The sequence below is a fragment of the Salvelinus namaycush genome, chromosome 3 (assembly GCF_016432855.1).
Source record: "Salvelinus namaycush isolate Seneca chromosome 3, SaNama_1.0, whole genome shotgun sequence".
Lineage (NCBI taxonomy): Eukaryota > Metazoa > Chordata > Actinopteri > Salmoniformes > Salmonidae > Salvelinus > Salvelinus namaycush.
In genome coordinates, this window is record NC_052309.1 from 70,646,043 (window position 1) to 70,718,131 (window position 72,089).

Here is a 72,089-nt window from a genome sequence, read left to right on the forward strand (position 1 = left end):
TGTATGGACAACACATGGAGGGTTGTATTGTATAGACAACACATGGAAGGTTGTACTGTATGGACAACACATGGAGGGTTGTACTGTATAGACAACACATGGAGGGTTGTACTGTATGGACAACACATTGAGGGTTGTACTGTATGGACAACACATGGAGGATTGTACTGTTTAGACAACACATGGAGAGTTGTACTGTATGGACAACACATGGAGGGTTGTACTGTATGGGCAACACATGGAGGGTTGTATTGTATAGACAACACATGGAAGGTTGTACTGTTTAAACAACACATGGAGGGTTGTATTGTATAGACAACACATGGAAGGTTGTACTGTATGGACAACACATGGAGGGTTGTACTGTATGGACAACACATGGAGGGTTGTACTGTTTAGACAACACATGGAGGGTTGTATTGTATAGACAACACATGGAGGGTTGTATTGTATAGACAACACATGGAGGGCTGTACTGTATGGACAACACATGGAGGGTTGTACTGTTTAGACAACACATGGAGGGTTGTACTGTATGGACAACACATGGAGGGTTGTACTGTTTAGACAACACATGGAGGGTTGTATTGTATAGACAACACATGGAGGGTTGTACTGTATAGACAACACATGGAGGGTTGTACTGTATGGACAACACATGGAGGGTTGTACTGTATGGACAACACAGGGATAAATACATGTAAATCACTGAAGAACAGGAACTGTTAAAACAATAATAATAATAGAAATATGACTTTTTCCTTGCCGCTGTACTCCTACATCTGCATTGCTTTCTCTTTGGGGTTCTAGGCTGGGTATCTGCATTGCTTTCTCTTTGGGGTTCTAGGCTGTGTATCTGCATTGCTTTCTCTTTGGGGTTCTAGGCTGTGTATCTGTGAAGCACTTTGTGCCAACTGCTGATGTAGAAATATCTTCATAAATACATGTGATTGATTAAAACGTCAACAGCTCAATAATGTCCCTCATGTCAATCATGGTTTAGGAATTATTGTTGGCAATTACAAAATAATACTACAGGTTTTCAAGGTGACCCAAGGAGAACTATTTGAACAGAATACAGAGACACAGTGCTAAGGAATGCTCGAAGTAACATGAAAATAACTAATAACCGAGGGATTTACTGTGAACACGAGCTACACTTACAAATTACTGGCTTCTGTAATAAAGTATGTCATTATTTTCTTCAAATAAACCAGCTATCGTAAATGCATCTTTTGAGAAGAGGTCAATTACAATGATATGCAATGTAAGCAAAAAAAGTCTTTATGAGATTAGTTTCGCAAATAGAAACTTTAATAGGACAGTTATAATCGCCAATGTCATAACAAGTCCTTCTAGGGTAGAAAGTCCTTCATTTTGATTTAGTCACTACGATCCAGAGACATCCTAGTATTTTCAATAATCCGTGGCAAAATGGTTTCCTTACTCTCTTCCTGAGGCAACCTTCACAGTTGACCAACAAATCAACTCTATGCCTAATCTGACTCGAACACAGTAGCACTCCGATCCAATATAAATGCCCATTTGTCATTGATTATGGATGGCTGTGGATGCTGCAAGCAATGTTTGTGCCTAGCTTTTCCTGTCCACACGCTCTCATGCTAGGGCTTGTTTTATATCCGTTGCTGTCACAAAACACTGCTCTGACGTTGCCTGTGATCCTTCAGGTCTTCAGACAGCTCTAACACCCCCTCTGCATTATTTCGGTACTTTGGATAGCCAACCTGAATACAGTGATCACAACAAGGACAGAAATGTGTTGTCTTTCATGTGCATGCTTCTGTGCTCTAGGTCTAGACTTTGAAGACAATGAGTGAATGTAAAGGTATATCATTTATCAATGCAGTAATTGCTCTTAATAGAGGTACAGAACATGCTGACATCTAACAGTTATGGAATGGACTAATGGCATCATAATTGTGTCTGATACAGCCCAGCCCCAAGGTGATTCGATAATGATTGATGAGTGCATCAAAACACTTACTATAGCAATGGGCTGCCATGTCTATGGAAGCTACCGGTTCTCACAATATGTATCCTGAATCTCTTTTGTACCTGTATAATCTACCGCTTTGCAGTAGGGTAAATCAATCACATCTACAGTATACCTGCATACAACTTGCTTTGTGCACTGTATGTTACACATTGCGGCAGGCATCTTATTCATTTGTTATATTTACTGAATATTGTAGGATTACAGACGAATAGAATATGTAGAATTGGCAACGCCCATAGAGCGCTATTACACATCCACCATCAAACAGCACCAGCATGCTCACTCACACTCTGCAGATGAGCACTGCAGAGGGAGGGCGGGAGGTGGGAAGCTACTCTGGTCAGTATTGGGAGTGATTACCTAACTGTCTCCACATGGTGATGTTATTCCACTGACAGTGGCAAGATGAATATGTGTCTGTGTGTGGCGATCAGCCCCCTGTGCTTCCGTGATTATAGTGTTTAATAACTCACCCTCAGCAATGCATAGACATTGTCCAGCCAGGATCCTTTCCAGGAATGCTTGATTTACCAAACCCCTTGAAAGGGGAAAGAATCTAATTGAGGAGACGGATTGCTGAAAAGTCTCTCCAGCAGACCCATGAATCATTGTTTAATCAGAGCACACAGAGTGCCAGGGTAGACACAGACCACACAGTACTGCTCCTCCTGCACTCAGCTCTCTCTCTGTATATGTGTGTCTCTCAACATTCTCTCTATTCTCCTCTATCTATTCTCCATCTCTCGGCACAATCAACACTTACCTTTTGAGTTCTAAGGAAATTGTTTTTTACACAGTAGAGAAAGTTCGATAGTCTGGAGACAGGCCATCTCCAGGACATCAGACGTTGAATAGCCATCACTAGCCAGCTACCTGCCCGGTACTCTGCCCTGCACCTTGAGACTAATGCCCCATGTACAGCACATAAACTCTTAGAAAAAAGGTGCTATCTAGAACCTAAAAGGCTTCTTCGGCTGTTCCCATAGGAGAACCCTTTGAATAACCCTTATTTGTTTCCAGGTAGAACCTTTTTGGGTTCCATATAGAACCCTTTCCACAGAGGGTTTTACATGCAACCCACAAGGGTTCTACCTGGAACCAAAAAGGGTTCTCCATGGAACCAAAAAGTGTTCTCCTATGGGGACAACCGAAGAACCCTTTTGGAACCCTTTTTTCAAAAAAATGTTTTTGCTTAATAAGTCACATAATAAGTTGCATGGGACTCACTCTGTGTGCAATAATATTGTTTAACATGATTTTTTTTAAATGATTGAGCTACCTGGGGCGGGAGGTAGCCTAGGTTAAGTGCATTGGGCCAGTAACTGAAAGGTTGCTGCTTCGAGTCACTGAGCGGACTACGTGAAAAATCTGTTGATGTGCCCTGGAGCAAGGCACTTAAACCTAATAGCTCCTGTAAGTCATTCTGGATAAGAACGTCTGCTAAAATTACATAAAATAAATGAGGATGGTTCAACAACATTGTAGTTACTCCACTAAACTAAAGTGAAAAGAAGGAGGCTTTTACAGAATAAAAAAATTCCAAAACATGCATCCTGTTTGCAATAAGGCACTAAAGTACATGCAAATGCAAATAAATGTGGCAAAGAAATTAACTTCATGTCCTGAATACAAAGGGTTATGTTTGGGGCAAATCCAACACATCACTGAGTACAACTCAGTACTCATATTTTCAAGCATGATGGTGACTGCATCATGTTATGGGTATGCTTGTCTTCGGCAAAGACTAAGGAGATTTTTAGGATAAAAATAAATGGAATAAAGCTAAGCACAGTCCTTGAGGAAAACATGGTTAAGTCTACTTTCCAACAGACATTGGGAGACAAATTCACCTTTCAGCAGGACAATAACCTAAAACACAAGGCCAAATATACTCTGGAGCTGCTTACCAAGACGGCATTGAACGTTCCTGTGTAGCAAGTCACAGTTTTGACTTAAATAGGCTTGAAAATGTATGGCAATATTTGAAAATGGCTGATATACAACCAACTTGATAGAGTTTGAAGAATTTTTTAAGGAATAATATAAATATTGTACAATCCATATGTGCAAAGCTCTTACAGAAAGACTCAAGTGCTCAACAGGGATGCTGGTCCATGTTAACTCCAGTGCACAGGGATGCTGGCGAATGTTAACTCCAGTTGTGTCAAGTTGGCTGGTAGAGGATCTCTACTCCGAATAGCTCGTTCCATCTCATCCCACAGACTATAATTGCTGCCAAAGGTGATTCTAAAATGTATTGACTCAGGGGTGTGAATATTTACAGTAAGAGTCAAAAGTTTGGACACACCTACTCATTCAAGGGTTTTTCTTTATTTTTACTATATTCTACATTATAGAATAATCAAAAACTATGAAATAACACATTTGGAATCATGTCATAACCAAAAAAGTGTTAAACAAATCAAAATACATTTTAGATTTTAGATTACTCAAAGTAGCCATCCAGCCTGGAGGTGTGTTGGGTCATTGAAAAACAAATGATACTCCCACTAAGCGCAAACCAGATGGGATGGCGTATTGCTGCAGAATGTTGTGATAGCCATGCTGGTTAAGTGTGCCTTGAATTCTAAATAAATCACTGACAGTATCACCAGCAAAGCACCCCCACACCATCACACATCCTCCTCCATGCTTCACGGTGGGAACCACATATGCAGAGATCTCTGTGAAACATTTATTTGGGATGCAGCAGAGGTAACTCTGAGTCTTCCTTTCCTGTGGCGGTCCTCATGAGAGCCAGTTTCATCATAGCGGTTGATGGTTTTTGCGACTGCACTTGAAGAAACTTTCACAGTTTGTGACATTTTCCGGATTGACTGACCTTCATGTCTTAAAGTAAAGATGGACTGTTTTTTCTATTTGCTTATTTGAGCTTTTCTTGCCATAATATGGACTAGGTCTTTTACCAAATAGGGCTATATTCTGTATACCTCCCCTACCTTGTCACAACACAACTGATTGGCTCAAATACATTAAGAAGGAAAGAAATTCCACAAATTAACCTTTAACAAGACACATCTGTTAATTGAAATGCATTCCAGGTGACTACCTAATGAAGCTGGTTGAGAGAATGCCAAGAGTGTGCAAAGCTGTCAAGGCAAAGGGTGGCTACTTTGAAGAATCTCAAATATAAAATATATTTTGATTTGTTTAACACTTTTTTGGTTACTACATTATTCAGTGTGTGTTATTTCATAGTGTTGATGTCTTCACTATTATTCTACAATTTAAAAAAAGTACAAATAAAGAAAAACCCTGGACTGGTACTGTTTGTAAATTAGATATTTCTGTATTTTATTTTCAATAGATTTCAATACAAACAATTCTAAAAACATGTTTTTAATTTGTCATTATGGGGTATTTTGTGTAGATGGGTGAGGAAAAGGTTACATTTAATCCATTGTTAATTCAGGCTGTAACACAAAAAAAATGTGGAATAAGTCAAAGGGTATGAGTACTTTCTGAAGGCACTATATACAGTTGAAGTCGGAAGTTTATATACACCTTAGCCAAATACATTTAAACTCAGTTTTTCACAATTCCTGACATTTAATCCTAGTAAAAATTCACTGTCTCAGGTCAGTTAGGATCACCACTTTATTTTAAGAATGTGAAATGTCAGAATAATAGTAGAGAGAATTATATTTTTCCGCTATTATTTCTTCCATCACATTCCTAGTGGGTCAGAAGTTTACATATACTCAATTAGTATTTGTTAGCATTGCCTTTAAATTGTTTAACTTGGGTCAAACATTTCGGGTAGCCTTCCAGAAGCTTCCCACAATAAATTGGGTGAATTTTGGCCCATTCCTCCTGACAGAGCTGGTGTAAATGAGTCGGGTTTGTAGGCCTCCTTGCTCGCACATGCTTTTTCAGTTCTGCCCACAAATGTTCTATAGGATTGAGGTCAGGGCTTTGTGATGGCCACTCCAATACCTTGACTTTGTTCTCCTTAAGCCATTTTTCCACAACTTTGGAAGTATGCTTGGGGTCATTGTCCATTTGGAAGACCCATTTGCGACGAAGCTTTAACTTCCTGACTGATGTCTTGAGATATTGCTTCAATATATCCACATAATGTTCCTTCCTCATGATGCCAACTATTTTGTTAAGTGCACCAGTCCCTCCTGCAGCAAAGAACATGTTACTGCCACCCCCGTATTCATGGTTGGGATGGTGTTCTTCGGCTTGCAAGCCTCCCCCTTTTTCATCCAAACATAGCGATGGTCATTATGGCCAAACAGTTCTATTTTTGTTTCATCAGACAAGAGGACATTTCTCCAAAAAGTACGATCTTTGTCCCCATGTGCAGTTGCAAACCGTAGTCTGGCTTTTTTATGGCGGTTTTGGAGCAGTTGCTTCTTCCTTGCAGAGCGGCCATTCTAGTAATGTCGATATAGTACTCGTTTTACTGTGGATATAGGTACTTTTGTACCTGTTTCCTCCAGCATCTTCACAGGGTCCTTTGCTGTTGTTCTGGGATTGATTTGCACTTATCGCACCAAAGTACGTTCATCTCTAGGAGACAGAACGCGTCTCCTTCCTGAGCGGTATGACGGCTGCGTGGTCCCATGGTGTTTATACTTGCGTACTATTGGTTGTACAGATGAACATGGTACCTTCAGGCGTTTGGAAATTGCTCCCAAGGATGAACCAGACTTGTGGAGATCTACAATTTTTTTCTGAGGTCTTGGCTGATTTCTTTAGATTTTCCCATGATGTCAAGCAAAGAGGCACTGAGTTTGAAGGTAGGCCTTGAAATACATCCACAGGTACACCTCCAATTGACTCAAATTATGTAAATTAGCCTATCAGAAGCTTCTAAAGCCATGACATCCTTTTCGGGAATTTTCCAAGCTGTTTAAAGGCACAGTCAACTTAGTGTATTTAAACTTCTGACCCATTGGAATTGTAATACAGTGAATTATAAGTGAAATAATCTGTCTGTAAACAATTGTTGGAAAAATTACTTGTGTCATGCACAAAGTAAATGTTCTAACCGACTTGCCAAAACTATAGTTTGTTTAAAAGAAAATTGTGGAGTGGTTGAAAAACGAGTTTTAATGTTTCCAACCTAAGTGTATGTAAACTTCCGACTTCAACTGTATACTGTTTTCTCCTAATAAACCTACAGTACTACTGTACATACCAGTTTTCTTCCAAATGTAATTATATACAGTCTTTAGACACCACATATTAATATGCTGGATTCTGCCACTGTAATATATCTAATCTGGATTCTGACACATGCTCACTGTAATATATCTAATCTGGATTCTGACACATGCTCACTGTAATATATCTAATCTGGATTCTGACACATGCTCGCTATAATATATATAATCTGGATTCTGACACATGCTCACTGTAATGTATATAATCTGGATTGTAACGTCCTGACCAGAGTTCTTATGTGTTGTGCTTGTTTTAGTGTTGAGAGGGAGGGAGAGGGAGCCAGTACGCCTGCACGGTCCGGTATATCCGGCGCCACCTTCCCGTCCCAGCCCAGTACCACCAGTGCCTACACCACGCACCAGGCTTCCAGTGCGTCTCCAGAGCCCTGTTCCTCCTCCACGCACTCTCCCTGTGGTGCGTGTCTCCAGCCCAGTACCTCCAGTTCCGGCACCACGCACCAAGCCTCCTGTGCGTATCCAGAGCCCTGTACGCACTGTTCCTTCTCCCCGCACTCGCCCTGAGGTGCGTGCCCTCAGCCCGGTACCACCAGTGCCGGTACCACGCACCAGGCCTATAGTGCGCTTTGAGAGTCCAGTGTGCCCTGTTCCTGCTCCCCGCACTAGCCTTGAGGTGCGTGTGTCCAGTCCGGTACCACCAGTTCCGGCACCACGCACCAGGCCTACTGTGCGCCTCAGCAGGTCAGAGTCGGCCGTCTGCCCAACGCCGCCTGCACTGTCCGTCTGCCCAGCGCCGTCTGAGCCATCCGTCTGCCCAGCGCCGTCTGAGCCATCCGTCTGCCCAGCGCCGTCTGAGCCATCCGTCTGCCCAGCGCCGTCTGAGCCATCCGTCTGCCCAGCGCCGTCTGAGCCATCCGTCTGCCCAGCGCCATCTGAGCCATCCGTCTGTCCCGAGCCATCAGAGCCGCCCGTCTGTCCCGAGCCATTAGAGCCGTCCGTCAGTCAGGAGCCGCTAGAGCCGTCCGTCAGTCAGGAGCCGCCAGAGCCGCCAGCCAGTCAGGAGCCGCCAGAGCCGCCAGCCAGTCAGGAGCCGCCAGAGCCGCCAGCCAGTCAGGAGCCGCCAGAGACGCCAGCCAGTCAGGAGCCGCCAGAGACGCCAGCCAGTCAGGAGCCGCCAGAGCCGCCAGCCAGTCAGGAGCTGCCAGAGCCGCCAGCCAGTCAGGAGCTGCCCGCCAGTCATGAGCTGCCTTCCAGTCATGAGCTGCCCTCCAGTCATGAGCTGCCCTCCAGTCATGAGCTGCCCTCCAGTCATGAGCTGCCCTCCAGTCATGAGCTGCCCCTCAGCCCGGAGCTGCCATTAGTCCGGAGCTGCCCTTCAGTCCAGAGCTGCCTCTCTGTCCGGAGCTGCCCTTCAGTCCGGAGTTGCCCCTCTGTCCTGAGCTACCTCTCTGTCCTGAGCTACCTCTCTGTCCTGAGCTACCTCTCTGTCCTGAGCTGTCTCCTCTATCTAGGGGGGACCTTGGTGAAGGTTCCTAGACCAGGGTCGGGGGCGAGGGTCGCCACTCAAAGGACGCTAAGGAGGGGGACAAAGACAATGGTGGAGTGGTGTCCTCGTCCTGCGCCGGAGCCGCCACCGCGGACAGATGCCCACCCAGACCCTCCTCTTGAGTTTTAGGGGTGCGTTCGGAGTCCGCACCTCAGGAGGGGGGTACTGTAACGTCCTGACCAGAGTTCTTATGTGTTGTGCTTGTTTTAGTGTTGGTCAGGACGTGAGCTGGGTGGGAATTCTATGTTGTGTGTCTAGTTTGTCTGTTTCTGTGTTCAGCCTAATATGGTTCTCAATCAGAGGCAGCTGTCAATCGTTGTCCCTGATTGAGAATCATATATAGGTGGCTTGTTTTGTGTTGGGGATTGTGGGTGGTTGTCTTCTGTCTTTGTGTTCTGCACCAGATAGGACTGTTTCGGTTTTCACATTTATTGTTTTGTTGTTTGTAGTGTTCACATATTCTTTATTAAATCATGTTGAACACTAGCCGCGCTGCATTTTGGTCCTCTCCTTCACCCCAGGAAGAAAGCCGTTACATGGATTCTGACACATGTTCACTGTAATATAACTAATTTGGATTCTTAATTGTACTCGTTCTGTCATTTCTTGATTTCTTGATTCCGTGTTTATATTTTTTATATTTTTTTGTATTGTATTTGCAAGATATTCTACTGCACTGTTGGAGCTAGTAACATAAGCATTTTGCTGCACCTGCTATAACACATGCAAATCTGTGTACGCAACCAATAAACGTTCAATTGATTATGATTTGAGAGCAGCTCCGATAGAGTATTTCCATATTTAGTTGTAAGAGTTGTATCTGTACTGTACTGATATTTAATGCAGTGTTGTCCTTCGAAACACTGGATAATGCATATAAAATAGTCACACTGGACTCTGGGCTGTAACAGTATAGCTTTTGTGGTGTCTATACCTGCGCTGGAATATACTGTAAAATCCTTCCTATCATCCCAACTAAAGGGTTCATCTTTCAGAGTGAGACAGTATTCAGCCTTCATTTATTGGGGGATATCAACATAGTCTTCAGGTTGGTCTGTATACATACTCTCAGCCTGGTGGTCACAGCTGAGCAACCTTTTGCGCCAAATCTTCATTGGGTGGTACGTGTTCCTCCAGCCCCCCTTAATAGCAGAGTGGTACAATTGAAGTGTGGCAGCTTGTCAAGCCTCAGTGGTAGGACATTATAACATGCTTTCAACAGACGTATCAAGTCAAGCAAAGCTTCCAGGGTTGTCATTTCTTTAAAATGGGAGTGCTCTCAGCTTCAGTTGGCCAGGAGTGTTATTCTGTCTTTCCATTTGAAACCATTGACGCTGCATTGTGTTGCTACACTCCATTCTGGAGTATTTTGGGAGATTGTTTCATCTGAGGCTGTATTTGTAGCCCTTGATGAAGATTGGTTGAAAGTAATTGCTGCTGGCAGATACTTTTCCTGGAATAAGAACCTTGACTTTCATCTTTGTTTTCCTTAATAGTTCTTATCTGTAATATTCTCTTATCTCTGGGAGTTAAGACGAGGTCAGTAGGGTATAATGCAACTCTGCAAGCGATCTATAAGAATCAATAGTTTCCATGACATTTTAGACGTTTAGACCATTACCGAGAAAAGTTGTTTATGTTGAATAAAAATAAATCACTTTTCACCTCTGGGAGAAGGACTAAAAGTAAATAGAAAGGGTCAGCTTCTCACTCAGATCTACATGAAGATGTTTTCTACCCCCTTTTGCCCTTAGAACAGCCTCAGTTCGTCGGGCCATGGACTCTACAAGGTGTTGAAAGTGCTTAACAGGGATGCCGGTCCATGTTAACTCCAATGCACAGGGATGCTGGCCCATGTTAACTCCAGTTGTGTCAAGTTAGCTGGTAGTGGATCTCTACTCCGAATAGCTCGTTCCATCTCATACCACAGATTATCAATTGGATTGAGATCTGGTGACTGGGCAGGCCACTGCAGTAAGCTGAATTCACAGTCATGTTCATGGAACCATTCCTGGACAATCCTAGCCTTGTGGCATGGAGCTTTATCCTGCTGAAAAAATCTATTCACAGATAGATACACTGCTGCCATGAAGGGATGCACCTGGTTGGCAATGATGTTCAGATATTCTGTGGGAATCAAATGTTGCTCCACTTTTATCAAGGGACCCAATATGAGTCATAAAAACAACCCCCACACCATCACACCACCCCCACCAGCCTGCAATGTTGACACACGGCATGATGGATGCATGTACTCATGTGGTTTCTCCATACCCTAGTCCTCCCGTCAGCTTGAAACAGCAGGAACTGGGATTCATCAGACCAGGCAATGTTTTTCCAATTCTCCAGTGTCCAGTGTTTTTTGTTCCTTAGCCCACTGCAACCACAGTTTCTTGTTTCTTGCTGAAAGAAGTGGAACTCTGTAAGATTGCCGGCTGCCATACCACATTCATGTCAAGGTACAACGAGTTGTTCATTCTTGTATAGGTCTTTGGGCACTAATGTTGTTATGGAATGTCAGTTGACTAACTGTAGCCTGTCTGTAGCTCTGCACAATTCGTGTCAGACTCCTCCGTCCTCTTTCATCAATGACCCATTTTCGACAACTGGCCTGCAGGTGGCTGGATGTCCTTTTGGTGGTGGACCATTCTTGATACACCCGGGAAACTCTTGAGTGTGAAAAACCCAGCAGCTTTGCAGTTCTTGACATACTCAAACCGGTGCTCCTGGCACCTACTACTATACCCCGTTCAAAGGCACTTAAACATGTTGTCTTGCCCATTCACCCTCTGAATGGCACACATACACAATTCATGTCTCAAGGCTTAAACATCTGTTAACCTGTTTCCCCCCTTCATCTACACTGACTGGAAAGAGTTGTGTATATCTACAATGCTGTAAACTAAATTGGAAATGGTTCCTTATGCAGGTGTCAAGGACAGCAAACAAAAAAACATAAATATGCGGCAGTAGCTCAGAGAAGAGAGGAATAGCGAGACAGACAGACAGACAGACAGACAGACAGACAGACAGACAGACAGACAGACAGACAGACAGACAGACAGACAGACAGACAGACAGACAGACAGACAGACAGACAGACAGACAGACAGACAGACAGACAGAATTTATCTTAGTTACTATATGATTCCCATTCAGACATGGATTCTGCATGGATTCCCAGTGCATTGAGTGCTGATACCTGCATCTGATCAAATATATTGTGCTATGTGTTGCAATACGGCAATATGTGTGTCTGCAGTATATTTGTGTATTTGTGACATGCACTGGCAATGGATGAGACTTCAACCACAACAAAGAAGTCTCTCGAGATGACTGGATAAGTATTAGTATGGGAGGTAATCTAATGCACTGATACACAGAAGGACACTACGCCCTTCAAAACATCTGTAACAGGACCCAGTGGACAGGATTAGACAAATACAAAAGAGCAGTATACCTGACTGGGGATCAGGTCGGAGTTTTACTGCTCAGACTCTTGTGTTTAGTATGGCTGGACTGTATAGGGGAAGGCTCGTAGGAGAATGTGGTCTGAATGAGGATGGAATTCCTGGCTGGCTACCATCCCTATTAACTACGGAGAAGTTATTTTTCTATTCTTAATTAAATCAAGTATGATCAGGCTACTTTTGATGTTTGTACAGCTCAAGGTGTGTTCAAGCGTGCAGGTATTATCAAAACGGTAACACCCAGTGTCATAACATGTTATGTGGCTGCATGTCCTTTGGGTGGTGGACCATTCTTGATACACCCGGGAAACGCGTGAGTGTGAAAAACCCAGCAGCTTTGCAGTTCTTGACATACTCAAACCGGTGCTCCTGGCACCTACTACCATACCCCGTTCAAAGGCACTTAAAAATGTTGTCTTGCCCATTCACCCTCTGAATGGCACACATACACAATCCATGTCTCAAGGCTTGAACACAGTCATAACATGTCATAATATGTCATAACACTGTTATAACCCATATATTTACACCTGTTGTGACATATTGTGTTATTTAATGGCTGGTTATGGCACCTACATAAGAGTGTCAAAACCCACATGTATTCAAATCATTTTTTCCCTGCCAAGAAGTTTCCTTTCCTTTGAAAGTTTGTTTCTTAAATCCTGTGTTGTTGTTGTAATGAATTCTTTACAGTCATGCTTTTTACATCATATTTTAAATAACTTTTAGAAAATACACTTTGACACTGTCATGAAGCATTATGTCATGACTGTCCTGATCAGGTCAGGTTACAGGAGACCACAACCCTACAGATTATCTCTCAACCCCAACAGATGAGGAGAGATCTAGGGGTCTGAAGATGTGGGGGTTTTATGACCCCTCACACCCATGGTAATTCTGAGGCCACAGAAAACATTCCCTCTCACTATGGAGAACCAGCCTCAGAACTTTAAACATGCAATAAAGGGACTTTGGAACAATGGTTTCCGTCAACTACAATGGTGGTCATGACGATAGATGGAATATGAAAATGTATGTCATTTTTGTTTTATGATTAAAGGTTAATAGATTACGTTATTATGAAAACATTGTAACGTTAAGAGTTTTCCTCGTATATGCTTGATGTTTATACATTGTACGTTGTGTGGAAAATGTCCAAATCAAAGAGAATGTTTCGGTAGAGATGAAATGTGAAGTTAGTTGTCTAAAATTGGATTTGAGTAAAATCTATACCTTGCCCCTCAAACTTGGTACGCCCAGAGAATTGCCCTGAAGGCGGTTACGCCCACTTCTGACCCGAGGGTATAAAACCTGTGAGTGCAGAATTAACATATAAGACTAAGTGACCCGAGCTGCAGCCAAAGGTCTAAAAGGTCAACGAATCCAAAACGCAACAAGTTGAAGACAAAGAAATCTTTTTCTACCCAAGCTACGGATGAGTAGCGTGTCTAAGCGGGTGTATTCAAGCCGAACCACCTAGCCTCCACTCCCCATCGAATCGTGGTATCTACACTCTTTCATCTTTACGCTGTGAGCTCTGAGCTACAGAGCTATCTGTCCTCCGAAGACCCCTTCCAGAGCGAGGACAAAGGAACAGGCCAGTAAAGCCAAAGGACACGGACATCGTGTCGTGAACACACCTAGAGAGGTGCGCAGGAGAAGTGCGTCATTGAGCAGCTTGAACGGTCCACGTGGGAAAATCCACGGAGAACCTCCACAAGTAATTACATCATTATATTCTGACTCATAACAGCGGCAGTTTGGGGCAAGGCTAGGGTTAGAATGAGCATAGCTGACAATTTCACCCAGATGTATATTCCTCTTGTGTACTTTCTCTATTTCTCTCTCTTTTAAATCCCCATTTTGGGTAACACGCGCCCTAGTGTGTTGGCCCGTTATACTAAGTTCTAATCAATAGCCTAGAATGTGTTTTTGTGTATGTGTATCTTTTATCATCATTTTAGCTTTTTAGTAAATAAACATTCAACTAAGACTGGTGTGGTGCGAATTCATTAGTGAGACCCGGGTCCGTGCAGAATCCCGGGCTATACGACGTTCAGAACGAGACTGTTAGAGGCAACTGGTTAATTAGCGGCTGTGGTAAAATCGATATTCTGATATTCTTTGAGTTAATTTGGGAAATAGAAACTCAATAAAACTAGTTTTCCCATGGTGCCCCAGGTTAATGAGTTAATAATTGCTTGATTCAGTTAATCACGTAATTAGAAACTTGTAATCAGTCGATGAGCAACAGTAGCCACATTAACTAATACAACGTCACGACAATTATGACCATCGTAATCATAAGCCAGATAGGCCTGTCATGTTATATAACATAAACATACTGTTGACACACAGGCTATGGTGTAATGGAATGTTTTGCCTTGTGTGGTAGGTTTTGTACGCAATATGTGTCACAACAGGTCAAAATATATGTGTCATGACAGTGTTATGACCATATTATAACAGGTTATGACACGTTACATCAGCTGTTATAACATATTATGACAGGGTTATGACCGTGTCATAATGTCTTATGACGCTGGGTGTCAAGTAAAGGGTTACCAAACACACAAACAAAACACACAACAACAATCTCCAGCTGACACTTTGGACATTGTGTTCCAGGAAATCCTGCCAACGACCAAATGGTAATGCAATACAGTCTCTGACGCTACAGTCAGCATATGACAAATGACCAAAAAAAGGTTGTCTCCTATTTTTTTGGACCTTGTTCTGTTTATGCTTATTCTCCTCCTCAACTTGACATTGGCGCAGGGAGAGATGATCAATGATTGCATTTTTTTTTTACTTCTCCTGTCCTCCTGTTTTCTTTCCGCCACAAGGTACCTAGCTACAGCCCCCCCCCCCCCCCCCCCTACAGTACCTCTCCTCCAGCAGACACTGACTGCCTATCTGACTGGCCTCCATCCAGACAGAACCAACTGGGCAGAAAATGTAACAGCAGCATCAGTATTTGCCACAATCAACTTGTTCTTATTAAATATTTATGTATCCGTCCTCAAGCTGCCTCGTGATAAAGACCTCACTAGATGGTCTCTGCGGTGCCCGGTTGAAATTAACATACTGTAGTGTGCAGCACGTCTTCTCTCTGGCTGTTTCAGAACTTTGTGACACAAAGCGTGATGCAAACATAGCAACAAAGAATCTGGCAGCATTATCGCCACAAGTTATTCTAAAGAAGAACAAGAGAAAACGGATGTGCAAGAACCCCCAGACAGTTTCAGCTCAGTGTTTCTCCACAGTCGGCGCCCCGTGCCTTTCCATTTTAAATCCCTTCCCACGTCCCAGTAAGAACATTAATTGAGACTAGATTTCAGGAGGATAAAGGTGCCACGTCTGCATGGATGAGACTAAATGAGTTCTGAATATGAAGAGGGGACTAAGTAGGATTCACACATAAATAATGAACACAGTTGAATCTCAGAGTGCTGTAAAATGTAGCCCTCACACATGAATTATGCATATGGTTTGGTGCTTGGCTGATCCATTTGAGATTTTATGTACTGGTGTTTTTGACAGTAAAAACCTTAACATCTGCATTCTGTTTGTCTAGTAAGAATTCAATATTACATTTCCCTATTGATGGTGAAGAATGAAATAGTATAACTTGCTTTTCACTTTGTTTGAACGTTGCATTGGTAACACTCTTAGAAAAAAAGGTGCTACCTAGAACCAAAAAGGGTTCTTTGGCTATCTCCATAGGAGATCCCTTTGAAGAACCCCTTTTGGTTCCAAGTAGAACCCTTTTGGGTTCCATCTTTCCACAGAGGGTTCTACATATAACCTAAAAGAGTTCTACCTGGAACCAAAAAACGGTTCTCCCATGGGACAGCTGCAGAACCCTTTGGGAACCCTTTTTCTATGAGTGTAGCTCTGCAAACATTTCCCTCAACTATGATAGAAGGACACAGCAATGAGTCAATGTCTTTATGTGTCCCAGCAGTTGAAATAAGCACCATATGAAGACCATGAGGCCCTCCTCGCCTCCTCGTTGCAGGGGTGTTTTGATCATGGCCTCTAGCAAATCACCTGTTAGTACTGGGATCAATGGTCTGTGTCAACCCATTTCACAGACAAGTGCTTCTGTCTGGGGGAGGAGTCAGTGACACAAACAGCTGTGATTTACATAGACAATAGGGTGAGCTTTAAGGATCACTATGGGTCACTCACCTAGTATCCTATCCATTTAAAAGCTTTTATCAGAGACAAGTCTGCCATAGTCTAGGCACTTGTTGGATTTTGTTCAATAATGCTTCCTTCATCTCCTGTTGATAAATGATCAATACAGTGTGTTACACTTATGTGTTACACCTTTCTATGGTTGAGCTGAAACTCCTATTAGACTCATCTAAAGCCACTGTCTGAGTCCAACTGAAAAGAAGCAGATACTGTCATCACTAAAGGATGCAGAAAATAAACAGAGACTGCCCTTTAAATTGCGTTCCGCTAATTACTAAGGAATCCGTTGACAGTGACTAATAGTCGTCACTGGCCTTACTAATGAGAGGCCAACGTTTGGTTTATTGGGACAGGGAGAGATTCAGCACATTCAGTGTCATTATCAGAATCATGTCCGGTCTGGAAGCCTGAGGAGAATCTGTGATAGATGACCTCATTGAGGGCCAGCTCTCATTCCTCAGCCATTTTGTTTGGATTCAATTTGGTTGGGGGCTCAAATAGATAACGCTCTGGTTAGGTGCTCGCTGTTTGCATGCATTTCACAGGGTGTCAGCGAACCAGATGCTGAAAAGAATATGTGGAAATGCAATCTAAAAGAGGGGGCAGGAAATGAAAAGGCGTTGAAAACCTCATCACACCCATCGATCTACTCTCATTGCATTTGAGGTTTTCAGAAAAATGGCTGGATTATGTTCGACAGTATAGTTTTCAAAGACAAAGGTCTGGATCCTGCTGTTGAAATCCTGACCTATACAGTCAACTTCCAAAATGTTGTCTGGCAAGAAATACCAAAATATATATATATTATACTTAAACAAAATTATACTTAAACAAAATGTTTTAATGTTAAATATTGCATTCAGTAACTGGTGGAACTAAACTCTGTTATTGTGAAAAAGTTTGTTAGCATATTTTTTTTTCTTCATTTAATTCCATACAAATTAAATATGCAATATCTCTCACCCTAAAAGGCCCCCATTTTCATCTATGTTGTTTCCCATGCCCTGTACCATTTGACAGACAGTCACCTATGTCTCAAAATTATGTTTTCCCCCACTAATGAACAGCTCTGTCCCTAAAATGCTGGTGCATCTAAAACGGTAACCATGACACGGGGTGGGAATGGAATGTAAATTAGCAAACAGTCAACTCAGAGAAGATGGTACAGTATTTATGCAGGGTCTACAAGATGTTATTGGTTCTGTGTCTTCCACTGTAAACCACAGTCCATCCACCAGGAGAAGGTCTGTGCTGATAGTTAAACATATGGCATCCCATACCTGATCGCTATTGAAAAAAATGAATGCAAATAAATGTGTTACCTATAAGTATCATAAACTTCCAAAAGTCCATGATAGTCTCCTACCTTTTAAAGACCAATGATGCTGGCGCCTCAGCAGAAAACCACTTATGGTAGGTGCTCCCATTAAAACTAGAGTTTAATATCAAAATGTGTGGGTGGACAGAGAAGATGTATGGAGGGGCTCTTTATGACATCTAATAACATTTTTATAGTCAAATCCTCCTCAGCTGTCTGGCAGAGACACAACCTGCACTAGAAAAACGACCCACAATTTGAAAGATGACACTTTCCGATGAATTATGCCATGTGCCGTTCTTAGTATCATTCTGCATTCTTCAAAGATTGTGTTTGACAATACCCCCGTCATAGTCCACAAACCATCAAGAACTGAGCAAGAAATGCCACTAGGAAAGCTTATTAATTACCATTACTAATAATACAGGTATGAAAATTGAAAATGTACATTAAACACTGTCAGACCACATAACAGTCAGAGTTATTCATAACAGTATATGTCATTTTTATTTCCTCATACAGCCTCATACAGCCCTCATACAGCCTTTGGACATCCAACACAGATAAATAATTAAACATATTCAAATCGACTAAATACCTAATGTCAGACCGACAAACCCCTTCAGAATAACATCCATGTTGGAAGTATTTTTCAGGAGTTCAAAACAGACCAGCTTGAGATTGCGTTAATAAAAAACATACTACATCTTGCCACAGTAGCATGTCTAGCCTTCTGTAGAAGTTAGTTATATAGTCTCTGCTACCTCTCAGAGAGTTCACTGCCCCTTGCTAAGCTCCTGTGTCTCAGCTCTATGTGCACAGGATATGAATAATGTGACGTTGGAGCTGAGTCTTGGCTGGTTGGCATCTTTTTCCCCCGTGCTTGCAAAAACGCTGAGCTCAGACTTTGGACCCTGATCCTCAGTGTGAACAAATTGGAGAGGATCCGACCTGGTCCCTGTACTGAGGATCCTGCTGAACACTGCCAATATAAACTGTCTATGAGACAATTACTCGTTTCCAGGAAGCACTCCCACTGAGACGCTCAGCAGATCACCAAAAGTGACATTTCTAAGCCCATGTTCTTCCTTTTGTGAGAGACTTAGGAAATCGATAGATGAAAATTGTTTTGATTTGAACAACACGGGCAAAATGTCAGCAACAATTAGCTGAGTCAGTGGCTGGCAGGCAGGGAAATGGCCTGCTGTTCAATGGCCTTTAGCTGGGTTCTGGCTTGTCTATTATTCTGTTTCTATAGATCAGAAAGCAGAAACCAAGATATTTATAAAAAAACAAATAAATAAAACCCTCAGACAGGTGCAGGGAAATGTGTTGTTTTATAGGGTCAGCCATAGTAGTACAGCACCCCTGGAGTAAATTAGGGTTAAGTGCCTTTCACCTTGTCGGCTCTGGAATCAAACCAGAAACTTTTCTGTTACTGGCCCATTGCTCTAACTGCTAGGCTACCTGCCACCCAAATGATGTGTATACAGTACACGGAGGTCTGCACAAAGTCATAGTTTAATGTTTTACTGTTGTTGGCTGAATTTGACAAGTGGATTGTTCATAATTCCATGAAAAAGTCCATGTAACTGTATACGTAGCACTGCCTAAGCGGTGAAGAAATCAAATAGGTTCATATGAAAACACATTCTTCAGCATCAGCTTCACATAGGGCTCTTACTCAAATCTATTCTACTCAATCTACTCAAATCTATATCTATTCATACATTCTCCAGTACATAATGTCACGTTTTCCACTCTAGGTAGAACTCTTAGTGTGGGTGGAGTCATTTTCTCTTTCAGACTCTAAGTGATGCATGTAGTCAATTCTGTGATCTCATTGTGGCTGAATGATAGCATGGAAACACATTAAAAGAAATTAACAGATGTGCTATGGCCAGTAAAGTAAAGAGTGAGGAGGACAGCTCAGCTCGGTGCAAAAGGTAACAGAAAGGGCAGCCAGCAGTTTGGTGGAGTGGTTTGCTTAAATATGTAAAATCCTCCTGCTGTGCTGCATACTGTACAGTATCATGGCGGTGGAATACAGTGGTTTATCCCTGTTCAACAACAACAAACTACATCAGACTTCAATAAAACACAAGCTGGCTAATAATTTTTTCTTCAACTTGGATGGCACATATATTTATGTGCGGGTGAGGGATATTGTGTCATTGCATTACAGTTGTCAGTGCAACTGCAGTTTCTCCCATAGGGTATAAAGTAACACATTCAAAGTTATCTCCCAATGCAGAAAAGCACTAGAACATGTGTGTATATTAATGTTCATTGTAACTGTGTGACAATCTCTCATTAACTTCTTATGGCTGGGGGGCAGTATTGAGTAGCTTGGATGAATAAGGTGCCCAGAGTAAACTGCCTGCTACTCAGGCCCAGAAGCTAAGATATGCATATTATTATTCGTATTGGATAGAAAACACTCTGAAGTTTCTAAAACTGTTTGAATGATGTCTGTGAGTATAACAGAACTCATATGGCAGGCAAAAACCTGAGAAAAAAATCCAACCAGGAAGTGGGAAATCTGAGGTTTGTAGGTTTTCAAGTCTTTGCCTATCCAATATACAGTGTCAAATTTGGTCCAATTGCACTTCCTAAGGCTTCCACTAGATGTCAACAGTCTTTAGAACCTTGTTTTAGGCTTCTACTGTGAAGGGGGGAGAATACGAGCTGTTTGAGTCAGGTGTCTGGCAGAATGCCATGAGCTAAGTCAGGCGTGCGCCCGTGAGAGTGAGCTCTGTTCCTTTTCATTTCTAAAGACAAAGGAATTGTCCGGTTGGAATATTATTGAAGATTTATGTTAAAAACATCCTAAAGATTGATTCTATACATCGTTTGACATGTTTCTATGAACTGTAATATAACTTTTTTGACTTTTTGTCTGGACTAAGTGCCTGCGCCTCTTGAATTTGGATTTGTGAACTAAACGCGCGAACAAAAAGGAGGTATTTGGACATAAATTATGGACTTTATCGAACAAAACAAACATGTATTGTGGCACTGGGATTCCTGGGAGTGCATTCCGATGAAGATCATCAAAGGTAAGTGAATATTTATAATGCTATTTCTGACTTCTGTTGACTCCACAACATGGCGGGTATCTGTATGGCTTGTTTTGGTGCCTGAGCTCTGTACTCAGATTATTGCATGGGGTGCTTTTTCCGTAAAGCTTTTTTGAAATCTGACACAGCGGTTGCATTAAGGAGAATTATATCTTTAATTCCATGTATAACACTTGTATTTTCATCAACATTTATGATGAGTATTTCTGTAAATTGATGTGGCTCTCTGCAAAATCACCGGATGTTTGGGAAGCAAAACATTACTGAACATAACGCGACAATGTAAACTGAGATTTTGGATATAAATATGAACTTTATCGAACAAAACATACATGTATTGTGTAACATGAAGTCCTATGAGTGTCATCTGATGAAGATCATCAAAGGTTAGTGATTACTTTTATCTCTATTTCTGCTTTTTGTGACTCCTCTCTTTGGCTGGAAAAATGGCTGTGTTTTTCTGTGACTTGGTGCTGACCTAACATAATCGCATGGTATGCTTTCGTCGTAAAGCCTTTTTGAAATCGGACACTGTGGTGGGATTAACAACAAGTTTATCTTTAAAATGGTGTATAATACTTGTATGTTTGAGGAATTTTAATTATGATATTTCTGTTGTTTGAATTTGGCACCCTGCACTTTCACTGGATGTTGTCAAATCGATCCCGTTAACGGGAATTCAGCCGTAAAAAGTTTTAACAGTATTCAACAGGTAAAAACAATAACATGTAAAATGTCATACATAATCTATACTGGATAACAGTATTAAGTTCCCTACATGCACGGCATTGAGACATCTGTCCTTTTTACATCATTGGGGTACAGGAGTTAGAGCTCAGAGCAGCATACAGTAGAGAACAGTTGCCAGTTTCAGCACCATGGACAGCACAATGCACATTATTAGAACTGTGAACCATTTTCAGCACCATGGATAGCACAATGCACATTATTAGAACGGTGAACCATTTTCAGCACCATGGACAGCACAATGCACATTATTAGGAATGTGAACCATTTTCAGCACCATGGACAGCACGATGGGCAGTATTAGTACTGTGAACCATTTTCAGCATCATGGACAGCATCATGCACATTATTATCACTTTGAACCATTTTCAGCACCATGGACAGTACCATGTACATTATAACTGTGAACCATTTTCAGCACACTGGACAGCACAATGGGCAGCATTAGAACTGTGTACCATTTTCAGCACCATGGACAGCACCATGTACATTATTATAACTGTGAACCATTTTCAGCACCATGGACAGCACAATGGGCAGTATTAGAACTGTGTATCATTTTCAGCATCATGGACAGCACCATGCACATTATTATAACCGGGAACCATTTTCAGCACCATGGACAGCATCCTAACTAATACTGAGGGGGAAATGTCTTCCTTCAAATGATTGATTATCAAAAACTGATAGGACATTAACCATCAGCCACCAATCCTTACTACTCCCTCAGAATCTGATGATTAGACCTAATTTATTTGAAATAGGAGATTTTAGAACCCCCCCATGCAAGGACAAGAGTTTGAGCATTTTATCCGTGTGTATACAGAGACCTATAGTGCCTACTTTTCCAAATTAGACACTGAGACTCATTATGAAATAAGAAAGCTAACTGTGAGGTAAGGAATACAGCCAGAGAGGACAGGCTTTTAAAATTCCCTTTGCACTGTCCTGTGGATTCTTTCAATATTAACAATTCTGCTAGGTGGAGGTTGAGCTATGAGGACATGAGTCCAGAACCCAGCCTCAATACAACAGCCCTCCGCCATTCTAAGAGTGATGAACCTACATGACCAGTACAAACTGAGCAGTACACAGTTGGGTAATACTGTAGAGCTCCCTTAGACATGACTGTAAAGCATTTGCACTTTGAAGCCCCAGGGTTCTCTCTAGCTGGGCTGGAAAGGTTAATGAACCCCACTACGCCTTGCTGTATCAATGTCATATTACTGGGGACTGTGGCCCCAATTGATCGGTGGTCCCTAATCACATTTCACTAATAGCAGGTTCAGCCCCATGGCAGAGCCACAGAGTGAAACAGAGAAACAGACTCGCTGGTGCCTCGCTAATTTGGAAAATCTAGTGTTTCACTACTCCAACGTTCCCTCTCTGCTCTGGGAGACTGGGAGAGCATCCACATTAGCTGAGTAAACTGGTTAAAATATGCTCAAATCATGTAATGATGTATTGTGAGCCATTACGTTTGCTGTTTGGTTTTCAAGTAATGATGCTAAAATGACTGAAATAAAAAGCTGTGATGGAATTGTGGAATAACAAACATGTGTGTGTTTGTATTCATGTGTGTGGATAAATATTTTGATTCTTATACTTACTTACAAGCCCTTAACCAACAACGCAGTTTTAAGAACACTTATTTTTCATAAAACTGCATTGTTGGTTAAGGGCTTGTAAGTAAGCATTTCACTGTTGTATTCGGCACATGTGACAAATAAAATGTGATTTGATTTGATTTGATTTGATGTTGCCTGGTGGGTAGACTGTATGGCTTTACTGGATAACATCTGCTCAATGGTTGTGCTTAGGTATGACACAAAGCAACATCTTTATCTCCTTGGCTACAGTGCAGGGCCCCAGAACACCCATCTGTGAGAGAGCGCATAGAATCATGGAGATTTCACCTGTTCAAATCTAAGCCTTTTATGACTCAGACAAGGAATATCCAGTCATGTCTCTCAGTTTAGAATGTCCGTGAAAGCAGAGATCTGTGCAACAGCTTGGAGATTCAAGATTAGAGATAATCTTTGTTGTGTACTTTCATGATTGAAAGGGAGCAGTTAATGGCCTGCCATTGTGCAATTCAAAGTTATTTTCTAAATAAAAATGCTTGATGTCCTATGAATTCCAATTAGCTACGAGAACACAAATGAATGTGAGTTATGTGGAAATGTTCCCACACAGGTATCCACATAGACTATGCTTCCCCTGCCAACTATATATGTTGTATGTCTCTATAAAACAGGCTATCAAGAGTATTCCTTTAAAAAGTTAAATGCATGGAGAATATGATCATATGAAGAGTGACGTCAGACGGCATCTTTATATATTCATCATCTGTCCCTGACTGCCGCAACGGAATTCTTGAGAACTTTGAGAAAGCAGCCAAACATGAGCTGAACATCGCAGATCCCGTGAAGGCGAGGCTGGGGCTTCGCACGGATTAGAGTCAATGGCAGATTACACCGTGCCTTTTGGAAGAGATGCAGAGTTATGGATTTCGGCAGGTTCCAAAGTCACTCATCATTATCCAACGAACGGCATATTTTACCCAGACCAACGGATTGAGGAAAACGAAGAATGGGATTGAGGATAACGACTCCGTGGGGGTTTAAGTGTTTCGACAAAATATGATGCAATTAGTTAATATTACAGATGCAATCATCCTACCACTCAAACTATATGAACTCATTTAGGCGGGATCATTCTACTTTTTCCAAGAAAATGGCTGAAATCAATTTATTCCAAAGTTATCCAACAATTGTTAAATTGGAAACGATGCAAATTGTGCACAGGTAATTTCTTGGAGGAACATTTACCTGCTTTTCTGTCGTATTGGGATGTTGGCAGAGGCAGAGTCCGGTTCCACAGGGAGACACCGCAGTCCAGGCGCAGCACAGAAGAAAAACATGCAGTCCCTTGACCCATGGAGATATGGCATATAGGTTGATCTCAAACCGAATCGTGCCATCTTCAAATAGGTTGAGCAAACGATTTATTTTTATATTCACCATTTCATTGTCCTTCACATATTTATGCTACAGCATACTGTTTTGTTGTGGTACAATCATGCCAACCCAGAGTTATGAGGAAAAAAGGTGCCTCCATCACAAGAACGTAGGAAGCAAAAAACTTCTGCAAAAAGATTGCACCGCGGACAGGAGGACTGCTCTGGATGAGACTTTAAACGTGGCACTCACTCACCAAGGATCAAGTCATGCTCGCAACCAAAGTAGAAATTCTGCCTTGCCCATCACTCACAAACGGAGTATTGCCCAATCCGAATATAATATTACTGTTGCACAGAAATATGGAAACAAAAAGTTACCTAACGCACTAATCGTCGGGGTGAAGAAGGGCGGCACCAGGGCCGTGCTGGAGTTCATTCGAATTCATCCAGATGTGCGCGCGCTTGGAACAGAGCCCCACTTTTTCGATAGAAACTATGACAGAGGATTGGACTGGTACAGGTACGAAATGTCACGTTGATTTAAATATATAATAAACTAATTTGTCTGTTTATGATATATTTCATTTTCAATATGTTATTTTTTGAACAAGTGCATGGCCCATACAAAGGAATTTGTCACAATAAAACAGTAGGCATAGGCTAAGCAGGCTTATGACTTCTTACAACCTAATGTATGTAGGCCTGCCTATGAGATAATATAGATATGCTTGGGTGTATTGCATCTGTATCCATTCTATTCTAACGCGTATCTCTGACATTATTAGTCAGCTTTAAAAGTGTGTACCAGGGTGTATACTTGAATGTTCCACGATTGTGTTCATGAAAGTCCATAACGTTTTTCATGATCATTAGGCTAATCATGTACCTTGTGGGATGGAATAAGTGTGCAGTATATTCCCTCCTCTCTACCTACCACTCTTGTTTTTTTTGTTGATAATGTTGTTGATAATTGTTGATAATGATCACTTAGAGATCCTTTTTCATAACACAATACAGCAGAGAAAACTCATAGATATACTGAGTATAACAAACATTAGGGACACCTTCCTGATATTGAGTTGCAGACTCAGTTCATCGGGGCATGGACTCTACAAGGTGTCGAAAGCGGTCCACAGAGATGTTGGCCCATGTTGACTCCAATGCTTCCCACAGTTGTGTCAAGTTGGCTGGATGTCCTTTGGGTGGTGGACAATTTTTGTTACACACGGGAAACTGTTGAGTGTGAAAAACCCAGCAGCGTTGCTGTTCTTGACACAAACCGGTGCACCTGGCACCTGGTACCCCGTTCAAAGGCACTTAAATATTTTGTCTTGCCCATTCACCCTCTGAATGGCACACATACACAATCCATGTCTCAAATGTCTCAAGGCTTAAATGTCCTTCTTTAATTAACCGTTCTCCTCCCCTTCATCTACAGTAATTGAAGTGGATTTAAAAATTTATATCAATAAGGGATTATTGCTTTCATCTGGATTCACCTGGTCAGTCTATTTCATGGAAAGTGCAGGTATTATTAATGTTTTGTATTCTCAGTGTAGATACACTAAATGACCGAACATTATGTGGACACCTGCTCGTCGAACATCTCATTCAAAATGATGGGCATCAATATGGAGTTGGTCCCCCCATTGCTGCTATAACAACCTCCACTCTTCTGGTAAGACTTTCCACTAGATGTTGGAACATTGTTGCGGGGACTTGCTTCCATTCAGCCACAAGAGCATTTGTGAGGTTGGGTCGCAGTCGCCGTTCCAATTCATCCTTAAGGTGTTCGATGGGGTTGAGGTCAGGGCTCTGTGCAGGCCAGTCAAGTTCTTCCACACTGATCTCGACAGCCCTTTTCTGTATGAACCTCGCTTTGTGCATGGGGGCATTGTCATGCTGAAAGAGGAAAAGTTTTTCCTCAAACTGTTGCCGCAAAGTTGGAAGCACAGAATCGTCTAGAATGCCATTGTAGTGTTAAGTTTTCCCTTCATGGAACTAAGCGGCCTAGCCCGAACCATGAAAAACAGCCCCAGACCATCATTCCTCCTCCACCAAACTTTATAGTTGGCACTGTGCATTGGGGAAGGTAGCGTTCTCCTGCCATCCCCCAAACCCAGATTCGTCCGACGGACTGCCAGTTGGTGAAGCGTGATTCATCACTCCAGAGAACCCGTTTCCACTGCTCCACGGTGGCGAGCTTCACACTACTCCAGCCGACGCTTGGCATTGCGCATGGTGATCTTAGGCTTGTGTGTAGCTGCTCATCCATGGAAACCCATTTCATGAAGCTCCTGACGAACAGTTATTGTGCTGACGTTGCTTCCAGAGGCAGTTTGGAACACGATAGTGAGGGCTGCAACCGAACACAGATGATTTCTACTCGCTACTTGCCTCGCGCTTCAGCACTCGGTGGTTCTGTTCTGTGAGCTTGTGTGGCCTACCACTTTGCAGCTGAGCCGTTGTTGCTCCTAGACGTTTCCACTTCACAATAACAGCAGTTGACCGGGGCAGCTGTAGCAACGCAGAAATTTGACTAACTGACTTGTTGAAAGTCAATGAGCTCTTCAGTATGGACATTCTACTGCCTATGTTTGTCTATGGAGATTGCATGGCTGTGTGCTCAATTTTATATACCTGTCAGCAACGGTGTGACTGAAATAGTCAAATCCACTCATTTGAAGGGGGGCCACATACTATATAGTAGTTTGTGAGATAATTGATCTAAAGCTTTGATTTCTCAAGGTGTACAAATATTTCGGAATATCAGATTTAAAGAAACACTCCGACCGAAAGCAATTGGAATCGTAAGCATTACAAGTAAATCATGCCCCAAATCCAGGATGAAGTTACTTTGACTTGATACCCAGGTTGAAATGCCACAGTATAGCGGCAGTGTTGAATTTCAGTAAGTAAACATGCAGATCAACGGTAATAGATATTGTCAGGGGCAGACTTTTAAGAAACCCTCTCCAGCAGAAACATGGCTAATATTGATTAGTGACCTCGGATAAGGTCCTCCTGCCTTCCCTCTGACGGGATGCCCCTCCAGTGTACTGTACATCGATGAGACGGGACACTGGCGCTGTCTCTCACCCATGAGTCAGACTTTGGATAAAGAAGTCCATAGGAGAGTAATAGCCTTTTCTCATTATTGTGCCTACCCAAACAGTACCGTGCTGGCTTTTATATTTTCCTTTTACATGATCCTTTCCAGCATGGCCAGATCCAGTAAATCTCAGCTCAGCTTGGCTCAGTTGTGTGACTCTACCTGCTCTCATCCCTTGGCAGCCGTAAGACCATTGCTGAAGTTGGTACCTGCATGCCTAAAAGCAGGCATTACACAGGTGTCACAATCTCGTCTCTGACAGAACATGGTGCCTGTTGAGTGAAACCGAGCAGGGAACTCTCATGGATCGCATCTACACTTAGCTGAGAGAGAAAACCTACTGAAACAAAGAATGTGCCATTAGAAAGTGTTCTGTTCTGTTGGAGGTTCTGTCAGACAGGCCACTCTAGTGAAATCACCCAGCAGCTCTCCCTAAGCCCAGATGGTTGTGGTTTGTGCTCACTGTCCCATCGCAGTGTGAAGCCATTTATACCTGCTGTGTTTAAGTCAATTGAGTCAGACTCGCCCATGGGGAGCAACTTAAATCAATAAAAGGGACTTGGAGGCATTCAGTTCAGGGCTGAGGACTCGACGTAGCAGTGTTTTTTCACGCACTTGAATAGGCCTATAATATAACTGCAATAATGCTAATATTAGACTAATAGAACAGTGGGAAGTTTGTGTGCAGTAGGCTTGTGCCAATATAGTACCAATATTAGCAGATACTGTATTCATGTAATTAGTTTCACGTTAATTATTAATTACACATCCACACTTACATACCCACCCCCATGCATGCATGCATGCACGCGCACACACACACACACACACACACACACACACACACACACACACACACACACACACACACACACACACACACACACACACACACACACACACACACACACACACACACACACACACAGGCTCTAAATTCATCAGTACTATTTGGGGACTGATTAATTAAAATGCCACAGAAGCCAGGACCTCGCAACAGTGTCTCTAATCCCCTCTGAAAGCAATTTTAGTTTAGCCACTGACATCTTGCAATAAGAGCCACATAAATGCCGCCAGTAATGAGAAAGATAAATTGGCTGATTAACGTCAGAAGTTCTATACAAATCACCTTTAATGTGCTTTAGAGAGTCTTATTTTTCATTTTATTTCAGTCCAAGACATGAGACACCATCCATTTAAATGTAATGAGTGTTTGCTAGATTAGTTCACCTCAGTCATGGTGGCTGAAACTTTATGCAGACTAGAACTAATATACGACCTGGTCTCAGCATTAAATAAAACGATTGTCACCATCGTCTAATGAGGCACTGTGATAGACTGTCCTCTATTTTTATTATTTTTAATTGTGAATTACTTGCATAATCCAACTATTTTCACCCCAATGTAAGTGACAGACCTGTGCGATGACAGTGAAATGGTGCAATGTTCATTACTCAATCTCCAGAATAGAATAAGACCCATTTGGCCTCATTTGTGGAAGCAGGTAGTCTAGTGGTTAGAGTGTTGGACTTGTAACCGAAAAGTTGCAAGATCAAATCCAAATCTTTGAAATATTCAAATCCCCGAGCTGACAAGGTAAAAATCTGTCGTTCTGCCCCTGAACAGGCAGTTAACCCACTGTTCTTAGGCCATCATTGAAAATAAGAATTTGTTGTTATTGACTTGCCTAGTTAAATAACGGTAAAATAAAAATGTAGATTGCATGTGAGTGTCTCTCCATCCCTGTGACTATGTAAGGGGTAGCTGAGTCATACATTATACTGCAACCAATTCCGCAACACTTCGTGTATGCGTTTTTCGATTTTCGCACACGATCAAAAAAATCTAACAAATCCGCATCACTACACACCATCACCATCAGAACTTAAAAGGGCATCTCAGCTCTACTGATTTTACAGGAGTCAGACGCACATCAAATAGATTCCCTGAGAAGTGTTAAAATTGTGCAAGAGGCCTCGTAGAATCTGCTTCAGCCAAGAGTATTCTCCAGGTCCACCATTAATTGGCTCAGGGAGGATACTGAACCCCGGAACTCTAACGTCAGAAAGGTTGACGAGGACAGAAAGTTGTCTGCTGCTCATTTAACGGAGGGAACTGCACATTCCACTGGCCCAGGCATCTCTTTCCACTAGTAATGAGGAGTCTTAATCCCGATATAGCTCAGAAACATGTAACAGTTAACATTAATTACAAAAACAACTCCTCTCGGGAATATCCCCCAAAGACACCATGGCACAGTGAGGTTTTGGTATTAGGATTTTGTATTGAATAAGTCATTAGCTGGAGTTGCCAGCAGCAAGAGAACGAGGTAGTGGTGTTGTGAGTTTCCTACTCAAAGAGACAGGGATAGAGCCTTTACCAACTGTAGGTAACCCAGCTGTACATATCATTAAGAGCTGTTGAGAATGGTAGACCACCCTGGAGGCAAGGACACACAATGACATTATTCTGAGAGATGGAATCTAACATGGCCGACACCATGCCTAGCAATGTATAATGTGATTAAATAAATGTGTAGTTTTGACTGTAGTAAATTGAGTTTGATTAAATGGGGATATGCACAACTCTGTTCAAACTGTTTTTCCTGGAGTCTAGTCTAGTTAGTACAATACATAGTATACACGCATCAAACTATTTCCGTAATGATCATGGCGCCGAAGGAGATGGCCGCCGTTTTACGATCCCAAAACCAATTGTGCTATTGTGGTTTTTTTTGCATTATTTGTAACTTATTTTGTACATAATGTTTCTCCCACCGTGTCTTATGACCGAAAAGAGCTTCTTGATATCAGGGCAGCGATGACACACCCCGTACTGGAGGAATTCTTCTTCTTCAATGAGTTGGACGGGCAAAATTTACTCCAGACACCCGACAAGGCCCTCATCCCTGTCATTCGCAGGAGGAAAAGACGGAGATATCGTGGACGACGGTCCAGGTGCCTTGTAAGGATCTGTCGCCGAGAGGATAATGTACCTTTACCATAGGTCCTATTAGCCAACGTACAATAAATCGATAATAAAATAGACGAACTACGAGCACGTATATCCTACCAACAGGACATTACCAACTGTAATATCTTATGTTTCACCGAGTCGTGGCTGAACGACGACATGATTAACATACAGCTGGCGGGTTTCAAGCTTTTTCGGCAGGATAGAACCGCGGCCTCTGGTAAGACAAGGGGCGGCGGCCTATGTATATTTGTAAACAACAGCTGGTGCACAAATTCTTAGGAAGTCTCGAGGTTTCGCTCACCTGAGATAGAGTATCTCATGATAAGCTGTAGACCACACTATTTACCAAGAGAGTTTACATCTATATTTTTCGTAGCTGTCTATATACCGCTGCAGACTGATGCTGGCACTAAGACAGCACTCAATGAGCTGTATACGGCCATAAGCAAACAGGAAAACGCTCATTCAGAGGCGGGGACTTTAATGCAGGGAAATTCAAATCAGTTTTACATAATTTCTATCAGCATTATAAATGTGCAACCAGAGGGAAACAACTCCAGACCACCTGTACTCCACACACAGAGACAGGTACAAAGCTTTCCCTCGCCCTCCATTTGGCAAATCTGACCATAATTCTATCCTCCTGATTTCTGCTTGCAAGCAGGAAGCACCAGTGACTCGGTCAACAAGAAAGTGGTCAGATGAAGCAGATGCTAAGCTACAGGACTGTTTTGCTAGCACAGACTGGAATATGTTCCGGGATTCCTCCGATGGCATTGAGGAGTACACCACATCAGTCACTGGCTTCATCAATAAGTGCATCGATGACGTCATCCCCACAGTGACCGTATGTACTGTACATACCCCAACCAGAAGCCATGGATTACAGGCAACATCCGCACTGAGCTAAAGGGTAGAACTGCCGCTTTCAAGGAGCGGGGCTCTAACCCGGAAGCTTATAAGAAATTCCGCTATGCCCTCCGACAAACCATCAAATAGGCAAAGCGTCAATACAGGACTAAGATTGAATCGTACTACACCGGCTCCAACGCTCCTCGGACGTGGCAGGGCTTACAAACTATTACAGACACAAACCTACCAGACGAGTGACACAAACCTACCAGACGAGCTAAATTACTTCTATACTCGTTTCGAGGCAAGTAACAATGAAACATGCATGAGAGCACCAGCTGTTCCGGAAGACTGTGTGATCACGCTCTCCATAGCCGATGTGAGTAAGACCTTTAAACAGGTTAACATTCACAAGACCGCAGGGCCAGACGGATTACCAGGACGTGTACTCCAAGCATGCGTTGACCAACTGACAAGTGTCTTCACTGACAGTCTATAATACCAACATGTTTCAAGCAGACCACCATAGTTCCTGTGCCCAAGAACATGAAGGTAACCTGCCTAAATGACAACTGACACGTAGCACTCACGTCTGTAGCCATGAAGTGTTTTGAAAGGCTGGTCATGGCTCACATCAACACCATTATCCCAGAAACCCTAGACCCACTCCAATTTGCATACTGCCCCAACAGATCCACAGATGATGCAATCTCTATTGCACTCAACACGGCCATTTCGCACCTGGACAAAAGGAACACCTATGTGAGAATGCTATTCATTGACTACAGCTCAGTGTTCAACACCATAGTGCCCTCAAAGCTCATCACTAAGCTAAGGACCCTGGGACTAAACACCTCCCTCTGCAACTGGATCCTGGACTTCCTGGCGGGCCGCCTCCAGGTGGTAAGGATAGGGAACAACCCATCCGCCACGCTGATCCTCAACATGGGGTTTGTGCTCAGTCCCCTTCTGTTCTCCCTGTTCACTCATAACTGCATGGCCGTGCCACTCCATGGTACTCCAACACCATCATCAATTTTCCCTATGACAAGAGTGGTAGGCCTGATCACCGACAGCGATGAGACAGCCTATAGGGAGGAGGTCAGAGACCTGGTCGTGTGGTGCTAGGACAACAACCTCTCCCTCAACGTGATCAAGACAAAGGAGATGACTGTGGACTACAGGAAATGGAGGACCGAGCACACCCCCATTCTTATCGACGGGGCTGTAGTGGAACAGGTTGAGGGCTTCAAGTTCCTTGGTGTCCACATCACCAGCAAACTATCATGGTCCAAACACACTAAGACAGTTGTGAAGAGGGCATGACAAAGTCTATTCACCCTCAGGAGACTGAAAAGATTTGGCATGGGTCCTCAGATCCTCAAAAGATTCTACAGCTGCACCATCGAGAGCATCCTGACTGGTTGCATCACTGCCTGGTATGGCAACTGCTCGGCCTTCAACCGCAAGGCAATACAGAGGATAGTGCGTACGGCCTAGTACATCACTGGAGCCTAGCTTCCTGCCATCCAGAACCTCTATATCAGGTGGTGTCAGAGGAAGGCCCTAAAAATTGTCAAAGACTCCAGCCACCCTAGTCATAGACTGTTCTCTTTGCTACCTCACAGCAAGCAGTACCGGAGCGCCAAGTAGAGGTCCAAAAGGCTTCTTAATGGCTTCTACCCACAAGCCACAAGACTCCTGAACAGCTAATCAAAGGGCTACCCAGACCCCTCTTTTACACTGCTGCTACTCTCTGTTTATAATCTATGCATAGTCATTCTACCTACATGTACATTTCAGCTCAATTACCTCGACTAACCGCTGCCACTGCACAATGACTCTGTACCGGTACCCCCGTATACAGCCTCGCTTGTTATTTTACTGCTGCTGTTTAATTTTTTGTTACTTTTATTCAAAAAATAAAAAAAATTACTTATCTATTTTTTACTTAACACTTATTTTTTATTTTTTTATTAACTTCTTAAAGCATTGTTGGTTAAGGGCTTGTAAATAAGCATTTCACTGTAAGGTCTACATCAGTTGTATTCGGCGCATGTGACAAATAAAATTCGATTTGATTCCTTGCACGCAATATTCCAATATTTCCTATCTCTAGCATATGCCAGGTGTCTTTGGAACCATTTGCATTTCAAATACAGACTGAATGAATATTTGCAGTGTCTCATTATGCGTTGGTAATGTTTTCCATTATTCCCTGCAGTTCAGCATAAAGCCTTTTGCAAAGACAGACAGGGGGGAAATGTGACAGGAGGAAACAAGTTTAAACTGAACAGGATGTGAGGACAGGCTGACATGCACTGAAATAGTTTTGTTTACACTGTGTTTCATTGAAATTGGCAGCTGAGCCGCAGTTAATTAATCTGAAACATTTACACAATTAACTGAAATGCTCATCTGAGGATGTGCAGCTTGCCAGCCATGGATTTCAGGGTCTTCCTGAGAGTGTCTTCATTTTGGGATAGTTGGACACTTTCCCACATCAAAGTCAGACACAGTAACAGCATTTGGTTCGCCTTAATTCAACGCTTTATCGCTTCAGGAGAGCAATTGTCTCTCAACATCCTCAGTGGATTAGAATCTTCCAATGTGCTGTCATTTCTGTGAAACGTAGTGCACAGACAACACGACTAAATCAGACATCATTGAGGTCAGACTGATTCTGATTCTGAAATGTTTGTTTCCCATACAGACAAACAGGACAGTACTTATGTAAAAACCTAGTTTACTCTGGAAAAGATTGCCATGGTGTGCACACAACACAACAGATCAGAGCTTTGTTTCAAATTGAATAAGACCTGCTGCTGGTTGTCTTGGCAGTTGACTCTAAATGATTTCTAGTTAACCAACCAGCTGACCGGACTTCAGTATTGCTGTCTGGGACATTGCTCGGTAACTCTTAATTGACTTCCATTGAGACCAGCTTCTGTCGCTGCTGACTGGTGATTAATGCTTGGACGTCATCCCAGCAGAAATGGGAGTGAGTGAAATATTAATAAGATAATCTTTTCCAGTGGAGACAGAATGAAGCTATTTCCTTCGTACCAGGCGAGGGGAGTAGACTGGTGATGTGGTTGTATAGCGACTCTGGTTTTATTACAGCATTGTGCATTAGAACACATGTGTAATTGCAAGCTGTGTAATTGCAATCTGGGTTGTTCGCAACCGTAACACAACATGGTCTGTACAAATTAACCCTCCTTGTGTCATTGAAGATATGACGTAGCCCTACCTAGACACATAAAGTAGTTTGTAGCAATACTCTGTAATGATTTAAAAGCTTTCTCACATACTGGTATTACCTGTCCCTGACTCCATAACCTTAGATAGAGTATTCACTGTATTGTTGTGAAATGTAATACAAATTAGAAGATGAAAGGCTTCAGAATGAAAGCAATGGATAAGAGTATGACTGTCTATGTGAATGTGAATATAATTCAGGTCCCGGTAATAGAGGTGCAGTATGTGAGAAAGCTTTGAAATCCATGTACAATACTGTATAACACCACACTTCAACAACATGCTCTTAGCATCCACCAAGAAAGAAATATAGACATGCTCTATGCTTTTCCCTACACTGATCTCACTTCATCTTACGTTCTACAGATCATTTGGAAGTGACGATGATGAGCCATGAGACCTTTGTCATAATTTAATCAGGGGCTTTTCCAAATAACCCCCGCTCGAGCCGAGGCCATCCCAACACCACAGATAATGGATACGTTGAAGTCACCATGCTCCCTGTCCCTGGTTAGTAGACTCAACTCACAAGCTGTGTATTGTATAATAGGCAGGGTTCATTATTAGTCTGTGTGATGACAGACACGTTCTGCTCTGCCAGAGATAGGGGCCACTCTCTAAATCTCTCCGTCTGTCTGTCTGTTGCAGGGACGCTGCCTGCTTGTCATGATTGATGGTTTCCAATTTAAATCCCAATCAGATCAGGCCTGGCCTTCGCATTACTGTCCAATCCTCCGACTCATCATAAAGCTGGATAATTAGTACAATGAGGCCTAGATTAATTCTGTTGAAAACAGTGTGTCACCGCCACAACCTTTCTACTGACAGTGGATGATAGCTTGAACATGGAGGACTCGAATACAACATTGAAGAAGCCAAACAATATCCACAAAGCAGTGGAGGCTGCTGAGGGGAGGACGGCTCACAATAATGTCTGGAACAGAGCAAATGGAATGACATCAAACCATGTTTGATGTATTTGATACCATTCCACTGATTCCGCTCCAGCCATTACCATGAGCCTGTCCTCACCAATTAAGGTGCCACCAACCTCCTGTGCCACAAAGATTTGAGATTAAACAGAATACTCCATGATTGCGTTTTTGACTTGGCCACATCAATACCTGACTCTGTACATCTATTGAAAGATGCTATACTACGTTTTAGCTCAACCTTAGAGAGGCCACACGTGTTCTGTGCATCTGCCGTCACACACATTCCATTTTGTCCACATCAAAAGACCTGCTAATGACCATACCAAAGTTATGTATACGCACTACTGTGGTTCACGAGCAAACATTTACTGAGGACTCTTATAATGCACTCAATTCCCTCTTGATTTGAAACATCAATGAAGTTACACTGGCGAGGTCTGGGTTAATTGATTGTGCTGAAGGAGATGATCCAAAGCTGACCTTTACCTGCTGCTACAGTCTTACATGCCTGAAATAGCAGGTGCCTGGGTGTCTGTACAATGTTGACTTGCTCAGTGGAGCCACGTTAGCAGCCAGAGAACTTAGCACATCCTTTAGCACTTTTAATGTTACAGTATGCCAGACATGATTTTTAGGTGTTGGTCTCAACACATCTGTCAGGGGGGGGGGGGTATTAAATACACACGTGTGTTTTTACCGGTGATGGGGGAATTGCTATCCCTTTGCAATCTTGTGAGCACTGGGCACATTTACAATGTTGGGATAGATCCTCCACACCTCGGTTCATTTTAACAGAGTGATTAAAATGTCACAGCCAAGCCTGTAACACATCCTGACTCCTCTCAGAGTTTCACCAATAACCTGAACAGGAGACGGCTGTAAATTACTCCAGTCAATTTAGTTCCAGCTCACAGGATCCGGATGATGATCAGAGCAGGGAGCCCATCCATCTCTCTACAACTTTGATTCATGACACAAAATGCCAGTTACTACCAGCTTTATAGATATGTGTGTGTGTGTGTGTGTGTGTGTGTGTGTGTGTGTGTGTGTGTGTGTGTGTGTGTGTGTGTGTGTGGGTGTACTGTATGTGTCAAAATGTGTGCAATGGCAGTACAGTTCCACATTGTGTGTATACCTTCCAACCATATTCTATCTCATTATTAATATTTTACTAATGGTTAATTCTACAGAGTTACCTGATATGATTTACAATATATCATCTACCAGCATTCTCCACTGTAACTTAGTCCCAGAGCTCCACAAAGCTTGTCGGTATTGAGAGCTGGAGTGATCACGGTGACCCTATCCTTTTAAGAGTAGGCCTACCGAGCGACAATGAAGGCTTTTAGAAAGCTACACTACTGAAGGTGCTCGCTGTTCTCTAAAAGCACCATAGGGTGTCAGGACAGAATACACTGCTGCTAAATGGCTTACAACATGTCACAGTAACCTTGGCATATTACAATTACAGCGAGAGCCTCCTGTCCTCTCTTATGCTACAAGCACCTCCATTGAAAAAGGCAGGCATCTAAATACAGGAAGGCCAACGTAAATAGCAACTGGCAATTAATGTTTGTGGAAGTTTCAGGTGTGATGGTGCCATTCCTAATTTCCCACTGTGGTGGTTGTGTTTTCAGTTAAGCAGTCAGTATGCTCACATGAATGACTGTTCTTCTCCCCGGTTTGGGTATTTACTTAAGAGGATAATGGAAGATGTCACTTTAGTTAAATATTAATGAAATATTTCTTGATGAGAAGCAGGTTTATATTCTGGTCAATTGAATGTTTTGTAATCATGTGGATGGGCTTTCATTTATAATATTCAATATCTGTAAAACAAATGTTAGTTCAATAGAAAACTACAGAGAACAGCAGGTGGACAATATATTTGATCAATGTAATATATTGTAATTATTGCATAATTTTTTCTGATTAGACCTGAGAGGGTAAATTGATTTTTCAAATACATGACAAGGATTAAATCCCTGCTGAAATGAGAATGTGTGCACAACATGTAGGCCTGCACTATGGAAGTTCACATCATGGTAATGCAAATTCCACCAATTTAATTCAAATCAGGTTAACAAAACAGTGATAAAGCTGTCCCTGACAAGTTGTTAACGTTTAATTATAAAGAGAAAGGGTGAATAATCTAAAGAGCAAATGTACATGCGTATCTCATCACTCCAATCATGGACAAATAAAGTTCGATTCAAGCTAGGTTTCTGTTCAACCAAACAACCGGGACTCAGCAAACCCAGTAGATAATGTGAGCATGTCATGTTGTTCTTGTGCTCCCCAAAATGCACATGTTCATCTTTAGGCAGTGGATCATTGTTGTCTTGTACTGTACTTGGGAAATGGAGAATGTAATTGGTTGTGTGAAGTAAGAGCATCCCATGAATTACATGTTCCATTATGGTTTTCTCTATGGAAAGCTGCACAAAACCTGTTTGTGTCCTGGTCTCGTCTGAAACCTTGGTGGATTAAATAAAGCTATAGGAGGTGATGGTTTTTCTTTCATTCCTAATCGACAAGAAATGCACCTCTTGGTGGCAGTTGGGAAATGCTACAAAGTACGGCCGCTAAAGCTAGTACAGCACCAACACTCCTTCCCATCAGCAAAAAAGGGACCATTTCAGATGTTGTTCACGCTGCGTTCCGCTCCTGCACCAGGCAACATGGGAAGTGTTAGACAGCCAGTAACACCATCCTGGGTGTTGGTTGTGTGGATTTTTTTTAAAGGTTTATGTAATACGCCTAATTGCAGCTCTTTCTTTTAACAGTGTTGGTAAGAATTGTCAAACAGAAAAGGGTACCGTTTGAAATTATATAACACAACAGTGTTGGAATGTCTGTAGCTTTCTCCATGAGATTATATAGTTCCCTAAAATTCCATCAACTCAATAATACATGTATGATGATGGAAGTGTGAAGAAAGAGGAAGAATATGCTATACTATAGGTTAAGGTTGATGATGTAACTAAGTTGGGACTCCATCACATAGCACATGAGATATAGTAGCATGTTTTTAGCGTACGGTAAATCTGTTTTCTGGGGATGGTGCTACTGCTGTTCTGTTCCTTCCATCCCATGGAAGATTAATGATTGCCTGTGGCAATAAACTGGTAAGGCTAACTGAGACACCCAGCAGACCAGCACAGGATTCATAAATCAAGCTAAACTGATCAATATTTCTCAGACTGTTAAGGTACACTACATGACCAAAAGTATGTGGACACCTTCAAGTCAAACATCTCATTCCAAAATCATAGGCATTAATATGGAGTTGGTAGCCCCCTTTGCTGCTATAACAGCCTCCACTCTTCTGGGAAGGCTTTCCAATAGATGTTGGAACATTGCTACGGGGACTTGCTTCCATTCAGCCACAAGAGCATTAGTGAGGTCAGGCAGTGATGTTGGGGCGATTAGGCCTGGCTCACAGTTGGTGTTCCAGTTCATCCCAAAGATATTCGATGGGGTTGAGGTCAGGGCTCTGAGCAGGACAGTCAAGTTCTTCCACAAAGATCTCAACAAACCATTTCTGTATTGTCACGCTGAAACAGGAAAGGGCCTTCCCTAAACTGTTGCCACAAAGTTGGAAGCACAGAATCATCAGTCATAGACATAAAGTTACTATTTTATTTACTGTATCAGTTTTAGTGCAAGAATGGTTTTGGGAGAAACTGCTCGATGCACTTTAGGTGGGATCTATCCATTTTAATGTTCAAACGTTTCTAGGAAACAAGGTCCTGACCTGGAGGGAAGAAGCATTTTACTGGATCTAGAGCTTGTATTATGGATACACAATGGAAAAGCCCAGTAGCCTAGAGGTTAGAGAGGTGGACCAGAAGCATGTTTGGAAAGCCCAGTAGCCTAGAGTTTAGAGAGGTGGACCAGAAGCATGTTGGGAGAGCCCAGTAGCCTAGAGGTTAGAGAGGTGGACCAGAAGCATGTTGGGAAAGCCCAGTAGCCTAGAGGTTAGAGAGGTGGACCAGAAGCATGTTTGGAAAGCCCAGTAGCCTAGAGTTTAGAGAGGTGGACCAGAAGCATGTTGGGAGAGCCCAGTAGCCTAGAGGTTAGAGAGGTGGACCAGAAGCATGTTGGGAAAGCCAGAAGACACATGTCTGTTCTAACCAATGGACAATAATGTTGTATTCAAATGTAGGTTGTAATTGTATCTTAGAACTATTCAGGCCTCCTGGGTGGTACAGCGGTCTAAGGCGTTACTACAGACCCGGGTTCATTCCCGGGCTGTGCCACCACCAGCCGTGGCCGGGAGTCCCATAGGACGTTGCACGATTGGCGTCGTTAGGGGAGGGTTTGGCCGGTGGGGCTTTACTTGGCTCATCGCGCTCTAGTGGCTCCTTGTTGAAATCCAACTTTTGCATAATCCAGGTTTCAAACAGGATTGATGCATTTCTTAACTCCCATTGCTCGAATGATGAAAGGAAATTCCCAGAGCAATGCCAGTCTCTACATTTTCTTGGAAAATATCAGAACACTTGTCTTTACTTTGCTATGCATAGATTCTGTGGATATGAGAAAAACTTTACAAACATTTTAAGAGGATGACCTATTTAGTGTGACCCAGATTCTCCCAAGTATCTTTTTCTGTTGGATGTCCTTAATGCAGGTGATTGTGATTTATGAACACCAGTCTAAAATGTGATTGGATGATTTCGCTCCAGCCCTCAGCATCACTGTCACCCTGGAGATAGGGAACAGGAGTTGTTTTCATGAAACCTTTTCAGCTATCGAAGTGGATAACAATTTCTGCAAGACAATTAAATTGCTTTACTATTCTATCCCCTTCTAGAGTACTAATACAATGGATTCCAGGCATAAAAAATACATTTTAAATCGTTTTTCTCTTTCTGTCTTTCCCTATTTAGAGGACTAATGCCACGGACTCTAGACAGCCAAATCACCTTGGAGAAAACCCCCAGCTACTTTGTGACACGAGAGGCTCCCAGACGCATCGCCAGTATGTCCCCCAACACCAAGCTGATTGTGGTGGTGCGTAACCCAGTCACCAGGGCCATCTCAGACTACACACAGACCCTGTCCAAGAAGCCGGACATCCCCACCTTCGAGGAGCTGGCCTTCCAGAACCGGAGCCAGGGTCTGGTAGACACCTCATGGAACGCTATCCGCATAGGGATGTACATCCTCCACCTAGAGAACTGGCTGCAGTACTTTCGCCTCTCCCAGATCCACTTTGTGAGCGGCGAGCGGCTGATCACGGACCCGGCGGGGGAGCTGGGCCGAGTCCAGGACTTCTTGGGTCTCAAACGCATCATCACAGACAAGCATTTCTACTTTAACCGAACCAAAGGCTTCCCTTGCCTGAAGAAGCCGGAGAGCAGCAGCCAGCCCCGCTGCCTAGGCAAGTCAAAGGGTAGAACTCATGTGCAGATAGACCGAGAGGTCATTGAGCAGCTCCGGGACTTTTATAGGCCTTTTAATATCAAATTCTATGAGATGGTGGGACAAGACTTTAGGTGGGATTGAGAATCTAATTTTAAAAAAGCAGGTGATATGTGTTTATTGAAATGGATACCTCAGTGGAGTCATTTGAATGAGGACACCTTAAAGTAAATCCAATTTCTCTTCATGTTTGAAAATACAGTGCGAGTTTAACAAGGTGTATGTAATCTGCCTTTAACTTTAAAACCTTTGATATAACTTCCTACTTTAACATCATGCCGGTTGTGTTAACCAAATAAAATAGAAATATATGCTGCCATGCCATTTATTCTCACAATTAGTATTTGTCATACACTAAATTGTGTTTCTTCACAAAGGCCTGTTACTTTTACAACACTGTACCATGTCAATCGTTCCAACTCAATGGACAACAATAAAGAGTATAGAGACAGCTGAGATTTGTTGTAACATGTCTGTCCTATGCTACAGTATGATCACAGACATGACAAAGCTATAGTATGTGAACTTGGCATAAGATGTGTATCATAAAGACATTCTGGCAATAATGAATGTAAAAACAGTTAATGGATGCCCTCATGCATATTATCGTATCAAATCATGGGCATTATGATGATAATTGTAAGCATTTGTCTTTTCAGAAGAGGTGGAGTGTAATGGAAAGACAGAGGAAGACGTGGAGTTGAACTACAGAGCAAAGTGAGCTCTTCATCCAAGGCAGCATGTAGAAAAACAGCCGATGTTTTTACTCTGCCTTTTGAGAAATGAGGAATGGCTTGATTAAAGAAGCTAAACTAAGAAGCTCCCAAACAAGCAGATTCAGATTGAATAATGTAAGTTGAGTACTGCAGTCTTGGTTAAATGTTTTAAGGCAGAACTTGTGCATTAAACATTGCCCAAACAGTACATAGAAGTACACAACTTACAGAGCATTATGTCTAATTTAACCCCTACAAACCATTTGCACATTTGGGGATGAAATAAATGGTGATAGTTGAAAAGGACCACATGAGGAGGCAGGTAGCTGGGTCCAGGGGCAGGCAGAAGGTCATACAAAGGGAGTCCAAAAGGGCAACAGTACAGGCAGGGAAAAGGCTAGTAACGTAGTTTGGGAGATCAGGCAATAGGTAGGTAACAGGAAATCCAATAGGCTAAAGTACAGGCAGGGAATAGGCAAAAGGCGTTGTTAGTGAGGCAGGCAAAAACTATCATATGCGGGAGGAGTAAATCACGGGGGAAAAACAGAGTTCTGAAGACGTGTGTCACAAAACTTGCAATACCTTACAGTGATGGGGTGCAGGTGTGTGAACAGGTGATTAGAATTCTGGAGAGTGAGCTGCGTTCAGGAGATCTAGGTGTTTGAGAGTGTGGGCTGGAAAGTGGGCTGGAAAGTGAGCTGCGTTCAGGGGACCTACGTGTTTGAGGGTGTGAGTTGGAAACAGACGTTACACTTGGGCCATAGCACTATTTAAAATGCTGCTTAGGGCCCCCAAAAGGCTAGGGCTGGCTCTGACTGCATGTGTGGGTATGGATGTGGGTATGCAGACCTGCGAGCCACTGCGGCCCCCACCCCCATCAAAGTTGCCCATCCCTAATTTAAATTGTCATTTGTGATACTCTCCATTAATTCTTGATTAACCTGCCAATGCTTGTCTACCCCTGCCTGCTACTTTGTGAGCCACCACCGTACACACTGATACGCTGAGCAGTTTAGCAATGAGCTCAACTTTATCTAAACACAGTTGATTACTACTTTTTTCCCTCCCAGAATGCATGTGGCTTGACTACAGAGCACTGAGAGCAAGTTATTTCCCAGTTTGGTGCGATTGTATTGCAGACAGAAATAATGATCCATCGTGTACAAAGAAAACAGACTTATGGGATTTCTAGCTGACTTGTGGCAGCTATGCAAGAAACATACCTCACATAATGTTTATGGGTAACTAATCCCAGGTGGTTGTCAGTAAAGAGGAGTGTGTGAGAAGGCAACACTATGGTAATGTACAGAAATCTGTCTACAGCCTGAAATCTAAGGCTCATATATTATTCCTTGTGTGTGTGTTTTATTTCTTCCCTGTCATTCAAATAGACTGTATTGACAGTGAACCTCAGAACTGTCCTTTAGCCACTACAGTCAGCATAGTGAACTGGTATGGTCATAGGCAAAATGTCATCTTTCCCAGGCCTACTCTACTGTGCTCTCCACATCAGGTATTGAATGGACATGATCATGGGAGAAGTAACAGTCCAATTACCTCCGATGGCCAGCCTAACCTTCAAAAGAAATACCAAGGAGCAAACAGGCTGCTGTTGTAAATGTCATGAACTTTGAAAAGACTGAGGCAAGTTTTGCCACAGCGTTTACCAGGCAATGTCAAGCAGTACATGATGCGATCAATTCCAATGGATTCATTGTTTCACTTCGTCAAAACCTTGCACTGTCAGGACAGCTTTTGAATAAAAAACCAATATACATGCAGGACAGCATTTAAGGAGTCATTCTTTTCAGAGTTGATACCGGTTTACTGAAACTTTCTTTTACCTTACCAGACAGGAAATCCCATTGTGATTTCAAGGGGGACCCAAAACTTCATGAACTTTACAGAATTGATGTCTGCTCTCGGCAGTGTTAAATAAACAACTGTTAAAAGAGAGAAATTAAGAGGGTTGTACAGTCCCAGGGTGTGCTGTATACTCATCTCTGAAATTATATTGGTTATGAGACATCAATAATGGAAAAATGGTTGCGGGCACTAAAACTTCTAAGAGGAGAAAAAGCCTGTTCAAATAATCTTAAAAGTCAGGCTTATACATAAATATTTTACATATTTATTGGTCCATTAGCTGACGGCTGGGAGGAAATGTATGGGGAAATTTATAAGGGCACAAGGCGAGACCCAAATGCAGACACGGGAGGCAGATGGTTTGAGTCTTTGATATTTACTACATCCAAAAGGGGTAGGCAAGAGAATGGTTGTGGACAGGCAAAAGGTCAAAACCAGTTCAGAGTCCAGGAGCTACAGTGTGGCAGGAAGGCTCAAGGTCAGGGCAGGCAGAATGGTCAGGCAGGCGGGTACAGAGTCCAGAAAACAGGCAAGGCTCAAAACCGGGAGGACTAGTAAAAGAGAATAGGAAAGGCAGGAGCATGGGAAAAACACGCTGGTTGACTTGGAACATACAAGACGAACTGGCACAGAGAGACAGGAAACACAGGGATATATACACCAGGGATAACAAGCGACACCTGGAGGGGGTCGCTTGGACAGGTGAAACTGATCTAACAAGGACAGGTGAAACTGATCAGGGTGTGACAAAATTACCTGAACTCGAACCTATTCTCTATCCGAAGTTTAAGCTTCAACTGAGATAGGAATGATTTTTTAGACAGACTTGCAGTTTATTCTGCTGATTGTCTGTTGTCCTATAGGCAACTTTACCATGCCCTGCGATATTTGACTTATGTGGTGTTGGCCATTCATACAACATACTGTACAGTAGATTATGTAATGTCAGAATTCACCACACAGTAGGTCACTCCAGAGGCATTGTCACGTTCCTGACCTGTTTTCTGTTGTTTTTGTATGTGTTTAGTTGGTCAGGGCGTGAGTTGGGGTGGGCATTCTATGTTATGTGTTTCTATGTTTAGGTTCATTGGTAATTAGCCTTATATGGTTCTCAATCAGGGACAGGTGTTTGACATTTCCTCTGATTGAGAACCATATAAAGGTAGGCTGTTCACAGTGATTGTTGTTCCTGTGTCAGTGTTGGTGCTACACGGGACTGTGACGGTTAGTGTGTTTTGTCAGTTTGTATAGTGTCTTGTTTTGTTTGATTAAATTCATTATGTCTAATTACCACGCTGCACATTGGTCCTCTGATCCTTCTCGCCTCTCCTCGTCTGAGGAGGAGGACGACGTAGACTGCCGTTACAGAATCACCCACCAACAAAGGATCAAGCAGCGGGGTAACGGGCAACAGCGACAGCAGCAGCAGCAGCAGCAGCAGCAGGAGAGGCTGCACTATTTGGAGAAATGGACATGGGAGGACGACCTAGACGGTAAAGGACCCTGGGCACAGCCAGGAGAATATCGCCGCCCCAAAGAAGAGCTGGAGGCAGCGAAGGCAGAGAGGCGCTATTATGAGGCGCTCGCACGGCAGAGCGGCTGGATGCCCGAGAGGCAGCCCCAAAAATGTCTTGGGGGGGGGCACACGGGGAGTGTGGTAGAGTCAGGAGTCAGACCTGAGCCAACTCCCCCTGCTTACCGAAAGGAGCCGGTGAGGGCGGAATTGGAGGTGAGTGACGCAGAGACTGTGAAGGATTTAATGGGGAAATTGGAGGAGAGAGTAATGAGGGATGTACTGGTTTGGTGCATGAGGCACGACATCCGTCCGACTGAACGTGTCGGTGAGTTGATGTCACCGGGAACAGCTCTCCATACTCGTCCTGAGGTGCGTGCTAGCCGTCTGGTTAAGACAGTGCCTACACCACGCACCAAGCCTCCTGTGCGTCTCCAGAGCCCTGTTCCTCCTCCACGCACTAGCCCTATGGTGCGTGTCTCCTGCCCATTACCACCAGTGCCTACACCACGCACCAAGCCTCCTGTGCGTCTCCAGAGTCCTGTTGCTGTTTCCCACACTAGCCCTGAGATGCGTGTCCCCAGCCCGGTACCACTAGTTCCGGCACCACGCACTAGGCCTAATGTGCGTCTCCAGAGCCCTGTATGCACTGTTCCTTCTCCCCGCACTCGCCCTGAGGTGCGTGCCCTCAGTCCGGTACCACCAGTTCCGGCACCACGCACCAGGCCTATAGTGCGCTTTGAGAAACCAGTGTGCCCTGTTCCTGCTCCCCGCACTAGCCTTGAGGTGCGTGTCTCCAGTCCGGTACCACCAGTTCCGGCACCACGCACCAGGCCTACAGTGTGCCTCAGCCGGCCAGAGTCTGCCGTCTGCCCGTCTGCCCAGCGGCGCCTGAACTGCCCGTCTGCCCAGCGGCGCCTGAACTGCCCGTCTGCCCAGCGGCGCCTGAACTGCCCGTCTGCCCAGCGGCGCCTGAACTGCCCGTCTGCCCAACGCCGTCTGAACTGCCCGTCTGCCCAACGGCGCTTGAACTGCCCGTCTGCCCAACGGCGCTTGAACTGCCCGTCTGCCCAACGGCGCCTGAACTGCCCGTCTGCCCAACGGCGCCTGAACTGCCCGTCTGCCCAACGGCGCCTGAACTGCCCGTCTGCCCAACGCCGCCTGAACTGCCCGTCTGCCCAACGCCGTCTGAACTGCCCGTCTGTTCTGTCCGCCAGACAGGAGCAGCCAGAGCCTTCCGCCAGACAGGAGCAGCCAGAGCCTTCCGCCAGACAGGAGCAGCCAGAGCCTTCCGCCAGACAGGAGCAGCCAGAGCCTTCCGCCAGACAGGAGCAGCCAGAGCCTTCCGCCAGACAGGAGCAGCCAGAGCCTTCCGCCAGACAGGAGCAGCCAGAGCCTTCCGTCAGACAGGAGCAGCCAGAGCCTTCCGTCAGACAGGAGCAGCCAGAGCCTTCCGCCAGACAGGAGCAGCCAGAGCCTTCCGCCAGCCATGAGCAGCCAGAGCCTTCCGCCAGCCATGAGCAGCCAGAGCCTTCCGCCAGCCATGAGCAGCCAGAGCCTTCCGCCAGCCATGAGCAGCCAGAGCCTTCCGCCAGCCATGAGCAGCCAGAGCCTTCCGCCAGCCATGAGCAGCCAGAGCCTTCCGCCAGCCAGCCATGAGCAGCCAGAGCCTTCCGCCAGCCAGCCATGAGCAGCCAGAGCCTTCCGCCAGCCAGCCAGGATCCGCCAGAGCCTTCCGCCAGCCAGCCAGGATCCGCCAGAGCCGCCAGCCAGCCAGGATCCGCCAGAGCCTTCCGCCAGCCAGCCAGGATCCGCCAGAGCCGCCAGCCAGCCAGGATCCGCCAGAGCCGCCAGCCAGCCAGGATCCGCCAGAGCCGCCAGCCAGCCAGGATCCGCCAGAGCCGCCAGCCAGCCAGGATCCGCCAGAGCCGCCAGCCAGCCAGGATCCGCCAGAGCCGCCAGCCAGCCAGGATCCGCCAGAGCCGCCAGCCAGCCAGGATCCGCCAGAGCCGTCTGCCAGTCATGAGCTGCCCCTCAGTCCGGAGCTGCCCCTCAGTCCGGAGCTGCCCCCCAGTCCGGAGCTGCCTTCCAGTCATGAGCTGCCTTCCAGTCATGAGCTGCCCTTCAGTCATGAGCTGCCTTCCAGTCATGAGCTGCCTTCCAGTCATGAGCTGCCTTCCAGTCATGAGCTGCCTTCCAGTCATGAGCTGCCCCTCAGTCATGAGCTGCCTTCCAGTCATGAGCTGCCTTCCAGTCATGAGCTGCCCCACAGTCATGAGCTGCCCTTCAGTCATGAGCTGCCCCACAGTCATGAGCTGCCCCACAGTCATGAGCTGCCCCACAGTCATGAGCTGCCCCTCAGTCATGAGCTGCCCCTCAGTCATGAGCTGCCCCTCAGTCATGAGCTGCCCCTCAGTCATGAGCTGCCCCTCAGTCATGAGCTGCCCCTCAGTCATGAGCTGCCACTCAGTCCGGAGTTGCCTCTCAGTCCGGAGTTGCCTCTCTGTCCGGAGCTGCCTCTCTGTCCGGAGCTGCCTCTCTGTCCGGAGCTGCCTCTCTGTCCTGAGCTGCCTCTCTGTCCTGAGCTGCCTCTCTGTCCTGAGCTACCTCTCTGTCCTGAGTTGTCTATATTTAGGAGGGGCCTTGGTGAAGGTTCATGGACCATGGTCGGGGGCGAGGGTCGCCACTCAAGGGACGCTAAGGAGGGAGACAAAGACAATGGTGGTGTCCTCGTCCTGCGCCGGAGCCGCCACCGCGGACAGATGCCCACCCAGACCCTCCCCTTGAGTTTTAGGGGTGCGCCCGGAGTTCGCACCTTGAGGGGGGGGGTTCTGTCACGTTCCTGACCTGTTTTCTGTTGTTTTTGTATGTGTTTAGTTGGTCAGGGCGTGAGTTGGGGTGGGCATTCTATGTTATGTGTTTCTATGTTTAGGTTCATTGGTAATTAGCCTTATATGGTTCTCAATCAGGGACAGGTGTTTGACGTTTCCTCTGATTGAGAACCATATAAAGGTAGGCTGTTCACACTGTTTGTTGGTGGGTGATTGTTGTTCCTGTGTCAGTGTTGGTGCTACACGGGACTGTGACGGTTAGTGTGTTTTGTCAGTTTGTATAGTGTTTTGTTTGATTAAATTCATTATGTCTAATTACCACGCTGCACATTGGTCCTCTGATCCTTCTCGCCTCTCCTCGTCGGAGGAGGACGACGTAGACTGCCGTTACAGGCGTACCATCCCCAATGATTATAGCATTTGGGAGGTTCCCACTTATAAACCAGAAGTTTCAGCTTGAAAAGGTGAGTGTTACTCAGTTCCAATTTACATCTACTGTAGCTGATCAGAGGAGCATCTGTTGAGGACTGAACTAACCGTTTCTGCAGTCCTTACACCAAATTAGTTGCAACTCATCTTTCTCTCTGCAAATTCACAAGAACTTAGTTCAGATGACAGGCCAGGTATATTTAGATATTTGTGGCAGGCAATGATTAGCCAGCTTGTTCAGTGTTGGTTTGGTTCTAACAGCAACTTTACAGAAACTGGAGACAGAGAACTTTATTTTCAAAACAGGAAATTGAAAGTATGTGAATTGATATTCAATGTTCACTCTCTTTTACTTTAGAAGAAAACAGATCCATCTGAACCCCTTTAACCTGGGTTGTATCCAGATGGAATGATTCAGCATTTACATGGTCGCACAATTGTATGTTGTTATCTAAATGAATCACCATAACACTGTAGGGTGCATAATAAAACTGGTGACCAATACACTGCCGGGAAATGTAACCCTTTTAATAAATATGTAAGTCTGAACATATGGTATCTTCCCACCCCCCCACTTTCTCAGCAACTTGGATTCTTCCGTATAAAAGTTAATAGTCTTGTGGTATTTATAGATTATTTTATCGGAGACATCACCTTCTCTCTCCTCCCAAGGCAAGCCATAGAGGATAATGAGGATGTTTCTTTTCTCCGTAGTACAATAAGGAAGCAATATGGATGATTTATATGGTGGCAGCAATAACCCCCTCTCCAAGGAACTCTCATTAAATGCAGGAGATGGCATGTGAGCAAACCTCTACGTGCATCAATAGTGCATGAATCCCTATAATTCCCCAAGGCCTTCCCTGAGAACACATATTTGCTATGCTTTACCTCAAGGGGATATTTGAAATCAAAAGGTGTACAAAATAAATGCAGATATTTCCCAGACAGGAGTGATAGTGGATAACACATTTGTTATTGAGAGGTCTGGAAGGGAAGCTGTGTGGATGTTGCTGCTTCATAGTTGATGTGCTCTCCACCTGGCAGGCTGAACGCCAAACTAACGAAGACCAATGCCATTAAAACTGCTGCAGAAAGTCTCATCGCCTTTGATCCTGTCAAGCCCTGTACGTGTAGTGAGAAGAAAAGACAAAAACATATGGATACACACACTCCATGGTATAGTAAAACTTATTTTGGTTTTCTGCATTCTGTAGAGCAGCCCACACCGAACGGTATAAATAAGAATCTATTTTCAGGTTGATTCCAGAGTTTAAAAGTTTGTTGTTGAACGTCTCTGTCACGTTCCTGACCTGTTTTCCTTTGTCATGTATTTGTTTTAGTTGGTCAGGGCGTGAGTTGGGTGGGTTGGTCTAGGTTTGATTTTCTATGTTGGGATTGTGTGTTCGGCCTGGTATGATTCTCAATCAGAGACAGCTGTCAATCGTTGTCCCTGATTGAGAATCATACTAAGGCAGCCAGGGTTTCACTTGTCTTTTGTGGGTGTTTGTTCCTGTGTCAGTGTTTGGGCCACACAGGACTGTTTCGGGTTAGTCACGTTTGTTGGTTTTTGTATTTTGTAGTGTTTGTTGTTTTTCCATTAAATAATGAATACTTACCAATCCGCATCTTGGTCCGATCCATGCTCCTCCTCGTCTGAGGAGGAGAACGACTACGACAGCCGTTACAGAAACACCCACCAAAACAGGACCAAGCGGAGTGGAGAAGGAAGGCAAGAACAACAGCAATGGGGAAAAGAGGAATGGACTTGGGAGGAAATCCTAGACGGGAAAGGACCCTGGGCAGAGCCAGAGGAGTGTCGCCGCCCCAAAGCGGAGCTGGAGGCAGCGAAAGCGGAGAGGAGGTTTTATGAGGCGAAAGCAAGGCAGAGCGGCTGGAAGCCCGAGAGGCTCACCCAAAAATTTATTGGGGGGGGGGGGGGAGGCTAAAGGGGAGTGTGGCGAAGCCGGGTTGGATACCCGAGCCAACTCCCCGGGCTTACCGTGGAGTGAGAGGGCGTCGTACTGGTCAGACACCGTGTTATGCGGTGGAGCGCACGGTGTCCCCAGTACGCGTGCTTAGCCCAGTGCGGGCTATTCCACCTTGCCGCACTGGGAGGGCTAGGTTGGGCATCGAGCCGGGTGCCATGAAGCCGGCCCAACATATCTGGCCTCCAGTACGTCTCCTCGGGCCGGCGTACATGGCACCAGCCTTACAGGTGGTGTCCCCGGTTCGCCTGCATAGCCCAGTGCGGGCTATTCCACCTCGCCGCACTGGCAGGGCTACGGGGACCATTCAACCTGGTAGGGTTGGGGAGGCTCGGTGCTCAAGAGCGCGTGTCCTCCTTCACGGTCCAGTATATCCGGCGCCACCTTCCCACCCCAGCCCAGTACCATCAGTGCCAACACCACGCACCAGGCTTCCAGTGCGTTTCCAGAGCCCTGTTCCTCCTCCACGCACTCTCCCTGTGGTGCGTGTCTCCAGCCCAGTGCCTCCAGTTCCGGCACCACGCACTAGGCCTACTGTGCGCCTCAGCAGGTCAGAGTCGGCCGTCTGCCCAACGCCGCCTGCGCTGCTTGCCTGCTCAGCGCTGCCTGAACTGTCTGCCTGCCCAGCGTGGTCTGAACTGTCTGCCTGCCCAGCGCTGCCCGTCTGTCCCGAGCCGTCAGAGCTGCCCGTCTGTCCCGAGCCTTCAGAGCCGTCCAGCCAGGACCAGCCAGAGCCGTCCAGCCAGGACCAGCCAGAGCCGTCCAGCCAGGACCAGCCAGAGCCGTCCAGCCAGGACCAGCCAGAGCCGTCCAGCCAGGACCAGCCAGAGCCGTCCAGCCAGGACCAGCCAGAGCCATCCAGCCAGGACCAGCCAGAGCCTTCCGCCAGCCAGGATCCGCCAGAGCCTTCCGCCAGCCAGGATCAGCCAGAGCCGTCCAGTTAGGACCAGCCAGAGCCGTCCAGCCAGGACCAGCCAGAGCCGTCCAGCCAGGACCAGCCAGAGCCGTCCAGCCAGGACCAGCCAGAGCCGTCCAGCCAGGACCAGCCAGAGCCGTCCAGCCAGGACCAGCCAGAGCCGTCCAGCCAGGACCAGCCAGAGCCTTCCGCCAGCCAGGATCCGCCAGAGCCTTCCGCCAGCCAGGATCCGCCAGAGCCGTCCAGCCAGGACCAGCCAGAGCCGTCCAGCCAGGACCAGCCAGAGCCGTCCAGCCAGGACCAGCCAGAGCCGTCCAGCCAGGACCAGCCAGAGCCTTCCGCCAGCCAGGATCCGCCAGAGCCAGCCAGCCAGGATCCGCCCCTCAGTCAGGTGCTACCCCTCAGTCAGGTGCTACCCCTCAGTCAGGTGCTACCCCTCAGTCAGGTGCTACCCCTCAGTCTGTTACTGCCCTTTGGAATAGTGGGATTGACATGGAGGGTGAATATTGGGAGGAGGCCACGGAAGCGGGGGTTGACTATGGTGGGGTGGGGACCACGACCAGCGCCAGAGCCGCCACCGTGGACAGACGCCCACCCAGACCCTCCCCTAGACTTTGTGCTGGTGCGCCCGGAGTTCGCACCTTAAGGGGGGGGTTCTGTCACGTTCCTGACCTGTTTTCCTTTGTCATGTATTTGTTTTAGTTGGTCAGGGCGTGAGTTGGGTGGGTTGGTCTAGGTTTGATTTTCTATGTTGGGATTGTGTGTTCGGCCTGGTATGATTCTCAATCAGAGACAGCTGTCAATCGTTGTCCCTGATTGAGAATCATACTAAGGCAGCCAGGGTTTCACTTGTCTTTTGTGGGTGTTTGTTCCTGTGTCAGTGTTTGGGCCACACAGGACTGTTTCGGGTTAGTCACGTTTGTTGGTTTTTGTATTTTGTAGTGTTTGTTGTTTTTCCATTAAATAATGAATACTTACCAATCCGCATCTTGGTCCGATCCATGCTCCTCCTCGTCTGAGGAGGAGAACGACTACGACAGCCGTTACAGTCTCTGCCATATGTCTCTCAATAGTCTTTTCCTGGACTGTGGCCCCTCTTAACCCGAACAGGAAACGCTCTACCTTGACTGGTCTCATTTCTCCGCAGCCTGTTGAACATGCAATAAGCTGCCTTACCTTGGAGAAAGGTCAGTCTCAGGACAGGATTTCAGGACCCCAGTGTGGCTAATTAGCAACGAGCTGCAACGTTGGAGGATACCAGCTCCCTGGATAGCTACAGTACCACCAGCCATGGGTAGACCTCTGGAGGTCACGGCCAGCTTGTCCCAGATTCATGCATGTGTAGCCATTTGCATTCTCTTGTACTCATACCCCTCTGCATCCCCTCAGGATCTTATACAACTCAACTGACAGTGTGATGTATAGTATGTGCACTGGATGTACTGTACAGGATGCTAGGATGTGCTCAGAGCCAGATACATTTAATGATTGGGTAGATATTGATCCCATTCACATATTGTCACGCCCTGACCATAGAGAGCCTTTTTATTCTCTATTTTGGTTAGGTCTGGGTGTGACTAGGGGGGTGTTCCCATCTGGGTGTTTTATTTCTATGTTGGCCTGGTATGGTTCCCAATCAGAGACAGCTGGTTATCGTTGTCTCTGATTGGGGATCATATTTAGGCAGCCATTTCCCCACTGTGTTTTGTGGGATCTTGTTTTGAGTTAGTGCATGTTGCACCGCTGATGTTACGGTTCGTTGTTTGTTTCCTTTTGTTTTTGTAAGTTTCACTAAAGATGTGGCCTTGGTCCAAGTATGCTTACGACGAGCGTGACACATATCTTGTTTGCATGCGGACTGTCGTGGTAATTTCCTGTATTACTAAATGATAAGAGTTTACAAACCACACAAGTCAGTTATATTTTAAACTCCATCTTTAATTATATGAGCTTCACCACAGCCCTTTGACTCTCAGATCAATTCAGTGTCTATAAATGAATTCTCTGAGAGTGCTTACAAAATAATACTTAGTATCTTTTATAGCCAAGATACACCCCTCTCAACTCACATGACGAACCACAGATCTTAGGAACTTCACAAAGGGCCTTTTATTTGAAAGAGGAGTGTGCCATAGACAGATAGCATTAGCTATAAATTATCGTTCAGTTTGGTCTCTTAGACGATGTTCTACTTCTTGTTCTTGGTACTTCATATTACCAAAACATTACCTCATCCAATGGCATATATCAATTGTCAATTCTAGATACTCCCATCTCAAATACACCCCCTCTTCTCCCCACTCCTGGAGAAGCTCACTAACGGGAGTGAACCTCTAGGTCATATACTAGGTCAAGATTCATGCAACATCAGAGGGATAATACAATGGTTCCAGACACTGCCATACTCCTCCCCCCAAAGGTGAAAATGAGGGAGTGACTGGAGTACAGACATAGTGGAGCCCTTCACATGGTTTCACAGATATATTCATTATGAAGACAATGTTCAAACCTGACTTCTCCCTTTCTGATATTCTGCATATTACCAGACATGTAAAAGACAAGCCTGACCTCTCCGTTCTCTGGGCCCCAAGTGACTTTTCCCTAGAGAAAAGAGGAAAATGCAACTGCCAACAGTATAGTCCAAAAGAAGACATTCTAATGACAAGTATAAAATAAATAAAACATCTTATTTATCTATGTTACCTAACTAATTCTGATTCAGCTACGACAGGACCAATCCTTCCGTCATTACTGATAGTCAAAGCAGTTTTAATTTGCAGTATATTTGAATGCTCTGACGATATTCCAGCATTTTTTATTAGTCCTTCTCAAACTTGCTTCACAGATATTGGTTACAATTGATTTGATGCATGTTTTATCTACTCTGATATCCTCTTGCGGAGACCTTTAAATAACAACCTTTCATTAAAGCAAATCATTATAATCCAAATCACATATTACTTTACAAGCACACGTATAATCATGAAATTCTCAGTTGTATTGAAAAATGACTACCTAGAGCCTATTTGTTTGATGCTGGGATTCCCTGGGATTTACTGTAGTAACAATGCCAAGGACATGTACTCATTTGAATGTCCATTTATCTGATCTGTGCTCTCACCCCCCAAAAATGATTCTCACTTTTTAATACCAGCTTGCAAACCAGTCTTCAATGTCTTGTACAGAAAGATTTTCTCACATTTCATAGTTTCACACCACCTGTGTTCTGCCTCCTGCCCACCCTATCTGTCTCTCTCACACCCCAGACGATAAGTAGACGACTGCCAAATGATGATGTAAATGTCTCTGACAACTGTGAAACCGTTCATTGGCAAAGCGAAAGCTCTGTCTACTTTTAGGTTATAGATTTAGATTCAGAATCCAAGGTGTGGGCTCTGCACCACAGCCTGAAGAGAAGAACATCATGGGCGAAGTGTGAGTACCCTGTTATTTAAGGTGCTATGCACCGGGTTGCAATGGTCATTTGGGGGGGGTCTGTCTATGCCTTGGCAATGCCTAAGCTTCTAAGTGCTTTGGTCCAACAAAACCAGTTGTAACGTTCTTAAATAACATTGTTGAAGCGGTAAGAATAAAGGCTAATGCTATTGACAACTGTTTGGTTATTCGCAAGAGATAAATACTCTACTGCTGTTTTGCTGCTAGCCCAGTTGCAATCAGTAGTGTGAAGCTCAGATTTATAAAGGCATTTCTCATAGTACTGAGTCATAAACCTGTCATGGCTGTTTGGAGGGTGTGAATAAAGCCTAATCAATGCCATAAACAGGGTGAGGAGACGTGGTCTGCTGATGTAATGTCTCATTGACCCATAATGTGTATGCAGTTAGGGAAAATACATGGATCATTCTGGGGCATAACTGTCAGTAATTGTGGGTCTAATGGTTTTACTCTAGAAAGCAGGAGACCATTTGTTGCAATCAGACCAAATACAAAGGCATTCTTATAGATTATACGCGGCAGGAAGTGGAATTATTGAGGACTTTCGCAAGCTATTTTGTTCTCACACTGTCGGTGGTTTAGTATTCCGTATCTAAGCACTTCCCATTGTGACATTTAATTCCCTGCATGGCATCAAAAAATACATTATTCTCATTCTGTTGAGAAGCTCATATCAGCTAATAGTGTAAGTCATACATCCATAAAAGCCAATGGATTAGCATGGGTGTGAAACAGATGTATTCCTATCAACTATGGATTAATAGACCTCCCAGGATATATTATTAACAATCTCTCTGTGTTTCTGTCTGCTATTAATAACCATTAAGGCAAAGAAGCCATTTCACTTTGTTGACAGGACTCAACGTTTCTGTGTCATTTTTTCCCCACTGATATTAATTATGAAGTAATTATCAACTTCAGTAAAAAAGACAGAAGGAAACTGCTCACCTCGTGATAAATCCTGGTGCATCCCACTCTGATTGAGCTCTGAGAGTATCCGCTTGTTTCCTCATGCTCTGAAAGGAAAGCAACACAACCAGAGAACCGGTCCATTTAATTACCATTGATTGAGTTGTATTCTAAAATTCATTATAATACAGGCTTTTCAAAATTGGTGATAGAATGAATTAAAAAATGCATTTTATAACAACAAATGTAGTATAGTAAAGTAATCGCTATTCAGATGTTACCATTGGAACTACTTTATTGAATAACAGGTCCATAGTTTTTGAAAACGAACCTTCTGTAGAGAGAAGGCGGCCTGCCTGTGTTGTTTTTCAGGCGCTGAAGAGCCTAGCATATGGTCGATAACTGGAGAGACATGGCGACCGGCCCTAAAAACGGCCTGAGCAGCGCAGGCAGCACCGCTGAGCACAACAGAAGGTCAGGACCAGTCCTTTATTTATAGACCCACATCACAAGTTCCTGTAAGTAATACCTTATCAGTCACAGGTCTGGAACACATATACAGTGGAGGACAGTGCTGTGTCATTTCCTCATCAAGGGGGCTTTAGCTCAACTGTGAGCAAAGCACAATAGTTTTTAATTACAAAGAGGCTCTGTAAATGCAAAAATACATCAATCCAGAATATGTGACAGGTAGTACCAAACAAGTTCCAAAGATAAGCAGATATTGCCAAGAAATGAAACATGAATATTTGTTGACATAATTGGGACTTCGGCTCCAGTGGAACAGCCGGCGTTTGTGTTTGTCATTTCAACATCACGGTGTGTGCAGTGAGTAATTAAAAAGGGCTGTCAACAATTTGAATACAACATAAGTTGAATATAGATCAGAATGTGTCACAGCATGATTACTATAGAGTATACCCATTGATTTGCTACATTTTATGCCAAGGGAAGCCCAGGCTCCGTTGTTAATGTCTTCAGCTTTACTGTATGGGGTTTCAAACCAGAGTCAGCAGCGGCAGAGACATTCCCACACCAGACACTTAAAAAATGAAAGGGTGATGAGGAAGATACAAGAATTTGCACTCCACTAAATATTATAGGATGTTAATGATTGATATTCTCACAGCCTGTCTCAAGTTCTCCTCTGATCTCTGTGACAGTTTTAGAATCTTCACAAAGTTTGGAGAGGGACTTTAGAACTGAATTCTAGTGCTCGAACCGTGGCAATCTGAGTCCTATCACTTTCACTAGGACATTCAGAATGTCAAGGGCAGTTGTGCGTTTTCTCTATTCCCTGTAGGTATTTTTATTCTCAGAAAGTGTGTGTTGTTAGCAGAGCTTTGACATAGACGAAGCTCTCCTGTAGGCTTTGAAGTGAAAGTCTTACTTTGTTTTTCCGACTCAGCATGAGTCTCCCTTACTGCTCGGTAGATCTAAAGTGGTTTCAGGCTGTGTTTTTCTCTCTCTCACCAACAGTACGTCCAGTATGTTGTGCATAACAAAGTGCACCATCAGACACTGTGACTATATGAGACCAGGAGTGAACACTACTGATCCTGATGCCAGAGGCTGTGGGTTAGATGGTACAAAACAGTTCTAAAGAAAGTTCTTCCCTTTGTTCTCTATTTGAGATGTACCTTTAACACTAGAAAAGTCTGACCTTGAGGGAACCCCCTTCAAGCCAAAACGAATCATTTTGACTCCAACATTCTAACAATCTAATAAATACATTTCATATACCAAACACTATCGGAATTGTTTTAATTTGGTTGTGTTTATGAAGGTCTTGAGTAGCATTCCATTAGTACACAATAGCATTTTCATTCGTTTATGTTACTGTAGGCTATCTTTTGCCATGTGCTGAAATGTGTAGTGCACGGAACAGTGGTTATTCTTGGGAAAAGAATATATTTTGTGTTTTGGAAACCTCAGAATCTGCTCTTTCTGATACTACATCTGAATCAAAATGTCTTACCTGCATGTGACTCTGTAGGAGGATTTGAAAAAGTCACTTTTTTGTGTCCTCTTATAACTGCTTATAAGCCAAAGTATGTTTGTTATTGAAATTCTAACATACGTGTGTGTTTTTTCTACAAAACATAGAAACGCGCCATTTTCAATACGCTGATGTTCGGGTAGTGCTGAAGATGAATACATTTCCCTTTAAATGCTTGGCAAATTTACTAAAGACAGATAGTGGCCTTTGGGATACCCCAGGTTTCTGTCATGCATCCTTGCACTGAGGAGAGCTGAACCTTCTCCGCAGCCAGAGATTCCCAAGACAAAGCCACATGTCAGAACTCATGTCCCCAACATTTCATCACAGAAAGGTCACAATACTGTAAGGAAGCATTGACAAGAATCTGGAGACAGTGGTGAGGAGAGAGAAGCTTAATACGGGTTCGAAATTGGGTTTTCAGATCATTCTGAATTAGAATTTGAAAAACTGTATTGTCCACGCAATGTGGAAATGGAAATTTGTCTCCGGCTTCGCAACATAGTAAGAGACATTAAACACCATCGGACACATATCATCCTTGAGATCATGAAATACGCCATACAAAGTACAAAAGTGCTACAGTGCACGTGCAGTTCCACGTTAATATATATTACATCATCATTGGTCTAAAAGCCGTAATCAACATCAACATTTCCTAATTAAAATACATCATCATCTTCATCACATCATTAAGACTGAAGGGCACCTGGTCATCTAGACAATCGTTCATAGAATACTGTTTAGAAATATATCTTCCTTTTCCAGCTATGCAGAGGTCGGATTTATTCAGTGAAGCGTCTTGCCTTTTTCGTAGAAGATGTTGTATTAGTAATTTATCTCTGTTTGGTAAGCTTGATCCGGCCTGCCAACACGGCCTCAAATAAGACCTGAAAGCAAAGCGCTATTATTTAGAATGCTGACATTGTCATTCCTCAGTTTGCAAGCAGACAGAATATAAAAAAGGTTGTCCTCAAACAGCATCAGTTGGGATGAACAGTGTAATTTAAAACCCTCCAGCTCCAAGTATTCCATATCTACACAGAGACAGATACAATGTGTCAAGGAGGCATGGAGATTCTCTCTCTAGTATGTGCATTTGTCTACTCGCATTTGTGAGAATTTGAGAAGAATACCAAACAGTATTTGCCATGGGCAGTTTAGCCATTCAATATCAACTGACGTCCTGATGTACTTGAAGTTCTGCAGTAGAGAAAAAGGGGGTCTCAAGCCACACCAAAAAAAGTTTATGTGTCATCTACTAAGTATAAAATGGATTGGACACTCCAATGCAGTTTAAAGGGTCAAACGTGTCACTGAATCAGCAATGCTTGAATTCAGGAGGCTTCAGCAGAAGTGTCCTCAGCTTCAAAGTGAATCAGTCCAGTGCTGTAGTTTTGATCACTGGAGACAATTGATCTTTGGTCTTCAAATAATATTTATACTTAACTATTCTTTTTTCTCCATCTCTTGCTCCAGGCTTTCCTGTGGAACATTCCACACAGCGTGCCTGCCATGGAGTGTGTGATTGTGTTATCAATGTCATGGTGGATAGGAGCGATTAACTTTATAACCTCTAATGAGATTTGTGTTAGGATTTATCATGAGCTACAAAATCCTACTAGGATATTTGCTGAGCAATGAAGCTCAGGCTACAGCTCTACTGATAACAAATAAAGCTCTACTGATAACAAATAAAGTTTACTACAGACCAGAGTAGCAGAGGATAATGGACACTAATGTTATTACTATAGGCACTGCAAGCCAGTAGCTAAATTAATTATTGAAAGTCTATGCAACAACAACTGATTTTGTATTTAAAATGTCAGAGCTCCGTGACACTGAAATATGTGTTAAGCTTCTATGGCATCCTTACTGAATACATAGATTATCCAAAGGCAGACCTATTTGTAGTTCTCTCTTTTGTATTCAAGCATTGGACTGCCTCCAGCAATGCCTCCATAAAAGTGATAAGCGGTTCTGAGAATCTGACAAATATTTTATTAATTTAACTACGTAGAGGGAAGGTGATGTGATAACTTTTTGAATTGAGGTGATTATTCTGGTGCTCGCTGCTGTCAAAGACCGAGTCATTTGTAGTTCATTTTGTCCGCATGATCTGATAAACAACACCCTCATGAAATCTTTATTATCTTTTGACTGAACTTGACTTCAAATCCAATGAACAGGATAAAATGCAGTTGGGAATTCATGTGAATCTAATTTGAACGTTTGACCTAATTTGCCCTTGGGCCAAATATCAATTTGCCATAAACTGTGGTATACACCACCAATACATTTAATGCTACTCTTTAATAATAGCACCTGCCCATAATGCATTAGTACTTTAAATCAATAATAACATAACTAAACATTATGAATGGAGGCAAAGAATGAGTTCAACCCATTCTTGGAAAGCAGGATACTTTTAAGAAGTCTTAGGCCTTGCCTCTCAAATAAATTTTCTGCCACCTGTTTGACATGATCTTTTATCTCCCCTTGTATTATCCCCAGTCCTTACCTATACCTCTGACTGATAAACTGTACCACAGCCAACTTTCACATGCTTTGATTAAAAAAGTTTCCACATGTCAGAGTGAAATCCAAGTCTGTAGTAACCTTCCCAGCTTACAATGTCTGCATCCTCACAATAAATGACTGCTGCTTGGGATCAGAGGAATTAGTATTTTACCATCCCCCACCACATACACACACACACACTCGCAGGCGCTCACAAACACACACACGCAGGCAAACACGCAGGCGCACGCAAACACAAACAAATACATATATACACCTGAGAAAAGATTGATACCTGAAACCTGGTCTGTTTCTAAATTCCGTACTGAATCAAGTAATGAAGAACACTGCTCATCTGAGGTAATTGAATATGCATCTCTGACACAGAACAGTAGAAAGACCTCTAAAAACAATCAGAGGGAATTGAATTTGGGATTAGATAATGGGATTGTTACCCTCTGAAAGCAGAACCCGCCTGTACACCAACACTTCCATTAGCACTCACTTCACTCATCTGATTGAACAAGTGATGTGAATTGCAACAGGTCTGATAGATATTCACATTTTATTTGTACCAGGGTTTGCTCCGTTATATCCCTGTTTGGTAACACTTTCCCCTTGTACAAGTAACTGTAACACTAATTACTATAGAGACAGGGATCATACTTATACGCTGTTATATAATAATGTAGTAATTACTTTGTAACTTCACACAATTGAGTTCAGTGTGGTGAATACAGTTCCTTGTCTTTCCAACTGTTTCGTATTCCACTTGTTTTCCCTTTCAGTGATCGGGGATTGTCAGCAACCACCTACATACAGTAGGTGTGCAGTCTGGGTTGATGGAGATCCCAAGGATGAGGTGTCATCGGCAGACCATTCCAAGGATGCTTTGAAGACACCTCAGGGACCTTTCCTCATGCAGCAGTGTCCCTTTTGGTCACAGTACCCACAGACCACCATTGACACTGACCTACAACCCCTGCCACCAGCCCCTCCAAGAGCCCTAACGGGCATACATTTTAAGCCCTACCCATGCCCGTGACATTCAGGCCCTACCCTACCCAGGCCCGATTGCTTCTGCCAAATTTAAAGCCCGGCCCTGTCTGAAATCAGAAATAACTTCCTCCGTTAGTAAATTCATTAGCAGCTCGCCTGTCTGTCCCTCGCTCCCTGAGCTGCTCACTCTGCATGCGCTCTGTGCATGGTTCTGCTTGTGTGAGTATAGATAGAAATGCCTCTGCTCTGCTGTTCTGCTCCATGACGAGACAGAGAACAGTTAGCTTATAAACAACTTTTCATCACTCTAAACTTCACCACGACAAAACTCCATTTAGTGATACCTAATCCCTACCCGTACCCTAGTTATTAATCAAAAACAGGCCCTACCCGGCCCTAACCCGATGTATAATGTTGGGGCCCATCGGGCTCGAGTAGCAGAGCTCTAGCCTCTCCACCCTCAGCCCTCCATCCTATTTTGCATAGCATCTCCAGCGGGGAGACACTTACCAAGCATGTGAGCCCTGGGGCCCGCAGGGTCAGGACTGGGTGGAATTATTTTCACGCTTGGGTTCAACATCTGGTCTGTCGTGTGATAGGTAATGAAAGCAGCCAGCCAGCGCTCACATCACAATGTAGATTCTCCCTATCTGTCTGCCACCACACTTCACTGATGGACCAGTGCATCACGTACTTTGTGGTTTTGTGGATATATTGCATGATTATAATGCCATGTAGTCAGGCATTTAAAGGGAAATGCATTGTAGCTTTTTTTAGGGAATAGCGAGGGGTCAATTATGCTGTCTTAAAGTTAGCATCCAGAATGTCATATTGGTAATTGTGTTGCCTTATGCTATATTCTATTAAGAGAGAAAATATGGTTAAATACTATTATATTAAGAGGAAATTCAGCATCACTGAGTGGATTTGAAAGGATATTAAATACTGTTTACTAATCAATAGGGGGTATTCACTAATCAATAGGGGGTATTCAAACGATCTCAAACATACTGTCCACCGCCAATGCCTCTGAAGCTCTCTATCGCCCTCCTGTGGTAAGCATTTACTGCCACAATCAACAGATGAGGATCCAATGTTTGTAATGAAGTCTGTATCTATACGACATCTAATGAGGGTTGATCATTCCAGAGATAGATAACTGTTCCAGAGATAGAACGTTAGATAACTGGCTAAGATAGTAGTCTGGGGGGCAAAATACCTGTCTTAATAGCTTATTCTAAACCTCGAGAGACAAGTGGAGGATAGAAATATAATGCACTCACTAAATTTCTCATTATCTACCTTCCTCCAGGAAACATGAATCGTCTGTCCTTGGCCCTTCATAGGATGTGATGCGAGTGAGAGACTATGCAGTTGAAGGCTACAGCAAGGCTTTCATGTTGGAGATTCAGCACCATGGAGAGCTCCCGGGCTGCCGCACCATGCACAGCACAGACAGAGGAGAATACTGCCCTACCAAAAGGCAGTAACTGCTCAGTGTGGAACTGAGAAAAATGGCTTTTATTTACCTTGGTTTCACAGTAACTTTATGCAGTTACTGCTAACATGACCCCCATGTTCTCCAAAAACACAACAGAGGCAGGATACTTGTCCACATGATTAAGCATGTATTTAATGTAGCAAAAATGACGTTAACTCATTTTCGATCAAATGAGCAGTTACTTCCATTTTGCTTGGTAGGGCAGAATAAGCACCATACAGAGGTGTCAGACCACTATTGTATGCAGTATACTGTACATGCCCTCCAGTATCATGGATCTCAGGCAGGTTATTGATCAATTGTGCCTTTTGTTAAGATGTGGGACGTGCTGATGCTTAATACTGTCTGTTGCTGCTGTTTCTTGCAATGGTTGCTGTAGATTGTGATGATGATGGTGAAAATTGAGTTCAATGTATCCTCATCATCGACATTAGAGTGGAAGTACTGGGCAAAGAAATGTTGCAACAATTTACAGAATTTTTCATCGTACTAGGATGATTGGTTACATTCAGGGTCCCTTTTTCATTTTATCAAAATAAAGTGCTTTGGGGGAAATATTACCGAACTTAAAATTTATTGGAACAATTTCATACCACTAAACGTTTGGAGCTGGAAGGGAGTGCTTTACTTCCCTGTGAAATCTATGTCACGAGTGACTGACTGAACTCAATCAAGCAGGCACATGACTCCCAGTGACACATTTATAACCATTACCAACTATATTGCAAGCACAACGGGACTATAAATATCATGTTAACTTTCCCCTTATTCACTCCTATTGAGACATCCATCAAACAGCCTTTAACACACCACTGTACTATGACCAGCAGACACACTCTACATTCAACATGTTAAGAGAAATAAGATAACCTTCGAGAATAGATTGCAGGATGGATTTATGTTAGGATGGATATAAAAGATATGTTAGTAGAAAACTTTTCAATCAAGACTAAAAACACTTATTCATGCTTTTGTACAAACTATTTGATTCTCTGTGAGAATCTAAACTATTTCCCACAGAAATGCAACTGTATCGATTGTTTTTCTATTAGTCGTTTGAGAATTATGCACAATACAGCAATCTGTAAATCCTGCAGATCTAAATCATATTGCCTGATACCAATGCTCCGAGGTTGTCTTCCAGCACATGACCTTGAATAATACAGTACAGCTAACCACAACATATTACTCATTCTGTCTTCATCTGAATCTTGTAGCCCAAAGCATCCACTGTCACTCAAGCATGGATGTGACATTCTTATTCATATGTTAATGTTCACAGTTACTCTTAGATGTCATAGTGCTTCCTGTCTCAAAGCATAAGCACTCTGTATGTGCACATTACATGTTCTTATGGAAAAGACGATTTAGACAAATGTGTTCTTGCTCTTGTAAGAGCGTGATACTCATTAGTTCCAAGTGTGATGACATTGTGATAGTTGATAATAGAAAAGAGGGAGCACATGGAAGTGAACCCAGATGGAGCAGTCCCATTTATCCCTGTTGTATTTGTGATACAGACACCTAAATGAATGTTTATTACTCTCCTACCCAGGGCACTGAGACACTGTTACAGCTGTGGCATTGTAAATCTCCCAGCCCCCACCTCCAAAAACATCATAATTGAAACTCCGTTTGAATTTCATTTGTAGCTTTGATATTCCAGAAAAAAGGTCAAACCCAATTACTGATATTGTGCTGCAGGCAGTGTGCAACTCGTTGAAGAATGATGCTTCAGCGCCCCAAATTAAAGGTTGAGACAGAAACAAGGCCCGGGAAATGAAACCTTGACACATGGGCCAATTTCAGTAATGCAAAAAATCTCAGCTGTTCGTGTGCATGTCACAGAGCCCTCATTTAGGTGGGATCGTTAGGCCATGAGATATATCATTCTGAGCAAAGAATTATTACCACTGTCCCTCCCACTAAGTCTCATGGCACAGGGGACATACCACAGTTGGGCCAGTCACTTCTACACTGCCTATTCCTGCAGCTTAAGAATGGATAAAATACTGTATGACTGAATGTGTTTTGAACTGGATGAAGATAACAGCCTGTGAGGAGTAAGGAGATGAAGAAGCAGGGCTGGTGGGAAAACTGTAGTGTTCCTGCCACGTCACTGACACAATGGGAGTCCTGCACTACTGGTGCGTTTAAGAGTCGGTAATTGTCCAGTAAATAACGTGTTTCTCATGGCACTGCCTCAGGTGAAAGGGCGCAGCCAGTGACGTCTTACTAACTCAAACATGTACCTTACTCCTCCACCCTTTCCCCTCTGTCACATAGGGTACAGTGAGGAACGCGGTGGGGCTTTGTATAGGTGCTCTATGCAAAAAGCAGAGGGGGAAAAAAATCTAAAAATACTATTCTATGATGGTTGTATTCACAAACAGTGAAAAACAGTAAGGTTTCCCACTTGAACATCCAGGATGTTACATCCTCTGGAGAAAGCGCCCTTGCCTCCCTTCCTTCCCGTCTATTTGTTTATCTAGTCATGGTGTGGGGTGAATAGGAAATGAAGTGAAGATGTAGTATATGCCGCAATTTTGTTGTTGAAGACTTGCTGAAAGAGATATCTCAAAAAGGAAACAGCCATGTAACTTGTCGCCAGCTATTACAAAGACCAAACATGCTAGTTTGACGTTCGGAAGGTCATCTCCTGTATATGAAGAGATGTAAAAATGTCTGCACGTGTCTATGAGACATGTTCAATTACTGGATGTATGTGGCAAGGTTTTAGAGGGACTCGATACAAACCAATGATTTACAAAGTGTGTTGGTAACGGAAAATTGGTAGATTGACGATGTTGGTAATGGCCGTGTTCTATAACTTTTACGAGGCCAGAGATAGGAGTTGCTCTCAGCACGACAAATGGAACGGAAACATTGTTTGCGCAAGACTAGCTAGAGGCTGCAAAAAACAGTCTCTCACACACACACATACGCATGCAAGAAAAAGCACACACTAGCTCTGCCCAGTGAGCCAAGAGCCCTTGTTGGCTGGAATCATTTCATTCAAAGTGCGCAGGCTGTTTAGGTGTCAGCATAAATCCAGAGAGAAGAGCTAAAGTAAATGCCTTAAACAGGATTACCTCAATAATTACAGCACAGCTCATGTGGACTGCACACATACGGTATATACAGTTGAAGTCGGAAGTTTACATACACCTTAGCCAAATACATTTAAACTCAGTTTTTCACAATTCGTGACATTTAATCCTAGTAAAAATTCCATGTCTTAGGTCAGTTAGGATCACCACTTTATTTTAAGAATGTGAAATGTCAGAATAATACTAGAATAATACTATTTCAGCTTTTATTTCTTTCATCACATTCCCAGTGGGTCAGAAGTTTACATACACTCAATTAGTATTTGGTAGCATTGCCTTTAAATTGTTTAACTCGTGTCAAACGTTTCGAGTAGCCTTCCACAAGCTTCCCACAATAAGTTGGGTGAATTTGGGCCCATTCCTCCTGACAGAGCTGGTGTAACTGAGTCAGGTTTGTAGGCCTCCTTGCTCGCACACACTTTTTCAGTTATGCCCACAAATTTTCTATGTGATTGAGGTCAGGGCTTTGTGATGGCCACTCCAATACCTTGACTTTGTTGTCCATAAGCCATTTTGCCACAACTTTGGAAGTATGCTTGGGGTCATTGTCCATTTGGAAGACCCATTTGCGACCAAGCATTAACTTCCTGACTGATGTCTTGAGATGTTGCTTCAATATATCCACATCATTTTCCATCCTCATGATGCCATCTATTTTGTGAAGTACACCAGTCCCTCCTGCAACAAAGCATCCCCACAACATGATGCTGCCACCCCCGTGTTTCACGGTTGGGGTGGTGTTCTTTGGCTTGCAAGCCTCCCCCTTTTTCCTCCAAACATAACAATGATCATTATGGCAAAACAGTTCTATTTTTGTTTCATCAGACCAGAGGACATTTCTCCAAAAAATATGATCTTTGTCCCCATGTGCAGTTGCAAACCGTAGTCTGGCTTTTTTATTGTGGTTTTGGAGCAGTGGCTTCTTCCTTGCTGAGCGGCCTTTCAGGTTATGTCAATATAGGACTCGTTTTACTAAGGATATAGATACTTTTGTGCCTGTTTCCTCCAATATCTCCACAAGGTCCTTTGCTGTTGTTCTGGGATTGATTTGCACTTATCGCACCAAAGTACGTTCATCTCTAGGAGACAGAACGTGTCTTCTTCCTGAGCGGTATGACGGCTGCGTGGTCCCATGGTGTTCATACTTGCGTACTATTGTTTGTACAGATGAACGTGGTACTTCAGGCGTTTGGAAATTGCTCCCAAGGATGAACCAGACTTGTGGAGGTCTACAATGTTTTTCTGAGGTCTTGGGTGATTCCTTTTGATTTTCCCATGTCAAGCAAAGAGGCACTGAGTTTGAAGTTAGGCCTTGAAATACATCCACAGGTATGTCAATTAGAAGCTTCTAAAGCCATGACATAATTTTCAGGAATTTTCCAAGCTATTTAAAGGCACAGTCAACTTAGTGTATGTAAACTTCTGACCCACTGGAATTGTGATACAGTGAACTTTAATTGAAATAATCTGTCTGTAAACAGTTGTTGAAACATTACTTGTGTCATGCACAAAGTACATGTCCTAACTGACTTGCCAAAACTATAGTTTGTTAACAAGGAATTTGTGGAGTGGTTGAAAAATGAGTTTTAATTAATGACTCCAACCTAAGTGTATGTAAACTTCCGATTTTAACTGTATATATTCCATTTTGCATATTCCACTTTGTGCTCGTCTCCACCCCCCTCCAGGTGTCGCCCATCTTCCCCATTATCTCCAGTGTATTTATACCTGTGTTCTCTGTTTGTCTGTTGCCAGTTCGTATTGTTTGTCAAGCCTACCAGTGTTTTTCCCCTTGCTCCTGTCTGTTTTTAGTTCGTGTTTTCTAGTTTTCCCAGTTTTGACCATTCTGCCTGCCCTGACCCTGAGCCTGCCTGCCGTTCTGTACCATGTCACACCACACTGGATTATTGACCTCTGCCTGCCCTGACCCTGATACTGCCTGCCGTTCTGTACCTTTCGGACTCTGATCTGGATTACTGACCTCTGCCTGCCCTTGACCTGTTGTTTTGCCTGCCCCCTGTTCTAGTAATAAACTCTTGTTACTTCGACACTGTCTGCATCTGGGTCTTCTCTGAAAAGTGATACATATGCTGGTCCAGCATAGGTGATGTTTTTTCTGGTGACCAGCATTTTCTGTTTTTGCTGTTGCCTTTGCTGTGTTTTTGCTGGTGACCAACCTTCGCTGTGTTTTGGACACTGGTGACCAGCATCAAATCACATAATGCTGGCTTTGAAAGGGACATTTAATTCCTATTGGAATCCAGCCAGCGTGGGGATACCCAACAATTATAACTTTTCTTCATCCACAATATGCATTTAGAATGACTGCTAAGGTTAGAAAGATGAATAAATGAGACTACCTAAGCCATCTAAACTGGAACAACCATTTCAGTAACGGGTGCAGTAAGTCCAACTAACAAATTGGATTAGTTTAGAGAAATATATGTTATTTAGCATATGATTAATTAATCAATCAATCAACGTACATGCAACAACACAGCAAACAAAAAATATATTGAAATAAACTTTTTTTTAAATCAACTGCAGTAGAGTATGCTAAGAAATATGATAATGATGGGTGTGGTCAGACCAGCTTGACAAGCTAGACCATGTTGGACCAGCATAGACCAGCATGGCCCAGCTTGGTCACCAGAATATCAGCATAAGCTGGTTTGTGTCCAAAACAGTAAATGCTGGTCACCAGTGTCCTAAACTCAGACCCATGCTGGTCAGACCAGCTAGACCAGGGATGGGAAACTTGCGGTCCGCCCTTTTGTAGGCCCATCGAGATCCCACTCAGTTACTGTTGAGAGTTAGAATAGTAGAATAGACCAAGTGCAATTTCAACATGTGGTTGTGCATCAGCAGTTTTTCTCTTGTTATCTCAGTCACTGACAGTCACTCAATTAGCCCATGCCAGCTAAAATGTTTTAGATTGGTAAGTCTAGCGTCCAGCTATCTAAACTTGTAGTAATCATGGTAGAATTACCGACCGGGGAGCCCCCATTGATTTTGTTAGTCACTCTCACTCAGATATATTAAAAACTGCATACATTTCTCTCTGCCCCATGGCAAAATGAGTAGAATTGCATGAAATGAGTTACACAATTGCAAAATGTGTATAATTGCAGCAAACTTGCTTTTAAAACTGCTACATTTTCTGTACAACCCATGGCAAAATCATGCCCCAAAAAAGGCTAGGGCCCGACAGCCAATGCGGCCTCTCATGATGAGTTCATATTTTTGTGGCCCCCACCCCCATCAAAGTTGCCCATCCCTAAGCTAGACCATGCTTGTCAGACCAGCTTGACCAGCATCAGACCTGCACTGACCAGCATAAACCAGCATGAACCAGCTTGAAATGTATGCTGGTCTATGCTGTTTTTTTCAGCAGGGTTAGTTTCAGTACGGGTAGCTTTCACTAATCAGACAGATGAGATCAATTAATATGATATCATTAATCATGACATCAAACACAAGTCAAAGAGTATTTCGTTTGAAACTAACTTGTGCATCACAATGCATGGTGTCCATCTAAATAACACTTAAGCTCCCTACCCTAAAAGGCCTCATGAAAATTAGAGCTCTTTTCCATTATTTTAGACAATAGGCCAGTGCATAAAACAGAGTTATAAAACTTTGATGATACTGCAGAGCGACGCTCATTCACCAGGGCAGATGAAAAGACTAGAGGCACCTTCTAATTCATCTCACAACCTCATGGGTCCCAGCCCCACTCCTTATTCATTATTGAGCGTGATGATCTTCATCATTTCAATAAATAACAGAGGCAACCCATGGTTAATGTCTCATCTGGCTCTCATAAAGCACATCAAAGCTGATTTGATTTTCTCTCCAGCAACACAAACCAGCGAGGAGGCCAATTACACTTTATAAGCCACTTTATAGCTACAGACTGTTGCCACTTTGAACAGAGTGTAATCGAAAATACTTAAATATGTCACTTTATACAAACTGCTATAGAAAACACTGTGTTGTCACTCAAGCCAAAAGGGAAACCATAAAGATTACAAGGAAAGCTTGATATAAATGTTTTTGATCTGCTGTAGTTTATGTATTTATGCTCTATATGCTTTTGAATACAAAAACAACTACCAGCATGTATATGTAAGTTTCCCCAAGTTCTACATAAGTAGCCTACCAAGTAAGAAGTCAACAACAACACATTAACAGTAACTTGTTACTGAGAGGTCATCCGTGTGGAGTATATTATCCTTCATACATTATTCACATCATGTAAGTATGTGTTTATCTTGGTAAAAAAAGCCTGTCATCAACCATAACTATCTCTGTCTCTGGTTGTTTACATTATTAATGAAATATACGGTTTCGCCTCGTGAACCTCTCAAGTCTCTTTGGAGAGAATATCAATATCAAATCGAATCAAATACAGCAGATGTAGACCTTACAGTGAAAAGCTTACTTACAAGCCCTTAACCAACAATGCAGTTAAGCATTTTTTTTAGGGCATTCCCTCCTCTGGTATAGAGGTCCTGGATGGCAGGATGTACTGGGCCGTACGCACTGCCCTCTGTAGTGCCTTGCAGTCGGAGGCCGAGCAGTTGCCATACCAGGCAGTGATGCAACCCGTCAGGATGCTCTCGATGGTGCAGCTGTCACGACTGTCTTGGTGTGCTTGGACGATGTTTGTTTGTTGGTGATGTGGACACCAAGGAACTTGAAGCTCTCAACCTGCTCCACTACAGCCCCGTCGATGAGAATGGGGGCGTGCGTGGTCCTCCATTTCCTGTAGTCCACAATCATCTCCTTTGTCTTGATCACATTGAGGGAGAGGTTGTTGTTCTTGCACCACACGGTCAGGTCTCTGACCTCCTCTCCATAGGCTGTCTCGTCGTTGATCAGGCCTACCACTGTTGTGTCATCGGCAAACTTAATGATGGTGTTGGAGTCGTGCCTGGCAGTGCAGTCATCAGTGAACAGGGAGTACAGGAGGAGACTGAGCACACACCCCTTGTTGAGGATTAGCATGGCGGATGTGTTGTTACCTACCCTTAACACCTGTGAGCGGCCCGTCAGGAAGTCCAGGATCCTGGTGCAGAGGGAGGTGTTTAGTCCCAGGGTCCTTAGCTTAGTGATGAGCTTTGAGGGCACTATGGTGCTTCAGCTTCAGTGTATCCACTTCAAACACCTACACATACTGTAGGCATATTGGCCTTTACATTGCCACAGTTTGAGTAAATCGGAGAGAAGTGTTAGCTCTCATCCAATTATAGCAGAACCTTAAAACTTGACAGTTGGACCCAATATAAGAACCCAGAGGATAAACCAACCTCCATTGCCTTTCCTTATCAAGTTGTTGCCAAAAGCAAATGTCCTAATAGGCTATGGGTTAACAGTGGGACAGACGGGTAGGAAGTCTGATGCTCTCAATGGTGCAGCTGTAGAACTTTTAATGTATCATTCATACTGATGCTCAGCCCGGGCCTAGCCTTCTCTAGTCTCTACACAGCAGACACAGCGAGGGGAACTTAGCTTCTCGTGTTGGTGGGATACTCTCAGAAATGTACAGCCACTTCAAAGGTGTCGAGAGATAGTCAGCCAATAACAGGGAAAGAGAGATTGAGAGTGAGTAAGAATGCATAGAACCTTGCTGGCAGAGACGAGGCTAAAATAAATATTCATATGCCATGTCTCTTGCATCTTAATCCTATATACTCCATCAATATACATCAGGTACATTAACTGTAAAATATTGGACTTTTGTCCTTTTTAACATTTTATCCATTTTTTTCCTTTATATTTCTCACTCTCTCTCTCTCTTAACGGCTGAGTTACATTTGAACTTGAGGCACCTGGCTATTCATTGGTAGAAAAGGAGAAGAGATGACAGATGTTTGTTACCTAGCTATACTCTTAGAAAAAAGGGTTCTAAAAGGGTTCTTCACCTGTCCCCATAGGAGATCTCTTTTTGGTTCCAGGAAGAACCCTTTTGGGTTCCATGTAGAACCCTCTGTGGAAAGGGTTCTACATGAAGCTAAAGCTGGAGACTTATATTTCCCTCACTAACTTTAAAGATCAGCTATCTGAGCAGCTAACTGATCGCTGCAGCTGTACATAGCCCATCTGTAAATAGCCCACCCAATCTACCTACCTCATCCCCATATTGTTTTTATTTACTTTTCTGCTCTTTTGCACACCAAAATCTCTACTTGCACATCACCATCTGCTCATCTATCACTCAGTGTTAATTTGCTAAATTGTAATTACTTCGCTACTATGGCCTATTTATTGC

At 43.6% G+C, this 72,089-nt stretch overlaps 1 protein-coding gene across 1 annotated transcript; it reads left to right on the forward strand.

Annotated features, from left to right (window-relative positions):
- The first annotated feature begins 24,480 nt into the window (after positions 1-24,480).
- Positions 24,481-41,146, forward strand: LOC120044546 (heparan sulfate glucosamine 3-O-sulfotransferase 2-like). Its single transcript, XM_038989203.1, has 2 exons — positions 24,481-25,016; positions 40,528-41,146. Exons 1-2 carry the CDS (start codon positions 24,481-24,483, stop codon positions 41,144-41,146), a joined length of 1,155 nt encoding a protein of 384 aa, XP_038845131.1.
- Positions 41,147-72,089: the final 30,943 nt, after the last annotated feature.

Bases quoted from the DNA above. Each gene is read 5' to 3' on its own strand.
- LOC120044546 (XM_038989203.1), top strand. From the start codon at position 24,481: ATGGCATATAGGTTGATCTCAAACCGAATCGTGCCATCTTCAAATAGG. The intron at 25,017-40,527 runs GTACGAAATGTC...TTCCCTATTTAG, and splicing joins AGAGGATTGGACTGGTACAG to AGGACTAATGCCACGGACTC.